Genomic DNA, 72,089 nt, shown 5'->3' on the forward strand with positions numbered 1-72,089 from the left:
AAATTAATGAAATTTTAATTGTATAGGACGGTATATATTTATTTAATATCCTATGAAATTAATAATGGCTGAAAATAATTAAATAAGGCTTTAGGGATTTTTCTAGAATTTTCTAGATTTTTCCGGGGCTTTTCTGCAATTTCCGGCGACCTTCCGGCGAGTTTTCCGGTCGCCGGCAATGGGGGAGATGACCGGAGTGATCCGGTGTGATGCGGCGCACCATAGGAGGGTATGCGCGAGCATCTGGGCCATTAACAGGAGCCTCCGGTGCACCGCGGTCCATGTTACCGCGGTACACCCGAATCTGTGAGCGTTGGATGGAGGGAAGATAGGTGGATTGATCCGGTGTGGCGCGCATGTAGGAAAGATGATGCAGCCAACCAACCGGAGGTCGCCGCGTTAGCAAGAAGCCATCAACGCGCGCGTAGGAGCGCGTGCGCGCGCGTGGCTGATGCCAGACGCGCGTGGAGGCGCGTGTGCACGCGTGAGAGAGTGGAAAACATAGGGCTGCGCGTGGGGGAGCTTAGGGCGGCGCGTGAGGGGCCCTGTCAGCTGCTGGAAATTACCAGAATACCCCTAGGGCCTGTTTTGTAAATTCCAGAACCTTAAACTTGGATTTTTAGGTACTGTGTTGGTATTTACGGGTTTAACGGGCCACGAAATTATTATTTTAATACCCGTTACTTATTCTTATGGCCGATTAATCTTTTCTAAGCATGTATTAGCTCGTTTACAGTACGGATATTAATGTGATTTATTTAACGACATTGTTAAATATAAATAGTGTTATTATCTTATTAAATGGTATCAAACATTACTGTTAAATTAAATAATGCCATGGTTTTAGTCATATAAATTATCCATGATATCTTATGGGATGTTTATACTGTTAAAATGATATATAAACCATGATTATTATGCTGTGTGCATTTCAGGAAATAAATGGACTGTTTAATTATGTCGCATTTATATTATATGGATGTGTTGCCATATAGAACCATGTGAGCTGGCTAATAAGTTTAGACTCATTTATACCTTATGCATTCGTTGCTATAGACAGATGTGTGGCTGTCGGGGTATGTGGTTTAATATTATTGGCATGTGTTGCCTAATTGACATGCTCAGTATGTTTAGTAATATCATTAGCATGTGTTGCCTAATTTATATGCTCAGTATATTCATCAGTACTTTGAGAAGTGTTATCACTGTGTAGTTCGTTATAGTCTGTGTTGTCAGTACCGTGCACCATGTATAATAGCTGATTTCCCGGGTAGGGAAAGACGACACTTAACCACCTAGTGTGAGTCTAAGTGATCACCGTCTATTCTGGTTGAGGTCATGTTATACATTGGGTAGTTCCTTTAGGATGTATACAGAGATAGTGCTTATCCGATTCATAATGATTAATTTATTTGATTCTCTGATTTGGGTCATAGTAGAGAGGACTTGCTCGTGGGGTTGACCCACCATTGTTGCTATTTCAGGATACGGTCAGTACCCGTTCCAAGGTTGAGGTTAGCAGTGAGGGACCATCATCCGAACTCATCTACTCTTACGATCCAGTTCAGGGTAGAAGTTTTATGTATTACTTCAGTTTCAGTTTTATTTACTTTTGACGTTGAACTCTCCGGTTTATATTTAGGGATCCTTGACATAGGATTTCCAAGTTGTAATGGAGTACTGTATTAAATAAAGGATGGATGGATGGATGTTGTATTATTTAGTGTTCCTTTCCTGTCTAAATTCTTTTATTATCATCATTTTGTATTCCATGCTTGTATATTGCCAATTGTTTTTGATATCCCTCGTTTTTCGTGTATAAGCCTGATCAACTTATGCGTGAAAAATGTTGGGGGTGTCACAAGTTGCCTTAAGGGTAAGTTGGCTAACTAATATATATATACTAACTTATATAATATACATAATACAAATATCTAAATTTACATTTAATTCTCACCTATTCCTCACATTCCTACCTATAAGGCTTAATGGTCATGCCTCCTAACTAATATATATATACTAACTTATATAATATATATAATACAAATATCTAAATTTACATTTAATTCTCACCTATTCCTCACATTCCTACCTATAAGGCTTAATGGTCATGCCTCCTAAGTCCACCTAAAACTCAAATGTCTACTATAGGAATTAAATCCCAATCCAAATGTCATTGTTTTCATCATGACATTTAATTAATAATAATATAATTACATTATTATCTTATTATCATTATTCTTATTTTATTAATCTTATTATTATTATTATTATATTATAATTTAATACAACAATATCCATACAATATAACTACTAACATTAGAATATGTAGAGCACATACTAAACATATTATATTAGGCACATTAAAATATTATTTTATTATTTATTAATCTTACTTTCTATTATTATAAAACACAAATAACTAAAATATAAAAAAAAAATTAGCATTATTATACGTAGTGCACATAATCAACATTTCACGCACAAATAATTAATTTAATAATCTAATATTAAAAGATGAATAAACCTACACATTAGAACATTAATTTAAATAATCACTTCCAAAAATACGGGGTATTACATATATAGACATATGCCATGATATGAGCTTGAGTCTCAGGATTATGGTTAGAGTGCGTATATTGCAGGTATGTGTAGCTAGATATAGTGTAGTTGTTTCCTTGGTAGGTCTAGGTACTCATGCACATTATATATGCGTTTTGCATGTTGCCTACTATTCAGGTTAAGATAACCTTATAGTCTAGTGAGGTTCATTTAGTGTGTGTGTATATATATATATACGGATTACTTAGCTATTGCATGGGTTAGCTATAGATATATAGTTTATCTAGTCTCTGTTTGGGTTGTCGTAGAAAGAACTTGTTCGTGGGCCTGACCCACTACTATTATTTTTCAGGTGCTCGTTAGTTCCAGACATAGAGTTTGTTTGTGCGTAGCAAAGACAGTCCATATCATTCTTCCGGTTCTATGTAGGACTCTCTTTATGTTTTAGATTCAGATTATGTTGTTTTTTTCGGTTGTTTCGGTTGGATTATCATTAGAGGTCCACTAAATGGATTCCCAAGTTGTAATGATATTAAAGTTTTGGATTTTTCATCATGGATGATTAATTATTAAGTTAAGGATTTAATATTTAGGTTCTTTTCAGCGGTATTATTTATTTTTTATTATTCTTTCCGTATTCTGTGTTCATTTATATACTTAATTGTTTGGTATCCCTCGAATCTGTGCTCGGACTTGATCACCCGTGACTCTAGAATCGAGGGGTATCACACATACCACCTCCACAGGACTTGGAAGTCACATTGAAATGCATCAAAGTTTAATTTAAGACAACCAAGACTTGGAGCTAGCCACACTGCCGAACGAACCGGATGAAGAGTAGGAAGCAACGAAGACAACTCATTTTGTTTGCACATATCCTAAAATTCATGGAAATTGTTTGTAGCTCTTTGGATAGTGTCAACAGCCTCCCAATGTTTGTTTTTAAACATGAAATCGTTTATACTCTTCCAAATAGACCAAATAATGAATGCAGCAAGGCCAATGCAATCCTTTGAGGCATTACATGAATTCCAAAAAATAGTAAGATCATACCATCTTTGTATTACCAAAATCCAATTTGAAAGGGCTTAACTTCCATACCTTGTTGGCAAAGGGGCAAGTTCAAAGAATATGATCAATGGATTCTTCAGCCAATCCACAAATTTTGCACGTAGCATCATCAAACATTTTTCTGAGCCTAATTTGTTGAAGCACTAGGAGGCGCTCGTGAAGACATTGCCACATGACTAGTTGGATCTTTCTGGGAGCATGAATTTTCCAAATAGCCTTCCACATTCTTTTCCTTTCCGGTTCAAAGCTGTACTCTGTTACTCTAGGAACAAATTTTTTCTTAGTAAGAGATGAGAGAGCTACGTAGTAAGCAGTTTTTGACAGAGAACTTGCCATTTGAGGTTAAGCCCCAGATTTTATGATCATCCTCACCCAACTATCGAAGGGGAATTTGGAGAATGAGGTTCGTGTCTCTATGGTTAAAATGTTTGGAAATTATATCTTGGTTCTATGAGGCTGAGGAGACGTTGATCAGTTCTGCCACTGTGCTAAAAGAAGCATTATTTCTCTTTGAAGTAACTGTAAAATTAGACTTATTCGGGAGCCAGTTAGCCATCCAGCGATCAATGTTTGAACCATCCCCAATGCACCACTTTAAACCCCTTCTGAAGATATCCTTTGCAGCCTGCATGCTTCTCCACACCCAAGAGGATTTTTGCTTGACAGTTGAATCCAAGAAGCTGCAGACCATAAAGTATTTCTTCTTGAAGAGCTTAAACAAAAGGGAATCGTCCCCCTCTTCCATTCTCCATACCATTTTAGCTAAAAGAGCCAGATTGAATGCTTCAACATTTTTAAAACCAAGACCTCCCAAATCATTTGACAAAGAGGGATCGTCCCATTTAATCCACTTTACTTTATCATATTCTTTTTATATTAAAAAAAAAATCCTCCGACTTGCTTTAATAGCTAAGCACGAACACCAGCTGCCAAACCCACTTCCCCTCGAGACAACATCCACTTGAAAGGAAACTAACAAGTCTCATGTCCATAGATACACTTGGTGTTCGCTAGACCATCCACACACATGCTTCAAGATTAGCTAAAACATTTTTTTAATACATATATATACACTATTCAAATGACCAGGAGCACACGATCTTTGTGTGACATTACAGAACTCCTCAATGAAGCTAAATTTCAGCACACGATCCTCGTGGAAACCAACCTTGTCGACGATACGTCTAGTTTGGCTGACGACCCTTTGATTTCTGGTTACTAGCCTTGTTGACAATGACCCGTCAATTTTGAGATACCATCTTGTCGACAACGAGGCCTTTCACTTTTGGGATACGAGCCTTTTCAATGACGAAGCCTTTGATTTCGGCTTACCACCTTGTTGACGATGAAGTCCTCGATTTTGGCTACCACCTTATCGGACCTCGCGTTCCTGCAGCCTTGACCGCAAACTTGACGCGGTTGACTCACGAATTTCACAACTTCACCTTACGAAACGAGAAATTTGCATTCACACATTTGATTGTTACACAAAACTTCATCTTTTCTATTTTATTCACCTTGGCCCATGTTTCCGATGCATGCCTTCTTACAAACCCATTTTTCTTATCAACTGAACTGCTTAAATCTAAAGGCTTACATGTATTCTTCACCACTCATTTGTTTTAACATATATATATATATATATATAAATCCTCCACAGATTTATTTATTTATTTTCCTTTTCATAGATGTGTTTGGGTACTACAACTCAGCCTTTAAACAATCTCTAAAACTCTCGTACTCTTTTTGCCCTCTACTGTAATGTTTTTCATAATGAATGACGACTTTTTATCTATAATTTTAAGGTAAAGTGTAATAAATCCCCTGAACTTTATTTTGTCTCTCTTAAGAAACCCCCAAAACTAAGTAATGCGCCTGAATTTCAACAAGTATAATTTAAGGACAAAATCCAAACTCACCGGCACCTGGGCACCTGAGCTAACCGAAAATGTTAGATTATAAAATTGTCCTTTAGTAACAACTAATAATATTGTGACAACGCAAAGCCTTATCACCATTATTTTTGGACAAAAATATCGGCATTATTTACTGCCACATCGGAACATTTAAGTAATCTCATAAGCCTGATACCCTATCCTCTCTCTACCTACTACCATCGTCTTTGCCTACGTGGCACTCTCATCTGAACCAATCGCGAAGGCACCACCACCACCAGCACAGATGCGGAGGCGCACCCATCAAGACCAATTAAAAGGGAAGTTTCCCCAAACTATGGAATCAACCTTATAACCGCCATCACCATCCCCATTTAACAACAAACAACGGCACCACCACCACCATTTCGATCCTTATAACCACCACCATCTCCATCGAACGACACAACTATCAATAGCGCCAATTGGTTGAGAACCAGAACCAGAACCAGAATGCGGCAGCACCACCTCCCGGAGGCCAAAATGGAGTCTACCACTGCCATAGTACTCTTTAACTTTTTCGCCTTTATCCCTATGTCACCCAATGCCACCTCTCCATTTTCTCTCGCAACGTCCGGTGCCACCTCTCACCGAGTCGTCACCTTCCTCGCCTTGTCAAACATCTGTACAATGATGGGATGAGGGAGACAAAAAGTTGCTGATTATACAAAGTGGTGGTGGTGATTGTGGGGGTGGGCATAGAGGCAAGGTTGGTCTCGTTAAGTAGTAATGACGGCGACATTTAGGGTTGGAATGACGGCAAGGTTGGTTCTGCAATGGCGTGAAGGAGAGAAGTTGAAAAGAGAAGAGGGTAAGTTACATGAATGTCCTTCTTTTTTTAACAAGCTGGCAGATTTCATGGGTAGTTTTTATCCAATAAATAATGGGACAAATACGTATATATACACACTGCGTGGGAGTATAGATACTGGGTAGGATTGTCATTTTTAATTTACAGTACATGTTTTACAGCCAAAATCTTACGAGACAGTGTTGTCTGGTTGTTTTTGCAAAAATTAGGATAGTTTAAGGTTTTTTTTGTTAAAAAAAAAAAAAAAAAATTCAGAGAGTTTTTTTTGGGAGAGTAAAGTTTAAGGGTTTTTTTTTTTTTTTTATTTATTTTATTTTTACACTTTACCCATAATTTTATAAACCTAATCTCCCACACTATTCTATATATTTTAATATTCCCAATGTGGGCAGTCTACTTTGGCTTTTACACTGTTACAGACCACTGGGACCCATAGTTTAAAGTAGTTCCAAAGCTACTTGTCATTTCGATTTTTGAGGCTCAGATTTTTGCTTTTACACTGTGCCAGATTTTTTATTTTTTAAGTGGTAGCATCCCGTCAGACTACTTTCATTTAATGGTATTGTTTACAAAAAGCATACTTACTTATACATGCATGCTTATTGCACACAACCCTAAACTTTGACTTTTGCAGTACAATAATATATATTCTCTAATATATATATATATATATGTGTATGAAACACAATTTTACATGCTCCCACCTGTTATCCTTATTTTAATAATAATCAAATTAAGGGGCTGACATAATCACGTGCACGGAGGAGAAATTAACTCGAAGGTGTAAGAGCAGTCTCATCAATTAAAACATTTTACTATTATATATATATATATATATAACGCCAAACCAGAATATAATTAAACAGACACAGGAATACAATCAAGAGTAAAAGCATTTAACAACTACTGGGCATATACTCCACTTTAAATCATTACATTTGGCTTCCAAAGCTTCACTCTAAATCACTACATTTGGCTTCCAAAGCTTTTCTACTTAAGCACGTGAGCTACCAAATTTCCTTTTTCTAGGAGTCCAGGCGAGAGAAACGCCCACATAAGACTTAAGAAGGACTGAAATATCCTCAGAAGGGATCAAGCTCATCACACGTTTACAGTCACCCTCCACCATGACATGATGGTATCCTCATGCCTTTATCAACTTGAGAGATTCTTGAAGCACCAAACCTTCTGCCACAGAGGGGTTGCAAACGTTTATGAGAAAAATAGAGGTAACTCTAATAGGATGACCAAATTGGTTTCTAACAATCATACACCTCCACTAGACTTGGAAGTCACATTGAAATATGCATCAAACTTTAATTTAAGACATCCAAGACTTGGAGCTAGCTACACTGCCAAACGAACCGGATGAGGAGTAGGAGGCAACGAAGACAGCTCATTTTGTTTGCACACATCCTGAAATTCATGGAAATTGTTTATAGCTCTTTGGACAGTGTCAACAGCCTCCCAACGCTTGTTTTTAAACATGAAATCATTTATACTCTTCCAAATAGACTAAATAATGAATGCATCAAGCCAATGCAATCCTTTGAGGCATCACATTAATTCCATAAAGCAGTAAGATCATACCATCTTTGTGATCTTGAAGTACTGCATGACAAAAGTATGAAGTGTAAAGAGAACTGCCTTAACTATAACTTCTCTCCCCGCTTTAGAGAGGAGCTTTCCTTCAAACAGCTTAGTTTTGGAAAAAAAATTTTTAGACAAGAAATTAAAAGCGGCCACTTTAAATCTACCCAATATAGAGGGGAGACCCAAATACTTGTTTGACCAATCAACCTTTCTTATGCCCAGTGAATTCCTAAGAAGATTCATTTGAGTCACATGGGTATTTGGGCTGAAATATAAACAAGACCTCTCTAAGTTAACCAACTGGCCAATGAGGGACTTATACCTGTCTAAGATGAGTTTGAGTTTGCGGACTTCTAGATCCTTTGCTTGGCAAAACAAGGGTGCGTCATCCACAAATAATAGTTGAGAAATTGGCACACATCTCCTACCTATCTTTAGACCTCAGAGAAGCTTGCAATGAACAACATCTTAGATTAGAGTTGTAAGAGCTTCTGTAAAGAAAAGGAACAGATGGGGTCTCCTTGTATGAGAACCCTAAAAGGAGGGAAACACGCCCCTCTATCTTGGTTAGTAATCATAAAAAATGACACTGTTCTGATACAATTCATAATCAAATCCATCCACTTACTATCAAAATCCAACTAGGTCATGAATTTTTCAAGGAAATCCTAATTTACTCAATCGTAAGCCTTTGCCATATCAAGCTTTAGAGTCATCAGACCATGGATATTTATATTCTTTCTGGATTTAATAATATGCATAAGATCTTGAGCAATAACAATATTATCATGAATCAATCTGTTGGGAACGAAATCACTCTGGGATTCATTGATTAATTAGGGAATGAACTACTTTAGCCTATTTGCAAGGACTTTTGAGAAAATTTTGTACACCACATTGCAGAGGGAGATTGGTTTAAAATTTGACATCTAGATATAGTGTTTTACCTTTGGAATTAGAACAAGATTTGTGGTATTGAGACTCCCAAGCATATGATCACCGTTGAGGCGGAACGAATTAAACCCTTAAAAAGGCCATCTTTCAAAATATCCCTTGGAAGAAAAGAGGTGTAAATCCGTCAGGCCTGGAGCTTTATTGTGATCAAGTCTAGTGTAATACCTCTAATTTTAAAAAGGATAGTCCTGACATTTATTTAATTGTTTAATTCTTTATTTAATTGTTTAATCTTTTATTTAATTGTTTAAATTGGTTTTTATTTGATTTAATTAGTTTAAATTGGTTATTTTTAATTATGTGTTTATTTCATGGTTATATTAAATTTGGTTTTTGTTTTACTTAATTGATTCATTGTTTTGTTTAATTAGTTGTCTTAATTACGGATTTAATTGTTTTAATTTCATATTTTTTTATTGTGTTAATTTAGGGTTTTGTTTTAGAAGTTAAATCTGGGTAGCCGACGTAGATTTTAATTAGGATTCTCTATGGGCCGGTTAGGATTCATTGTAGGGTTTGGCTTGATTTTAGGTTCTGTATAAACCTATAAATATAAGTATTAAGTCGGTTTAGGGTTTTTAGAAGAAAAAAACTATTCACGACAGTGGAGGTAGAGAGAGAATAGAGGAGGATTTCAGTAGGACGTTGCCGGAGAACGTAGGAAGACGACTGTGCAAGGCTAAAGGCAAGTTCTATACCTAACTCTCTCCCATTTGCTTGTGTTCTTTACAGGTCTAATACAACTCCAAGAACATATAAGGATTAAAATTAAACTAAGTTGCATGTTTTAGATACTGTAACTAGGACATGTTTTCAAGTTCTGTATTATTGATTTAAATGCTTTCTTGCTTATTTCTTTTTCTAATTCATGTCCATTGATGTGTAAGGAGATTTATTATTCTGAAACACCCTAGGAGAACACTAGATTAAATCTGGGTGCATAGTTGAGTTGTTTGAAACAGTGGGATTACGGTAATGATAGATTTCTCGGATTAAATTCTTTTTACACAGTGCATGTTTATGTTGATGTTAGGAGTTGTATTAAGAATTAAGTTGTCCCATGGACATTCTAGAACCTAGTTTAGACATCTAGGAACCCTGACCATGGAGGACGGAGGTGGTGGAAGTCGCCGAAGATGAAAACGATGAAGGAAAACAAGCAATGAGGGAGAAAGGAGGAAGAGGCGGCTCCACACAAGGTGGAGCCGGCTCTAGGGTGTGTGGAGGCAGCTCCACATGGAGTGGAGCCGGCTCCACACAAGGGGGAGGCGGCTCTTTCCCCTTTTGATGCAATTTTCGACGAATTTTGCTTATGGGCTGAGTTTTTGGTCTGTTTGGGACATTTAGGGACTGTACATGAGAGATTAAATGAATTTTGTGATCATATAAAGACTCCAGAGGGTGTGGGAAGGAATAACAGTTTACTTAGGGTTTATAGGATTGAACCGTAAATAGTTTATAGCAAGATATGCGAACTGTTCTTGAATGCAGGTGGATTAAATTGCTTAAATTGTTGTAGAAACTTTCTGTGGATAATTATCAGTTATTAATCATGTTTTTGTGACATAAATTAAGCATGTTAAAATTAATATGTTTTTCCTATGCTTGCTATGGAATGATTGGTGTTTAAATTGTCTTATTTATCGCATCAATTGTTGGACTGAAATTATGAGCACAGTAACTGGTCAAGATTTAATACACTTGCTGTGGAGTTAATTGATATAGACTTTCAATCATGTTCTCTCAATTATAAGGATTCTGGGAATAAGTTGATATTTGCATATACTGTTGTACTATCAATTGCTGAATTATTTGGTTGAGTAGTGTAATGCCAGTATGTAAAAATACGTAACTTTATTGTGCTCACTTGTGGAACAATTGATGTTCAAATTTACTACTATGTTTTATTATCAATTGTGGATTTAATGGATTAGTTGGTAGTTATCATTCATATTTATTCTATCAACTGCTGGATGGATTGGATTGTATGCACCGGTATGGGACGGTGACATACCAGGGATGGTTTAGTTTCAAAAAATACTAAATCCAACCTGTATTGGAATAAGGGAATGGATTATAAATAAATCCTACTTATATTTATACCACGTCAAAGAAGCTGCACAAGCTGAATGACTAGCTGGATTACTTGTTAACTGGGTTGAGTCAAAGAAGCTGCACAAGCTGAATGGCCAACTGGATTTCTTATGGATGGATATGATAGGATTTTAAATATATTTTTGTGGCACCACGATATGAGTCTGAGTCTCAGAGTCGTTGGTTAGGGAGCGTATATGCATTGGGATGCATAGCTGGTTACGATGGTTGGAGGTGTACCCTGTTTAGGTTTAGGTACACATGCCCACTTCGTGTGCATTTTTGCATGTTGCCTCTATTCAGGTTGAGATCGGCCTGTAATCCAGTGAGAGTCTTTTAGTGTGATTATATATATACATACGGACTATTAGCTATTGTCGAGTTGGTTAAAATGTACATGCGTATCGAGTCTCTGCTTGGATTGTAGTAGGATAGAACTTGTTCGTGGGCCTGACCCACTTCTATATTTTTTTCAGGTACACGATAGTTCCAGACTTAGACGTGTTCGTGCTGAGCAGAGATTTTTATTCACTCTACTAACAATGTAGGACTTCTCTTCGTAGCTTACTTCTGGATGTCTTATCAGTTGTTTTTATTACGGTTTGGATTATTATTAGAGGTCCAATAGAGATAGATTCTCGAGTTGTACCTTTGGAGGTTTTGGAGTTAGATTATTTAATCTTTATTATTTGAGGATTTTATTTTAGTTTCTTTCAGCTTAAACTTTAGTTCTTAAATTCATTTTGTCATCTGTGTTCATTTTAAATACTTTAATTGTTTGATCGTAGACACGAGTCGATCAGGTCCAGGCCCAAACCCGAGGAAACATGGTTTTGTTCTTGGGCTTCACCCCAAAAGGCCTCATATCATACCATGTGGTAGAGTGGGTCGTTTTTCTGTGTAACATGTGTGATTATTCGTCTGATAGAATTAATGGGATTGTTGATCACCAAGACAGTGTTCACAAAAAGAAGCCCAAGTGCAAAAACTGTCAGCTACGATTCCCATCCAAACCAGATTTGCAGGTGCACCGTGATGAGTATCACTGACTGTGAGTGTTCTTTTTCTTTTTTGATTTTGATTTTCTGGTTCTTTATTCTATTGTTCTATTCTTTTGTTTTCACGTTTTTTAATTTCTTGTTATCTCGTTTAAATTTTTTTTGGTTTGTTTGAGATTTTTACTTGGTGTCAGCATTTGTCAAGGTTTGTTCCATGTTTGATGAAACAGGAAGAAATCTGCCCTTCAGTGAAAGGATGAAACAGCATGATAGGGCCTGCCTTGAAATCTGCACTTCACTGAAGACAATATATTGCTCTTGGATGAACGTTTATATGAAAGGATGATAGGAGTTATGCATTTACTTACTAGTAGTTTAGCACTAAGAAACTGTGTGTGTGTGTGTTTTTTTTTTTTTTTTAATTAAGGCTGGCAGTGGTGTGCATTTACTATCTATTGGTTTAACCCTAAGAAACGGTATTATTATGATGATTTATGTTTCAACATTCTAATGTTTGGTTTTGGTGAATGATTTGGGTAATAGAAAGAAATGTCAAGTCTCTCCTTGAATTCAACCCTTAACAGTCTCATTGCCCTTTTTCTACAATTATGACTGTTGCAGTCTCTCTCTCTCCGTCTCTCTATTTATTGAGATTGGGTTATTTTTTTTATTTTGACGATTTTCCCTTCGTTAGTATGAATTTACAATTGGCTCTCTCTCTCCCTCTCTCTCTCTCACACACACACACACAAAATGGGTATTTGCTTTGCTTTGTTAGTCTAAATTGTCTTTATTTTGATAAAACTGGGACTTTGATTTTGCAGTGAATTGAAGCCTAACTTGTGTTCTTATCCGAAAATCCTGAGCTGCTTTAATTGCTTACCTCATAACACCAAGTGCAATAGGCTAGAGTGCGCAGCCCCCTCCCACTGGTACACTACACCCCTTTTCTTTTGGGAAATCATCATCTTCTTGAATCTTAATGTTGTTATGTTCTCTCCCATATCATATCTCTAAAGATAACATCAGGATATCACCCCCAAGAGATCTCTCTCTCACACACAGTCACACACGCACATAAACACACACACACACACACACACACACACATATATATTATGATATACTGGTCTCATTTCTTTTTTGATTTACTTCTCATTTGTTCCTGCAAACCATAAAGAGCAAGCCCTAGCTACAACTTTAGTTCTTTGTACTCATGATCGCTTGTTTTGTGGATTTGAAACATAAAACTGATGAATTGAAGTTACTATATTACTATATTGGGTATTTAATTTTCGTGTAGGAAGCAAACTTTACCTAGAATAGATATAACCCAGTAATGTATGCTTATGCAATATAGACTGCAAGTTTAATTTTGTAGTACTGGGTTGCTTTCATGTACTGGGTTGATCTTCAGTGATAGGGTTATGTATAGTGTGAATCCCACAAAAATCTTTTAATTCACTTGGAATTTTTTTCTTTATACCAACACCTACTGGTGCTTGGGGAATGAGTGTAGCTTATAATGGTGCTGCTTACAGAAGATCTTGAGTAATGGTTTCGTGTTCACTATGATGTTGCTAGTACACAGAGATCTTCTAGTTTACTTCGTCAATTAAGGATACAGGTCCTTGTCTTCCGGTTTGTATGTCTGTCACAATTGTTTTGGACCTCATTGCTGTAGGTCTTTTGTTAAGATTGGTTTAGTCATGTGGTGCTTGCCTTGGAGCTTGTTCCTTGGCTATGCTCAAATAACTCCTACGTACATATTTTTATTTTATTAAAACTTACCCTTTTATCAAAAAAAAAAAAAAAAAAAAAAAAAAAAAAATACCTACTCTTTTAAATTTAAAGTTACTATCCCTCTCTGTCTTGTTTAAAACTTCAAGTTAACGGAATTTCTTATTGGACAACAACACATGTATCATATTTGTCACCCACGCACGCGCGCGTGCGTGCACACACACACACATATATATTTGTTGTAATTTAATAAATAGATGAGAAACTATGAATGTGTGCATCTAAATAGTACAAATCTCCGCACATTATTATCAATGAAGTCAGTTTATTTAATGAAAAAAAATAATATCAATTTATTTTGTTGTCTTATACCTCCTCTAGTCTATTTGTGGCCCTTCAGGGACATAGGTTTGGAAAGAAATAATATTATTGGAATAGTGTTCCATTGTAATTGTGTTTTTCCCAAGGTTTCTTAAACCTATTCTACAATAAAAATTTTAGTCTTTTATCTCATACAAGTTTAAACACCACTACTATGAATCAGTGAGATAAGAAAAAGAATTTTGACTCCCCACACCTCTCCAAAAAAATACTGGTATGACATTGATGGGTCTACATAATAAATATGAGTCCATAACAACTTGTCATTTGGTAAATCTCATTTTTAATTTTATACCATTATTTTGTAATTTACATATAAATTGATTATTTAATTTGTCCATAACATCCAATAATCAATGATGCAGAGATTTACTGAATAGTTATAACCATCCTATTATTATTTTGTTCAGAACATATCCTTCATGACATTGATGACACTGTAACCCAAATCAGAAGAACAGGACATTCTTTTCTTTTTACCTGCATTTGATGACAATGGCCAACAATTTGAAACAAGGGGCCAATTCATACACTTAAATTCCACCAGTGGCGTCTGGTTTTCCAAAAAAAGTAAGGGGTCATCACATGGTACAATGGGTACTTTTATCTAGTCAGGTCCTCACTCCTATTAAAGCTCTTTATGCAAATTTCTATTTCCAAAATTGTGAAATTTTTTCCTATGATGCTCTATCAACACTTTCCCAAGGCAAAGGAATGAAACCTCACCCACCAAATATTATGCTAATGTCTTCACCATGATGCTGCACACAGGCTACCCAAAGCAACAAAACATCAAACAACTAAAGTAGATGAGCAAAACTAGCATTCATTGTTATACCAGCCATACATTTGCCCAAACTTCACCATTTACATATTCTAGTTCATTGAGGTTATGCACTTCATGACCTTTGTACCTGATAGTTCTTTTTCCACCAAGTTCACTTGTTTATCCGTTGCAAAACTATGTGAAAATATCCTAATTCCAAATTCCACTCTTTCTTTTTTACTTTTTTTCTTTAACATGTCCCTATTGCGTGTCGTTGTCCACACCCATGCCACACAGCGTTTTTTTATCATACTAACTTTTCGTCTGGTGCCTGAGTTCAATTTTCTGTTTGCATAGTAGCGTTTTCCTCCTTTGAATGGGCCACATAAATAATGATTCCCATTCATTCAATAAAACAAAATTCTGTAATTTGAACTTCAAGCAACAGATCAAGATACTGTATGGTGCGATCCAAATCACTTTATACTATGATCAAGTATATTGGGTATTACATCAGTCAAACAGTTGTGTTTAGTGTTTACATCAGAAGGTGACATGTGTCAATGTTTACAAGTTGGGGAATATGACAAGATTGAACACTTATATCTTATAAGCATTTCACCTAGGTTTTTACAACCTCCAACTTTGGATTATATTTCAGCCACTGCCGAGGATTTAAATCAAGGAATTTGATGATGCATGAAATTTGAATTGCTAGTGTGAATAAAGTCCAACTCTAAGCATGCATATCAAATGCAAAAGTGAAACCTGTTCAGGTGAAATATATGGAAGCTCTAGACAGTCAAACAAAAAAGGTAAGAAAGTTCAGTAGTTTCTTCTTCAATATTCTACTCACAGTATCATGAAATGAAAAAATTAAACACCCTATAAGAATTCAACCAAAAGCACACAAAAAACAAGAAACCATAGAACACACCACAAACAACAAAAACAAAAACCATGAATTGTACAAAGGAAAAGGTTAAAGCACAAACTTTGCTTAAATTATATCGATCATATATGAAACCAGTTTTCTCCAACCAAGTTACTTGATACAACCTACAAAAGTACATAAGAATACTAGATCAGAACAGAGGATTCTTCTGAATATTAACTCTGTTAATGAAGATAACCAAACCAAAAATATAGTGAAATGGAGGAAAGAGAAATCTTAATTGTCTCAGTTACACATGTTGAACAATTCCATAATAGAAGTTACACAAACAAAAATACTGTTGTAGAAGTTCATCAACTTCAGAACTTATGGCCACTTAATGGATAGAAATAGATGAGTTTTTCTACAAGAATAGAACAGACACACGCACTGTGTTTCCAAGAGGGACTTGAACCTTGCCAGGGTAACTGGGTCTAGTAATGGAGATGCTAATATGACAAACAAGATAATGGAGGTCCCAGGAGAACAAATCAACGACTACATGAAAGCAGAAGTAGGAGAAAATCCAGGGGAAACTCAATGTCATTGTTCATCTCCTTTCCTTCTAGTAATGTTCCAAAAAGGTTCTTTCATGAGATAGGAGAACCTCTTCATATATAATTCAAGAGAGCGGAAGATGGGTGACGAATCTGACGATAGCTACAGCACGTGCCTGAACAATGTGGCTAATGGAAATAAGAATAACCCATTGGAGAATAATTTTAGGAGAGCCTATATATTTATAACCATGCATTCCACGAAGTGTGCCTCCATGATAGCAGTAATATGTCTGGCAGCTTTGAGCCTTTCCGAAGTAGAAATGGCAAGCTGATCGAAGAACTAAAATTGGAGGTTAGAGAGTGGATTAATGAAATGAAAAAAGAAGTTCGAATTTTTCCTATGCAATCAAACTAACTTGATGAAAAAAGCCAAGTGCTTATGAGAAATGGGCTTCTTGCCATTGAACCTTAGAATTTTAGAGCAAGGTACCCCTCGGGCGAGGGTTTTATCGTGATCCGAATCAAATAACAAATACTGAGATCTAACAAAGAGGATAGTGAGTTTGATCTTTTTTGTGAGTGGGAATCCTATTTAGAGTCTAACGTACCCAGTTGGAGGCTTGGCTGGAGATGGTAGCAAAAGCTATGGTGTAGCAATTAGCGAGAAGGGTTATCAGCGGGTGGGTTCAGTATGAAGATGACTAATGGTACTGACATATTGTCTATTGCAGACTAGTAATTCGCCACGATTGGTTGCGTTTTTGCCAGCAGTGGGCATTGTGACGTGAGTATGGAATAGTAAGACGCAATTATCCAGAGCTAATAGCATTTGCGAAATGAGAGCCTAATTTTACTATATTTTGTCAAGTTAATTGGTTTATTGGGAGCTAATACCGGTTGCTAAATCATAAGATATTGGTCAATGAATGGAAACAATAATACTTGCTTACAACTCAGGCTGCAGGATGGTCACCAATGGCGATTGACCTGAGTGTACATGATACTTCCCTGGCAGTATTGTTAAAACATGGATGTCTGGGTCTGGTGACGGAAATGAATTTATCATATGTAGGATAATGTAGATCCCAAAGAACACAATAGGGTGAAAGCTGAGACTGCTTTGGGGGAGAGAATAAAAGTAATGGATAAAATTACAATATTAACACTTTACTTTTATACTTTTGCACTCTCTTGATTTTTAAATAACTCAAAAGGAGTACAAAAGTTTTCTAAGAGATAAATATGGAGCGTGAGAGTATCTTTGAAGAATAATTGTGTTATTTCCTTTTTTTGAACAAAGAAAGTGAAGTGCAAGAGTACAAAGTAAAGGGAGGGTATTATTATCCATCCCAAAGTTATAATTCTCTTTCCTCCTAAAGGGAGGGTATTATTATCCATCCCAAGGTTATAAATCTCTTTCCTCCTCCTAGCACTGTTCCAAAAAGGAGAGCTATTAATAACTAGTGACCATGACAGGCAGTGACGGACCCAGAAAATTTGGTGAGGGGGGCGAATTTTTAATTTTTGGGTACAAAATTATATGATGGGTTCATTTTTGTAATTTTAATAGGGTTTTTTTTCATAAATTTTTAAAAAATTTAAGTATAAAATGAAAAAAAAAAAATCAGTGGGGCAAATTATAATTATAGTGGGGCATCTTCATAAATTATCAAAATTTGAAGTATAAAATGCTAAAAAAAAAAAGAATCCAGTAGGGGCGAATTGTAATTTAAGGGGGGCATTTTCATAAATTTTAAAAACATTAAGATATAAAATGAAAATATTAAAAATTCAGGGGGGGCAGATGCCCCCCTTAGTCCCCTGTTGGGTCCGTCCCTGATGACAAGATGACGTGGCTAAATGAATACACCAACTAATTGTATGAAGTATTTCCACATGAGAAGACGCATACAGAGCATGATATATGATATATGATATATGATGAACTCGTGTCCAAAGGATCCATGTTATTTCTCTTCTAAGAGAAGACAATATGAAGACTGCAGTGGGGAAAACCCCACGCAAAACCCTTGACTTTTGCACTGTAGAGAATGGGGTTTGGCATCCACACGTTTCACTTGGCACTTCCACAATGACAAGAGATATCAATCAAGCTAAATGCTAGTGATAAAAAAGATTAAAAAAAACCCAAATATCTAGCGAGAATGAAAAGGCTATGCTCAGTTATTAGTATTGTCCTCTTTCTCTTTTCTTTTTTCTCCATAAATCCATTCTATATTACTTTATTTACGTATCTTTATTGCCTTGTTTAAATAGTGTAACCAACAAATGAATTTTTTGTTGAAAACGGGGTATACAAAACAAAAATTTTGGATGAAATTTGAAATAGAATCCGCTAAGAATTTTTTGCGGATTTATAAACCAGTGCGTTACTCTCCGCAAGAAGATGAACGTGGTATATTTACTTTCTCAAATCCGTTTCTGGGTGAATGAGAAATTAGATCCAAAGTGAAGTGTTTGAAAAGCCTAAATGGAAAAAAATGTTAAACCAATTGAAATTTAAATAAGTCAAGCTTGGGCTTGGATTTGGGCTTGGGCTTGGGCTTGGGCTTAATTGTAAAGTCCAGATTATTCTTTTTATTAAATAGAATTTTAGATTGGGCCTATTTTTGGGTTGGGCTTATTTAAATGGGTTTCACAAATGGGTGGGTTTTTTGGGTGGTTGGTTTTTTTTTGAATTAAAAAAAAAAAAAAAACTATTTTTTAGTTTTTCTAAAGGGTTACACCTTTTAAATTAAAAAAATCATTTTTTAGTTTTTTTAAAAGGTTACACCTTTTAAATTAAAAAGATCACTTTTTAGTTTTTTCAAAGGGTTACACCTTTTTCCGAACCATCATAACCCATGGTTGCACCCACCCGAAAAGGCACCTTACTACCTATAAATACCCCCCTTGGATCATTTGCAAATCACACCAAATTCAGAGAATTCTTCTCTTTTTCTGAATTTTCTTCTTCTTCCTTCTCTCTTTAGTTTGTGGGTTCGAGCCTTATTCAGTCACTCCGAATCCGAGTCCAAGTTCGAGTCAGAGAGCACTACACCGAGCCGGTTCGCCTATTCCTTTGGTTTGCAGTGCTACTACCGAAGGAAGACAAGTCGTTGTATCCTGTGAGATAGACGCCACTAAGTCCGTAAGCACCATAGCGGGGCGAACCTGTCTTAAGGACATAGAATCAAATTCTAGCCTCGACTTTTAATTAGGTTCCTTTATTTATAATTTTTATTTTATTTTATTAAATTATACATTATAAGTAATTATATATATATATTATTATTTTATAATATTCATATATATAAGCATTATATTATTTTATATTTACAAACAATATTTAAATAAATAATACTATAGCATATGATATACTTAGACCATATTTTGGACAATAATTTTAAAATTGTGGAATCACATAGCCTTTTTAAACAGTTAATTTGTTGAAATATCATAATGATATTCTACATATCAGTCTACTATATATTAGTGTCTTGCCCATTAACCACCAGCAATGAAGGGTTCTCGTGGCTTGGGATCACCACCATGAAAATTATCTAAATTCTAAACACTGATCAAAATTAACTAGGATAAGAGGATGCAATGCAAATGCTACGGTAAAACGGAAACTATATATCCAATAACTAACAGGAAGCTGCATAAATTCATTGTACATATAAAACTACAATTGAATGCCATGGTAGGTAAATTTATATTAACAGATGCAAATTCTAGAGAGAGAGACTATGTTGCCACGCCAGTAATCAATTAATATAACTTGAAAAATGATTCAGATAACATTATGCAATTTGTTTCCTCTAGACATGAGATAATTTGAAAAATGCCATGGTAGGTAAATTTATATTAACAGATGCAAATTCTAGAGAGAGAGACTATGTTGCCACGTCAGTAATCAATTAATATAACTTGAAAAATGATTCAGATAACATTATACAATTTGTTTCCTCTAGACATGAGATATTGCAAAGTTACAAAGAAAGAAAAAAAAAATTTCTATATATTTTGTTCTAAACTTTTGAGTGCCAGGGGCTTGTTAACGCCATTCCGACACTTTCCAAGCTGACAGGAACAACTCATCAACACTTTGGTCGAAGTTCGACTTGATATCACCTACCATAATCTGCCTTTTCTTTTGTCGCTGTATCTTCAAATTCTTATTTGCTAAATCCGAAAGAATAAATGAACTGTCACAAATACATTTTCCTTACAAACCTTTCACCAAGAAGAGTTAAACCCTCTCCAAATTGAGAATCATCCATTTGTTGAAGTGCCTCAACCTGTGAAAATAAGAGGAAATAAATAGATATATTTAAATGTATGACATATTGCCCTAGGTCGTTTTCTAACTTTGGTTATACAAACCAAAAGATTAGTACATTTCTGAAAAAATTACAATTATTAACTGCAGTCAAGTAAGCTAATGGCAGATACAAGGTGAAAGATGAGAATTTTTTGTAACAAAGAATGGAATGAAAGAAGATTTTGAATAAGTTAAGGTGTCCTTATAAGAGTATGAATACTAAAGACATGTACCTTACCGGTTTGAATAGCTACTTTACTAACTGTTGACTGGGATGACAAAAATAGAAGTGTCAAGTCATGAATTGCATGGACAGATGTAAAGGAAAATTAGTGGAGCGGACATCAACAAAATACTAAATTTTGTAACAATTCATAGAAAATGAAAGAATTTTTTTTTTTTTGTTATGGCACTGGAAATGGGGGCAATAACATCAAAACGTGGACAGAATTTATATTTAGAATTCTATAATGTTTAACTGAAATTATATCATAACTTGCAGCTAAAATGTGTTAATATCATCATTATTCTGAATAATCAATGATGCAGAGATTTACTGAATAGTTATAACTATCCTATTATTATTTTGTTCATAACATATCCTTCATGACATTGATGACACTGTAACCCAAATCATCAGAACAGAACATTCTTTTCTTTTTACCTGCATTTGATGACAATGGCCAACAATTTGAAACAAGGGGCCAATTCATACACTTAAATTCCACCAGTGGCGTCTGGTTTTCCAAAATAAGTAAGGGGCCATCACATGGTACAATGGGCACTTTTATCTAGTCAGGTCCTCACTACTATTAATGCCCTTCATGCAAATTTCTATTTCCAAAATTGTGAATTTTTTGTATTATGATGCTCTATCAACACTTTCCCAAGGCAATGGAATGAAACCTCGCCCACCAAATATTATGCTAATGTCTTCACCAATATGCTGTACACAGGCTACCCAAAGACATCAAACAACTAAAATAGATGAGCAAAACTAGCATTCATTGTTATACCAGCCATACATTTGCCCAAACTTCACCATCTACATATTCTAGTGCATTAAGGTTATGCACTTCATGACCTTTGTACCTGATAGAGACTCTGGAATTCGTATAGAAACAGAGCGAGGGGCTAAAAACTTGTAATCACCGACTTGACACATAGTGAAAACTTTTGCCGGATCCCAACCGTGGACGTAGGTTGTTGCCGAACCACATATAAATCGTTGTGTTCTTTGTGTGGCGTGTTTACTTTTCTATCGTGATTCTTGATTCAACTTGGGTTCGCTGCGTTTGTCATTACATTTTCTAATCTCCTTCAGTCTTAATAAATAATTAATTATAGATTGTGTTTCGAGTCCTCTGACAGGGTTCTTCACAATTAAATGAAGAAACTGCCTAACTACTACTTCATGAAGAGTCTACTGGTAGACTCAATTCGATAATTGACTAAAACTTCACAGTTGTAGAGTAAAATGCTCTCTAAACACTTCAATACCCAAACAAAAAACAAAAACCTATTTATTCTCAATTTTCAAAAGACAAAGAATAAAATAAAACACCATTCTCGAAGTTAAGACTTAATTTAACCAAAAATAATAATTATAAAAATGAAAAGGAAAATAGTGTTTCTTGATTGATCCAATCACGAAAGTTTTATATTGAAGTCATTAAACATAAACAAAATTCATATCAAATTCGAGATTTGAAACGAAGATTGGACCTGAGTAAAGGCTTTGGGGTCGTGAGGGAACTCGTTGACTACTTCGATGGAGTAAAGATTGTTGGAATGGGCATTGATTCCAACTATGCTCCGCATGTTTGACGATTTGCTCAATAGAATGACAACATTCATAATCAAAACGATCAAAATGAGCATAAAGATCATTTTATAGTTAAAACGAGACAACGACGACGAAGAGGCCATGGAAGGAAAGGGCTTAGTGTTCAATTGCTTGTTTGGTCTCTTTCGAACCGATCAGCCAGCCATGGACGACTGTGTGAGTTTGAGGAGAGAGATGAAGGGAAGGGTGGGGGTGCATATTCAACCCCCTTCATTGCTGTGAATTATGATGCTACTAAAGTGCGCCGACCTTCTTAGGTGGTCAACTTGGTTGTGTTTGGTAATTGGTACTTTTGCTGCGGGCGGATCTACGAATTGTCTGGGCAAATATTAAACATAAATTTAATAACAGAATTTTTTAACCAAAAAAAAAGTTTTATAACATAATATAGATAAGTATTTGAATTCAAAGATTACAAAATATCTATTTAAGTTGTGTTCGACGAGTCTTTAAAGACTCAAATTCGTTGATAATAGACTCCAAGTCAATTTTCCAAATTCAAGGTTGATGGTCATGCAGTCAGCAAGAAATTCATCTCCCATCGTGCTACGCATCGCTGTTTCTCATGCCTGAAAATGCTCTCTTCGTAGTTGCTGTAGAAACAAGAAGAGTCAACAGAAGACGGATCAATCTGTCAACCAATAGTAATCGAGCTTTCTTCTTACAACTACTTCCCCACATAAATCAATAAGAGAAGAAATATTCTGAAACTCGGGATCACTAGTTACATCAAGTTAATAATGCATCAACTGAAACTTCAATTGTTTAATGTTGAAAGATATAAAAATTGAAAAGAGAAATTAAACATAAAGAACACAAGAAAAGGCACACAAAGCCCAAAGAGCTACATCACCCTTATTATATTCTCTCTTAAGATTGTTTACAATGAGTACCTCTATTTATAGGTGAAAGAACAATGCGATAAATATGTAAAATATATTAATGGAGGATTCATAAAATCAATCCCATAAATGATAAATCACTGTAATCATATTTTATCATATACTAAAATCACTCCCACAATATTCTCAGAGCAATAGTCTGTGGAGTAATATAAGGTTCCTATAATAATATTCTCCAACACCCTCCCTCAAGTTGGTACATGGAGATTTTAACTCAAGTGTCTAACTTGAAACTAAGTACGAAGTTGTTAAGAGTCTGAAACGAGTTGCAAAGATTTGAGACGAGTTGATCCGTAGATCCGAGACGAGTAGTGTATAGAATATGGTATGATAAATTTGCTCTAATACCCTATTGAAAGATATAAAAATTGAAAAGATAAATTAAACATGAAGAACACAAGGAAAGGCACACAAAGCACAAAGGGCTACATCACCCTTATTTTATTCTCTTAAGATTGTTTACAATGAGCACCTTTATTTATAGGTGAAAGAACAAAGCGATAAATATGGAAAATACATTAATGGAGGATTCATAAAATCAATCCCATAAATCACTCCAATCATATTTTATCATATACTAAAATCACTCCCACAATATTCTCAGAGCAATATTCTGTAGAGTAATTTAAGGTTTCTATAATAATATTCTCCAACGTTTAACATCTTGACTAGTGAAGTCCCAAGGATAGAATTTCTCAGCAAGATTGCATATATTTTCCACGTTAAAAGATTTAAAAGAATCACTAGGATCCAAAGCCAAGCTAAGAGTAAGAAGTTCCATTACTTCATTGTTGAATCTATGTTCCAACTCCATCAGCTGTAAATCTATTGCAAAGTTGAAAATGTCAAAGTGATAATGGTGCTTAACTGTAATATGATCTTGTTGCTGACAATGACGACCCATACACTCTGCATAATGAGAACTCAAATCAGGTATATCAATGTTATGTCGATTGTAAAATGACACCATATTTGCAAGAAAAATATCCCAATCATCTTGTCTGAATTTTTTAAGGAGATTTTTGGTTGTTGAGACTAATTTCAAAGCATTTAGAACGTCTTGAGATTTACGTTGCAAGGCCTGACAAAGTGCATCAGTGAATCCCATAATGTTATCCATGAAGTGCAAAATAAATAGGAATTCAAAGTTTCTCATTGCTTTGTAAACACCTAAAGCTTCCCCACATATCTGTTGACTTTGCCCACCCTTTCTAATATTTTCAACAACTTTGCAGGATGCAATATACGTATCAATCAAGTCTCTCACAGAATCATAATGTGAGCTCCAATGAGTAGCTCCTGCTCAATGCAAGGTGCCAATTTGATTAGCCCCTTTACCAGATTGACATTGACCTGTGCTCAACATACGTGTAATCTCATCCCTTTGAAAAGATTTTAATTCACCAAGACGCTTGGGAGAGGAAGCAACAAGATTGACAATACAAGTCAGGTGAGAGAAGAATTGTCAAATATTCGGCTCATTTTTTGCTGCAACAACTAATGCTAATTGTGATCGATGAGTAAAACAATGGATATAATAAGTAAACGGGTAATCTTTAGAAATAATGTTTGTAATCCATTCTATTCCCCGCGCATATTACTAGCACCATCGTACCCTTGACTTCTCAAATTTTGAATTGAAAGATCGAATCGAACAAGAATATCAGATATTGCATCCTCAAGTGTTAATACTGATATGTGTTTTCAACTCCCACTATGTCAAAAAAATGTTCCATTAGCAAACCATCATGTTTGACATATCGTAAAACAAGAGCCATTTGCTCCGTTTTAGACTCATCTTATGCTTCATAAACAAGAATACAATATTTGCCTCCCGCAATTTCATCACAAATAAGTTTTCTCACTTTGTTTGCAAGAATATTAAGAATCTCTTTTTAAATCAATGGAGCAATGTATTAGGCATTTTGTGGAGCATTGTCTAAGATAACACTTGAGATTTCATCATTTTCTCCTTTGTACTTTAACACTTCAATAAAATTCCCTCGATTTAATGAACTTGAACTTTCATCATGGCCTCCAAACCCAATTCCTTGCAATGCTAGCAAGCGAATGGTTTCAATACTTGCTTTAAGCCGCATTCGATTTTTCAAAACCTCTTCTTTTGCTTGGGCATTCAACACTTTATCAATATGTTGTGCCGATTTCTTTAAATTTTCTTAAAGCATGGTGTATTTTCTTTGCGGTGAAGATTGAAGTCCCATGTGTTTTAAGAATACACAATTATCTCCATCATTAACTCTCTTCTAATTGTAAAATCCGCCATCAATAAGTAAAGAATGACTCGTCGTTGTATTTCTCTCTTAAAAGAGAAAGCATGGTGTATTTTCTTTGCGGTGAAGATTGAAGTCCCATGTGTTTCAAGAATACACAATTATCTCCATCATTAACTCTCTTCTAATTGTAAAATCCGCCATCAATAAGTAAAGAATGACTCGTCGTTGTATTTCTCTCTTAAAAGAGAAAGCATGGAAAACAATATGCTTTATCTTTTGAAGGAGAATACTCTAGCCAAGGAAAATGTTTGAACTATTCATACTTAAATCGCCGATTCTGCTTTCCATTCCAAGATTTAGGATAATTGGAAAGTTTATGTTGATAAGGCCCTAAATTGATATAAGCTTGTCTAATCTCATCCATTTGATTCACCGGGTATTCATGTATTTGAATACGTTACTCGGGAACTCTTTAAATAGAAGTGGAGTGAAGTTGCTTGGGTTCAACAAGTTGAGGTAGGGCGGGAGGTTGAATCAAAGATCATTGTCAATGTTAAATGCACTAGGTATATCCTTTTTCAATTGATCACCCTCACTCATTTGGCCTCTCTTTTGATAGAATGAGAATAGACTTACTTTTCACTTTCTTGTTTGAAGGTTGATGTTGACCTTCTTTTTTTTTTTTTTTTTTACCTAAATGAAGATGTTGAGCCATTGTTATTTTTAACCAAATTTGAGGAATTTTAATCAGTAAACTAAATTAGTTGAGAAAATGGTACCTATATGTGCTTGAGAATACAAAACCAGACAAATCAGCAACCTCAAGTTCTCAGTCAAAGCATTTCTCCAGCCTCTCCATGATCTCCATCCAGACCATCTTTATTGTCTCTGGATTCTGAAATCAACTAACCCATTTTATAATTTAGCCCCTCCCATCCACCACAAATTACAATAAATCCTGAGATACACATTTAAAAAATGCACAATGAAACATCCCATTTATCTGTTATAAACTAATGTTGCAAATGACATTCTTAACTAATCAAGTATGTGATGAGCAAATTATGAAACTTAATCAGTACATAGCTAGAAGCAAGCAATAACTATCAAGTATGTGATGAGCAAAATATAGTCAACAAGAAGGCCAAGGAACACAATAGGAAATAAATTTTTCGATAAAAAAATGACGTGTTAAAAGCTATATGTCCAAATAAAGAAGAAATTCAAATTTAGATTATTTTCCTCATGCATTCATCTCAAACTCAGCCCCATTCAAACCATCTACCATCTGACAAAAATCTACAATAATTGATAGATATATATATATATATACACACAGAGCAAAATTTAGGATAAACCTATTTAAGAGATTTATAGTGTCTGTGAAACTATATCAGCAGATAGCTAAAAGCAATATCAATGTGCTGAATAAAATGTAGCCCACTCAAGCCCCCCCTAGATCCGCCAATGGGCACAAGTAGCAAAACCCTTTAGCCTTTTCTCTGCGCTCTGCGGGCCGCAGCTCTTCTTCTGGTAATTAGTTTTAGGTTTGCAAATTGTGATTTCTGTATCACACTACTAGACTAGGGCTTGTTTGGCTTTGGGGTGTTACTTGACTTGGGTTGGGCTTGTTTAGGTGGGCTAATAGCAGTAATAAATTTTTTTTTTTTTTTTGGGGGGGGGGCCCTGGGCTAAATTAGGCTAAAGTAGTAAAAAAAATATAAATTTTTTTTTTGGGGTGGGCTTGAGTAGATCGGCCTGTGTTTTACTGGGATTGCCTTTGAATATGTTTGTTTACGGGGTTGAAATATCTACACCAGTATGGGACAAACGGTTGACCAATAGGAGGAAAATAATTAAGATAAAATAATAATAATTTGAAGAAAAACTGATATATTTAACCACTATGTAAGTAATATTTTTAATTATTTTTTTCATCAATTGCATATTAAATGATAAATAATATATAATATAACATATTAGATATAGTATTGTGGACTTTCTCTCGACTGAGGCTGTAAGTCCTTTCCATAAAAAAAATATCTACTTTTTATTTTTTTTTTAATGCCAAAAGGACAATACTTAAGTCATCATCAATGAGGATGTATACCACGGATCAAAAACAAATGAACAAATTCTTTTTAATTACTGGATTGTACTACATAATCTCTTATTTGGTAAGTGAGAGTATGTACTCTACCATCTCTGTTTTGATAATTAAACCATCTCTGTTTTGATAATTAAAAAGGACGTATCCATTTGTTATTGGACGCATCTCCGGTCAAGAGATGTACATCCTCGCCTATAAGACCTAAACATTTAGTCATGCCAAAATAACGTCCCAAAAAAATTCCAATGTAGTACTTTTTTAATATTCCTAATTTCCCTACAGCATAATGTGGTGCTTGATTCAGTAAATTTAGCTTACACTAATCTGCGCAACGATAATTATTTAAAAAGCATAAAGAACAAGAAACAGAATATAAATATTTAACTATGCAAAAACAAAACAAGTCCAATTCAAATATACTTCATTGCCGCCTCCTGCATGGGAATGTAGCTCATACTTCCCTTCTAGAAAAAAATAAAACCATAGTTCCTGTGGTTGGATGGTTGGACAAATTATATACAGTGTACCGAGTGTGGGTTCGAATCCCCTCCGCTGCGCAAGTCTGTGATTTAATGCTACATGTATTGCCTTTGAAGCATACAATCTACTTGCACCATTCCACCCAAAATGAAGAATTATGTATATAAAATGTATCTATGTGTGTCACGTGTGTGTGCGCGTGTGTGTGTGAGAGAGAGAGAGAGATAACCTTTCTTCAAAGCCTAAGAAGCCATGAAAACTATGGTTTCTCTACAACAACCACCTCTTTACATAACCAAGCCTTCTCCATGGAATCTAAGAAGCCCCAACCCTCTATCCAAAAACCATTAAAAATCCGTACTTCCACTCAAAAACATGGAAGTTGCTTACTGAAGCCAAAGGCTTCGCCAGAGCACTGGTACCGACGAAAAAAGCTAAAGCATTCCAAACAACAGGATAGTCACGGGAAACCGGAAGTAGTGATAAAGAGGATGGTTGTTAGGATCTCATTTTTGTATGGGGTTCCGTTGGTGAATGGTGTAGTAATCTAGCAAGTACTGTTGGATATAAGCTGACGATAGACACACCTACATAGCTGACTGTTATCAGCTTGATAGTAGTGGGATTACATGGGATGTACGCTTTAAGAGTTCTTTTTAGGATTGGGAGATGGATGAGGTATGTGCCTTACTGGATATATTGTATCAGCTGGAGGAAGTTGGCAGAGGTAGTGATGTCTTTCCAACTTCGTTGGTCCTGTTTTCCTATGGAAGACTATATGGCGCTCCAAGGCTCCACTTAGAGCAGCAATCTTTGTTTGGATTGCCGTCTTGGGTTAGATCTTGACGCTGGACAATTTGATGAAGAGAGGTAATACTATCGTTAATTGGTGTTGTCTATGCAAACAAGATGGTGAGTCTGTGGATCACATTCGTATGCACTGTCATGTGGCGTACGATTGTTAGAACCTCATCTTCGGCTTATTTGGCATGCATTAGGTAATGCCTCAGTCTTCCAAAGACTGATTAACGCGTGGAGAGGATGCCTAGTGAGAAGTCACGCTCACGATTATTGAAAGATAGTTCCACACTGTGTTTGGTGGTGCATATGGAAAGAAAGGAATTGCAGAATTTTCGAAGAAAATGAATCGCCTTTGGCGACCTTGAAACTTCATATTCTTCGCTCTATTTTTTGTTATGTGAAAGGAAGCACTTGCTCCTCTACAGATGACTTAGTTGATCTTTTGGACTCTATATGTCCTTAGGTTTAGCTTCCGTTTTGTATTAAGGATGCGTTCTCCTTTTGAACGCTTTTCTAATCGATTATTACTTATAAAAAAATAAATAAATAAATAAATAGGAATTCAAAGCTTCTCATTGCCTCGTAAACACCTAAAGCTTGCCTATGTATCTGTTGACTTTGTCCACCCTTTCTAAGATTTTCAACAACTTTGCAGGACGCAGTATACATATCAATCAAGTCTCTCACAGAATCTTAATGTGAGCTCCAACGAGTAGCTCCTGCTAGATGCAAGTTGCCAATTTGATTAGCCCCTTTACCAGATTGACATTCACCTATGCTCAACATACGTGTAATCTCATCCCTTTGAAAAGATTTTAATTCACCAAGACGCTTGGGAGAGGAAGCAACAAGATTGACAATACAAGTCAGGTGAGAGAAGAATTGTCAAATATTCGGCTCATCTTTTGCTGTAGCAACTAATGCTAGTTGTAATCGATAAGCAAAACAATGGATATAATAAGCAAATGGGCAATCTTTAAGAAATAATGCTTGTAATCCATTTCATTCCCCGCGCATATTACTAGCACCATCGTACCCTTAACCTCTCAAATTTTGAATTAAAAGATCAAACCAAACAAGAATATCAGAGATTGCATCCTTAAGTGTTACTGCTGATGTGTTTTCAACTCCCACTATGTCAAAACAATGTTCCATTAGCAAACCATCATGTTTGACATACAAAAAACAAAAGCCATTTGCTCCGTGTTTTAGACTCATCTTGTGCTTCATCAACAAGAATACAATTTTTTGCCTCCCGCAATTTCATCACAAATAAGTTTTCTTATTCTATTTGCAAGAATATGAAGAATCTCTTTCTGAATTGATGGAGTAATATATTGGGCATTTTGCGGAGCATTGTCTAAGATAACACTTGAGATTTCATCATTTCCTTCTCCTTTGTACTTTAACACTTCAATCAAATTCCTTCGATTTAATGAACTTGAACTTTCATCATGGCCTCTAAACCCAATTCCTTGGGATACTAGCAAGCAAACGGTTTCAATACTTGTTTCAAGCTGCATTCGATTCTTCAAAACCTCTTCTCTTGCTTGAGCATTCAACAATTTATCAATATGTTGTGCCGATTTCTTTAAATTTTCATAAAGCATGGCGCATTTTCTATGTGGTGAAGATGAAGTCCCATGTGTTTCAAGAATACACAATTATCTCCATCATTAACTCTTTTCCAATTGTAAAATCCACCATCAATAAGTAAAGAACGACCCATCGTTGTATTCTCTCTTCAAAGAGAAAGCATGGAAAACAATATGCTTTATCTTTTGAAGGAGAATAATCTAGCCAAGGAAAATGTTTGAACCATTCATAGTTCAGGTTGATAAGGCCCTAAATTGATATAAGCTTGTCTAATCTCATCCCTTTGATTCACTGGGTATTCATGTATTTGAATACATAACCCGAGATCTTTTTCAATAGAAGTGGAATGAAGTTGCTTGGGTTCAACAACTTGAGGTAGGGCGGGAGGTTGTGAATCAAGATCATTGTCAATGTTAGATGCACTAGGTATATCCTTTTTGGATTGATCATCCTCACTCATTTGGCCTCTCTTTTGATAGAATGAGAGAATAGACATGCTTTTCACTTTTTTGTTTGAAGGTTGATGTTGAGCCATTGTTATTTTTAACCTTATAAAATTAAAAAATGAGTTAAATTAAAAATACATAAATCAAACTAAATTGCTATTATTCCTACTAGCAGCTTACACTAGATATAAGCATTTATCAATAAAAATAAAATGAGAAAATCAAATATTCAAATACTCCAAATTTGAGGAATTTTAATCAATACACTAAATTAGTTGAGGAAATGGTACCTGTATGTGCTTGAGAATACAAAACCGGACAAATCAGCAACCTCAAGTTCTCTGTCAAAGCATCTCTCCAGCCTCTCCATCCGGACCATCTTTATTGTCTCTGGATTCTGAAATCAACCAACCTATTTTATAATTTAGCCCCTCCCATGCACCACAAATTACAACAAATCCGGAGATACACATTTAAAAAATGCACAATGAAACATCCCATTTATCTGTTATAAACTAATGTTGCAAATGACATTATTAACTAATCAAGTATGTGAAGCAAGCAATAATTATCAAGTATGTGATGAGCAAAATATAGTCAACAAGAGGGCCAGGGAACACAATAAGAAATAAATTTTCCAGTAAAAAAATGACATGTTAAAAGCTATATGTCCAAATAAAAAAGAAATTCAAATTTAGATTATTTTCCTCATCCATTCATCTCAAACTTAGCCCCCTTCAAACCTTCTACCATCTAACAAAAATCTATAATTATTGATATATATATATATATATATATATATATACACGGAGCAAAATTTAGGACAAACCTATTTAAGAGATTTATGATGTCTCTGAAACTATGTCAGCACATAGCTAGAAGCAATATCAATGTGCTGAACAAAGTGTAGCCCACTCAAGCCCCCCCAGATCCGCCAATGGGCACAAACTGCAAAACCCTTTTGCCTTTTCTCTGCACTCTACGGGCCACGGCTCTGCCTCTGGTAATTAGTTTTAGGTTTGCAAATTGTGATTTCTGTATCACACTACCAGACTAGGGCTTGTTTGGCTTTGGGGTGTTGGCTGACTTGGGTTGGGCTTGTTTAGTTGGGCTAATAGTAGTAATAATTTTTTTTTTTACCCGCTAGTGCATATCACTTGTTATGGATCAAATTGGGAGAGAACAATACTTCAGTAGCGTAGAATACAACTAAGTTCCTACCAGTCATCTTCTCAAGAGCAAAATTCAAAGTTCAAGAATCTCTAACTGATACTTTATTATATAAGATAATTTGATTATCAAGCATTGTTCAAGTGTTTCCATCCACTGATTTTAAGAAATTTATTCATGATGCTGACAGACAAAAAAAATAATAATAAGACAAAGCACTTCTATGTTAACAATATAAATAAATAATTTGATCTCTAGTCATATTTTATTATAACCATAAATAAATTACGAGAGCCAACTACAAATGATATTTATTATAAGTCTCACAGACACGTTCTTACATTTTAATATAGCTTTAAAATAGACTGGAGTAAAAAACAGATTTGTTTCAGCACAAAACAATGAAAAAAAAAAAAAAGGAACTATAGATTGGACCAAAAGGACACTCAAGAAATTACTTTCGTGGTCACTTTCCTAACACAGTTGCAACAATTCAAATTGAAGGTGGCATATGTTGAAGATACCAATGTCGCGGCGCCCCAATGGGGGATAGGATAGAATGTCAATATTATCATTGGTGTAGTATATGGAATTCAGTTGGCATCTGGGTCATTTGGGAGTTAGAAACACAAATTGAATGGTTATCTCCCAAAAACAGAGTGCCTCTATCCAAAGTTCTCCCTTTAAGCTGCATGAGCAAACCCTGCTCAAATTGCTCTAAGAACAACTTGAAAGCCTCAAACTGCATGTTGTGAATCGTCTCCAAATTCGTAAAACCTTTGTACAAAAAGTAAATCCCTGCTAGATGATTCAACAAGATATGCCAGTTCATAATACACATTAGTCCGGAGTTCAATTACCTCCACTTGCGGAGCCTTACTCTCCCAAGCCCTTTTATTAACATCAATCATTATGACTCTACTTCTATTATCAACTGCTATCAACTGCAAAAATCTGGCTTTTATAATAGATGACATCATAGAGGGGCTTAAATCTCTGTTATCTATGTAAGTCCAAGCTTTATCTCCTGCCCGAATAAATGCGAGGTTATAACAACCACCATAGATGGAGGTAACAATATAGTCATTAGGCGATGAAACAGGGTCGGCTGACAATATAGCCTTTGTAACTTCAAACTCAACCTCAAGAGGCCAAACATCATTGTTATCCGGATGAGGTCCCAATTCTGAGAGGTCTAAAATTGGAGGAAGCTCAATGGTAGCAATGACCTATATATATATATATATATATATCTAGTGCATCACTGTTTCTCACTCCTTTCGCAGATATAAATTTATTTAATCATCCGAATACATATAGGATAGAATGATCGTAAATTCAGCCTATATATATACTTATATATGAATATGAATATGAATAATAAAAAGAACTCACGTGAAGTTGATGCAAACAAAAAGCAATGACCTATATATATATATATATAGTGCTTCACTGTTTCTCACGAATCTCACTACTTTCGCAACGAGGAAAGTTAGTAAAACTGCAGGATACGAGTATCTAAACTGTTCATAAATTAGGCAAGCACGTTTTGCAAGCACATTAGTTTAGAAGTCAATTATTAATTTAAAATTTTAAAATGTCAATACAACCCTTTCTTATCTATTATTCCCCAAAATACAATTTTAATCTTTATATATTGGACTTCATACTTTCATATAATTTAATATTAAGTATGCATAATTTATCAAATGATATAAAAAATTACTTAACATAAATTATTTTATGTAAAACATAATTTGAAATTAAACCTGTATAAAAATTCATATATCTAGAATTTATTAACATATTACTCCATAGTATAAATTTAAATTAACAAATTTTAAATATTACTAGAAATAATAAAAATATTTTTATTTGTAATAATAAAATATAATATGATTTGCCCTCCAAAACCAAAAGGCACTGAGCACAAACAAATATGAGACATTTATCTAATATGTTTAACTAAATAGTTTAATTTAATTATAATAAATAAGTTAGTAAATCAAATACAAAGATGCTATACATTTCTTTTTTGATAAGTAATAATTGATTAAAAGGCGTCCAAAAGGGGAAAGCCTCCCTTGTACAAAAACGGAATCGGGGATCTAAGGACCCAAAGAGTCCAAAAGATTAACTAAATCACCGAAAGAGGAACAAGAACTCTTCTTCACGTAACTAAATATAGAGCAAATAATATGAAGTTTCAACGTCGCCACGGACGACTCCTTCCCTTCGAACATTCTGTTATTCTCTCTTTCCAAATGCACCACCAAATGCAATGTGGAACTATCCTCCAATAGTCGCATACGCTACTTTTCACGTGGCATCCCCTCCACGTGTTAATCAGACCCTTAAAAAATCGGGGCATTACCTAAAGCACACCAAATAAGCCAAATATAAGGTTCCAACAGTCATACGCCACGGGACAATGCAAGAGAATATGATCCACAGACTCACCATCACGTTTGCAAAGGTAGCACCAATTAACAATATTGTTGCCTCTCTTCCTCAAATTGTCAATCGTCAAAATCCTGCCTCATACAGCAGTCAATACAAAGAATGCCACTCTAGGTGGAGCCTTAGAGCGCCATATGGTCTTCCATGGAAAATCAAGGCCAACGAAGTTGGAAAGGCATAGAAACATGGTCCATACATCAAATCTACCATGGGTAGAGGGGACCCACAAAAGATCATCACTACCTTTGCCAACTGCCGACTGCTTATACAACCTCCAGAAAAGATCACCTAAAACGCACGTCCCACGTAATCCCACTGCTATCAAGCCGATAACAATCAGCTACGCAGGTATGTCTATCGACGGCAATACTATACAAACTGGTAAAGGTGCAAGATAACGGCTGGTTACCACACCATAAATCCTCCCAAAATCAAACATATCTACCATCACAAACTTTGAATCTGATATGGTAAGAGAAGACATTCCAGCCCATCTAAATGAATTTCCACACACAACCCGCAATAGAGACTAAGAGAGTTAGACCATCCGCCACTCTCCTCCCCAAAACGACATGAAACAATCTTTCTCCAAGGGCAATGCCTTTCCCTTCCAAATCTCCATAACCATTTGCCCAAAAGAGCTTGATTAAAGGGGACCAACCTCCGGATACCTAAACCACCCGACTGTATGGGCTTGCAAACTTGCTCCCACATGATGAGATGATACTTAAACTCCTCGCCAAGAGGAAATCCCTTTGGATCTTTTCAATCTTTTCGGCAACAGAGCATGGAATTTGGAACACAGATAAGAAATAAGTAGGAAGGCTCGAGAGAGTGCCCTTTATGAGAGTAATTTTCCCTCCCTTTGACAGATATTGCTTCTTCCACCCTGCCAATCTCTTCACGTATCTGTTAATCACAGGATCCCATCTTCCCACCCTTTAGAGGAGACCCCCAAAGGCAAACCCAAATAAGGGATAGGGAAAGAACTCACCCTGCACCCAAGAACTGCGGCTTAGGAGAAAATATCTTGAACATCCCCAACCGGGACAAGCACGCTCTTGGCTACGTTGACCTTCAGCCCAGAAACCACCTGAAAACATACCAGAATGCACTTTAAATATCTAAGTTGAGACACGTCAGCATCACAAAAGACCAAGGTATCATCCGCAAACAAGAAATGAGAGATCTCCATCTGATGAACTAGATCTCTGCCCACCGCAAAGCCCTTTATAAGACTGAGATACTCTGCCCTCCTCATAAGTCTGCTCAAGCCCTCCATGACAATGAGAAAAAGAAAAGACAATAAGGGATCTCCTTGTCTCAATCTCCGAGAACACCCGAAGAAACAAGTACATTCACGAGAACAGAAAACTTTACGGACGAAAGACATGTCTCTATCCATTTTCGCCATCTACTTCCAAACCCCATTCTCTAGTGTAAGTACAGCTAGAAATTCCGATTAACATGATCATAAGCTTTTTCAATGTCAAGTTTGCAAAAAACTCCACAGACACCACTTCTCAACCTGGAATCCACACATTCGCATGCAATAAGAACTTAATCTAGGATCTGCCGTCTTCCAACAAAAGCATCATGGGAATCCGAAATAATCCCATCCATAACATCCCTCATCCTAAGAGTAAGAACCTTGGCAATAAGCTTGTAAATGCAACCCACTAAGCTAACTGGTCTAAAGTCTTTAATATCAAAAGCGCCACCCTTATTAGGGATGAGGGCAATGAAAGAGGCATTAAACGATTTCTCGAAAACGCCATGAGAATGAAATTCCTGAAAGGTGCCCATCACCTCGTTTTTCACCACCTCCCAACTTTCCATCAGAAACCGCATAGTAAACCGATCTGGCCCCGGAGCTTTGTCACCATTGCAACTCGATAAAGCTTTTAGCACTTCCTATTCGGAAAAAGGGACCTCAAGACCATCTCTATCTAACTCAGAAATAATAAAAAATAAAAAAATTATTTTTATTTAGAAACATCTATATAAACATTAAATATGTTGTCATTATAATCTAGACTCTTTAAATCATGCGTAGGGCCTTATTTTTAAAGATCTAATTACAATGAACATTTAATATTTGTATTTTCATAAGACAACCATTCTTGTAATATTAAGACTCTTCAAATCATGCGTGGGACCTTATTTTGAAGATCTAATTACAATGGTATTAATAACGAAGGCCATGGGGCAATGTATAAAAATCCCCGCTCCCACTCAATTTTTAATCATTCATAATTAGGGTTTTCATTTTATTCATTTACATGATATAATGCATGCAAAACGTCTTGATTTTAATCCAATTAAATTTAGAAAATATTTGGACTTTAAACGATTCACTAATATTTAATTTGAAGCACACTTTTAAAAAAAATAATTTACAAAAAATAATTTTGCGTTTCCCAATAAGTGTCCTCAAATTAACTAGTAATCAAATCCAATTAATTTTCATAACTTAATTAATATAAATCAAGCCATTTAAATAAATATCATGGATCCAATGCATGAATAATAATTAATTAACAATTATATATTCCATGCATTTTATACATTGCATAAATAAATAAATAACAGATAAAACAAATAAAACGGCCAATGGAATCAGCTTTTAACATTTAACTACTCTAACTATCGCGGGAAGATCATCCATCGGCTTGCAAACACCCACATAAGGCTGGTACGCACCAGGAGAAGCAAAACACCGCTTGGAACGCGCCTGGAGGGCCTCACACGCGCTCACACGCGCCTGAGGCATGCTGCAGGTGAAGGCACGCGCCCCCACGCGCTAGCACGCACCGGGGGTGCGTGGGACGCACCCCCACGCGCTGGCACGCGCGTGGGGCGCGTGGGACGCGCCTCCACGCGCCTGCACGCGCGTGGAGGCCATTGCAACCTTGGCTGGCGAGTGCAATGCACGCGCCAGCATATGTCACCTCCTGGCGCATGTTCCTCACGCGCCAGGCTCACCTCCTATGCACCACATCTGATTCCAGCCTCCTCCGACGCCTCTTCTCGCCGCCGGCGATGCTCCGGCCACCGGAAAAACGCCGAAAAATTCCAGAGAAATCAGAAAAATTCCCAGAAAATTAAATTAAGCCTCAAAAAATTCCAGAAAAATTCCAAAAAAATCCAGAAAATTACTGAAGCATAATTTAACCCTTTTGGACCTTCTTGAAGCTTCATAGCATCCTTTGATGAATATTACATGGCTTTAAAAATATTTACAACTTGAAATACAATGAGAAAAATAAATTACATCATTGAACTTTCAAACGGCTAAATCAAAGCCTTAATTATATTCATCCAAAGATAAAATTACATTCAATATTCCTATAAGCTTCATCCATGGCCCAACCATACATCATCATTCATTCACAATTATTCATACATCATCATGTATCAATATATATCAACATATTAAATCATACATCAACATACATCAATAAAAATATATATGAATATAATTTTGGATCCATGAATGATGATTTTCATTAAATCATGATCTCTAGTAATGAATCAAACCATGCTCTGATACCACTGTTGGGAAACGTGCTAGTTTTAAAAACTTTTCGAGGGATTTAAATTCATAGATCTTAATTCATTACATAGAGACAAGTTTTATGCAAAAATAAAACATGATGTATCATTCAATTAAAAGATTGAATACTTACATCAAGGTTTGAGTAAACCTTAGATCTCTCCTCTAAAGTGAATGTTCTCACTTATTGTAGATCCCTTAGCAAGATACATCCTCCTTGGATCTCCATCTTCTTGGTAATTGTTCTGTCTTTAGGAATCACTCATATGCCTCCATGAATGACCTTGGAAAACTAGGCTTGTGGGAGCCTCCATTAGATGAGAACATAAACCCTAATTTTCTAGAGAGAGAAAATATATTCCTTTTTCCTTCTCCTAAATATCACACCTAAAATATACATAGACCATGTATATTTATAGGCAACATAAAGGTAAAGAAAAGGAAACAACGAATCCTTCTCAATCTCTAATTTACATGTCTCAAATCTAATATGATTCCAATATCAAGTTGGGCTATGAGTGAGAATCCATTGGGCCTATTATTTTATTGGCTACAACGAATTAATGATTGGCCCGGTCCATGGACCCAATTAAATTAATTCATAAATTAATTTCTACTCCATTAAAAGAAATTAATTGAACTCCAATTAAATAATAAATAACCTCTAAGTCAATGTTGCACTTTGACCCCTCTATGCATAATTAGTTATCGGATAAATAATGCCATCAATCCGACTACTTAATTAATATATTTATTTTGGTACCTTTGATTATTTCTGGCTTGATCACAATAAAACATTTGTTTAACAAAAAATAATAATTTAATAAATAAATATATAATAAATCATTTTGTCTAAAAACACACGAAGGCCTTCGAATTTACTTTGTGATCAACCATAATCAATACAAAATAAATACAAGTAGCAATGATGCAAATATTGAAAATATAACCCTCTAACTATTAATTACATAACCACCCAAAGTGCCGGTCTAAGGATTCCGAAGAATCCGCCGAACAAATCAAAGTAATTATTAATTAATAAAAGAGTCTATAATTGCTCATGCTTAAGAGTCAAATGCTATGACGGTGATAGGGAGCAATTATATATGACGACTCTCGCAATATATCTCAACCTAACGCGGATCCAGTTCAAGTCTTAATTAATTATGAGTCCATCCATAATTACCGACTATGAACAATTTATAATTACTATGTATATATCATGCATTGATTGCCATCACATACATATATATAAATATTTCTCGTAATCACAGGGACACTATCAATTTCATAGTGAATCGAAACATAATACATTGAATTCACCAATTATATAAATCATAAATATTTCAGATATGTCAGGAACATATATCACTATAATCCAGATAGGAATTTGCTATGCCAGGGCATATAAATCCCAACAGCTCCCACTTGCCCTCATAGCCAATTCAAATTGCACCTAACTTCAATGTTATCCAGATGATGATCAAAATTATTGATCAATGACACCTTTGATAATGGATCAACAAAGTTGTGTTCCAATGCAATGTTCTAACTACAAGTGCATTTTCTTGACGACATCGACACGACACGACACGACACAACACAACACAAATTCGACTCCTTCCTAGATGTGTCTGTATTTCATAGCTTAAAAGTAATACGGAGGAGTATTGAAAATGTTTATACTGTGCAACTATTTGGTCACGTGAAATTGGTGAAATTGTTGACCGAACATCATTTATTGTTTTGCAAGTATAACCAATCAACTTATCTTAAAATTAAATTCATTATTTTATATTTTCAGCCAAGCTGAGGATTAAGAAATCGAGGGACTTTCATATTAGATAATATTTTTGTTAATTTAATTTTCATTTTGTTTAGCCTCCAAAGCTCAAGGAAAAAGATGACTTTGAATCTAACAACATTTGAATTGGAATCACTGCTAAGAATTGTTTGTTTTTTTTTTGTTGCAACTCTTCCTCTGTTTGTTTTTTGGCAGCCAAGCAAAGCACTATCATATAGAAAATTTTCACTTTTTTTTATATCTGTATTATATATCTCGTTCCATGAAAAGTCAACAGGCAACTCGAATCCACAAGAATGATTTGGTACATAAATTGCGCTGAAGATGTGTGTAGAAAGGGAGCTAACTCTAGCAGCAAGTGAGCACAAGTTCATACAGTTCTCAAGCCAGAAAAAGGTCGATCTCCCATTGCACACATGGTGTTTGATGAAAGGCCAAGCAAGGGGTCTCAACTGCAAGAGCTTGCTCCAGGTCCATGAAGCCTACTGAGGTGTGTTTACGTTCCTTCCATAAACATTTAACCTTCAATAGGTAGCAGTGCACCCATTCAACCCAGAGATTGTGCTCTCTGTTGGGATGGACGGGTTGATTAAGAACTACACTTATAAAATGCCAAAAAAAAAAAAAAAAAAAAAACAATATGCCAATTTGGCACTCGAATACAATGCATTGACAGGTTCATTTCCTCAGACTATCTTTAACATCTCTTCTTTACGTACCATTTCTCTCATGAATAATAGCATCTCTGGTAGTCTTTGCCTACTTTGTCCTCAACTCGAAGGACTTTATCTTTCTTTCAACCATTGGAAATAATCACCTTCAAGGAGAGATTCCTGGGGAGATCTCACAACTTTCGAATTTAAGGGTACTGAACTTACATACAAATAATCTCACTGGTAGTATTCCGGAGTAAATGTTTAACATGCCTGCTCTGCAATTCCTTGACCCGACTTCCAATACTCTTGATAGAAATCTGCCATCAACTATTGGTTTTTGGCTTCCTAATCTTGAAGAATTAAATCTAGAAGACAAATCAGTTGGGTGGAAACATCCCCTTGTATCTATCTAACACTTCTATGATCACAAGACTATCAGCTGGCTTACAACTTATTTACTGGACCAATACCTCCTAGCTTAGGCAACTTTCATCTCCTTAGAACACTCAATATGCAAAAAATAAAAAAAACCCTAACCCCGCATGAAATCTGCCAAATCCTTGAAGCCCACTCCTCAATTCCTTCCAAGCTACCCACATCTCTGTCGAATCTCCCAACGAGGCAAGATTGAAGCGTCGTTTCACGGTGGCTTGTACTCTGCTCATCCACCCGAAGGACAAACCCTGTCTGTAAATGTTCACACCACATCTCCCTTCAACCCCAATCGTGGAAGACTCGTAACATCCAAAAAAGTCCTCTTCATTACATCACACATGTATATATAAAATATAACCTTGAAAACTTTTTTATTGTTTTTTGGATGGTCAATAATTGAAAATTGTTTGTGAACGCGTTGCTTTTATTAGATTTGGTGAACAATTTGGGGACAATTGCGAGATCGAGGACCAAATTCATGGAGGCGTTGCAGGCTGCTGCAGATGTGAGCATGATTGGTCAATTCGGTGTTGGCTTCTACTCTGCTTACCTTGTTGCAGAGAAGGTCATTGTGACCGCAAAGCACAACGATGATGAACAGTACATCTGGGAATCTCAAGCTGGTGGGTCCTTCACTATCACTAGGAACGTCAATGGCGAGCAACTAGGCAGAGGGACCAAAATCACTCTCTTCCTCAAGGAAGACCAGGTAAAAATTTCAATTCAATGTTATGTTGCTTTGTTGCTGTTGAATTGAACCTGAGTAATGTCATGAATGTAATGTTGGTTTTTGAAACTCCAAATTGTTATATTTGTCTCTCAACCATGGGAAGTTTGAATCCCTCTGTTTTTCTTTGAAACCAAACAGATAAGTTGTCTGGGATTGTTTGAATCCTCAAATTCGGTTGCTTGGTACTTTATGTTGTTGATTTCTTGTAGTTGGAGTATATGGAGGAGAGGAGGATTAAGGACCTTGTGAAAAAGCATTCTGAATTCATTGGCTATCCTATTTATCTTTGGACTGAGAAACCACTGAGAAAGAGATCAGCAACGACGAAGACGATGAACCAAAGAAGGAAGAGGAGGGTGATGTTGAGGAGGTTGATGAGGAGAAAGACAAGGACACCAAGAAGAAGAAGAAGATCAAGGAGGTCAGTCATGAGTGGCAGCTCATTAACAAGCAGAAACCCATTTGGTAGCGAAAGCTGGAGGAGATCACCAAGGAAGAATACGCCTCCTTCTACAAGAGCTTGACCAATGATTGGGAGGATCACCTTGCTGTCAAGAACTTCTCTGTTGAAGGACAGCTCGAATTCAAGGCTATCCCTTTTGTACCCAAGAGAGCCCCATTTGATCTTTTCGATACCTGAAAGAAGATGAACAACATCAAGCTCTACGTCTGAAGGGTGTTCATCATGGACAACTGCGAGGAGCTCATCCCGGAGTACCTTGGATTTGTCAAGGGTGTTGTGGATTCTGATGACTTGCCACTCAACACTTCTCGTGAGATGCTGCAACAGAATAAGATTCTCAAGGTGATCAGGAAGAACCTTGTGAAGAAATGCATAAAGATGTTCAATGAGATTGTGGAGTATAAGGAGGATTACACTAAGTTCTATGAAGCTTTCTCAAAGAATTTGAAGTTGGGTGAAATTGGCTGACCTGCTCCGATACCACTCTACAAAGAGTGGTGAGGAGTTGACTAGCTTGAAGGACAATGTCACCAGGATGAAGGAGGGTCGGAAGGACATCTACTACATCACCGGTGAGAGCAAGAAGGACGCTGAGAACTCTCCGTTCTTGGAACGGCTCAAGAAGAAAGGCTATGTGGTTCTTTTCATGATTGATGCCATTGATGAGTACGCTGTTGGGCGGCTGAAGGAATACGATGGGAAGATATTGGTTTCCGCCACAAAGGAGGGTTTGAAGCTTGATGATGAGAGTGAGGAAGAGAAGAAGAAGAAAGAAGAAAAGAAGAAGTCAGTTGATAACCTTTGCAAGACCATGAAGGAAATTTTGGGAGACAGAGTTGAGAAATTGGTTGTATCTGATACGATTGTGGACTCTCCGTGCTGTTTGGTTATAGGAGAGTATGGGTGGACTGCAAACATGGAAAGGATCATGAAGGCGTAGGCTCTGAGAGACAGCAGCATGAGCTCATACATGTCGAGCAAGAAGACCATGGAAATCAACCCAGACAATGGAATCATGGAGGAGCTGAGGAAGAGAGCCGAGGCTGACAAAAATGACAAGTCCGTGAAGGACCTTGTGCTGCTACTATTTCAGACTGCTCTCCTGACTTTTGGCTTCAGTCTTGATGATCCAAACACATTTGCTGCGAGGATTCACAGGATGTTGAAATTGGGTCTGGGCATCGATGAGGAAGAGGCTGATGGCGAGGAAGCTGACATGCCGGCATTGGAGGAAGACGGTAATGAGGAGAGCAAAATGGAGGAAGTGGACTGAGGGCAGAAGCATAAGCAGATAGCATCTAGGTAGTCTCTGTTGTGGATAAGCAATATTTTGGTTGGTGTGTCTATGTGGTTGGTATAGAACATATGCATCTCTTAGTGCCAGTTCTGCAGGCTATGAATATTTTTTTTAGGGTAAAGTGTACTAAAACCCCCTAAGCTTTCTTCTCTCTCCCAATAAACCACCCCTGAACTATCTGAAAGACACCTAACCCCTAATCTATTCCTTTTGTTACATATGGTTAAGTCACCTTCAGAAATTTAAAAGAAATTAAGGCATGACCCTTATGACAGATAAGAACTAAAATATGATGTGTGTGTGTGTGTGTGTGTGTGTGTGTGTGTCTGTGTGTGTGGGTTATTGGTCGATCCTAAACCAGATCAGACTTCGGTTGTGTATGATTAAGGAAATATGAGTTTGTTTAGGATCTCCATATTTTCTTGGAACTCAATATTTGAAAGCTTGGTTTTTTCTTCCATTTTTGTTAAATTCGGGGAGAATCAGACCCAAAATGAGCACAAAAAAAATAGGGGATTCGTCGGAGCTAAGCCAGAGACTATACAACATGTCAGCGATTGAGTTCACCGAAAAAATCGTGGAAATGGTTCTGGTACCACAACAAGATTCGACAATGGCGATGGAGGCGTGCAGCTTCCCAAAGGAAGGCTTTTGATGCAAGAGACAAAAAATTGGGTTTATGGTTCTAGTTTGATCTGGGAAGGGATGGAAGACCATATTGGTCCAATAAAAGAGGAAATATATCATCAATGATCCATATACATGCATAAACATGAAAAGCACAAGCAATACATATATACAATATGCATACATATACTGATGAAACACATAAAATGCAAAAGAATTACAAGACGATGCAGATGGTTTGTTGGTAGCAATGGATATATATATGGTATATGTGCAGAAAAATGAACAGAAAATTGATGGTATTGAGTCTCGGCATGGAACAATGATTTTGGGTTTATTGATTTGGTGTGTGGTGGAGGCAACTTAGTCCTAAAAAAGATCAGTATGCGTGATGGAAGCAATCTAGGCAACTTGGTGCTTCTTGGAACGTCTAAATGTCAGAAAACAATTCACTTTGAATGCATACTAGAACAAATCCTAAAACACTCGAAGAATACACATTAACAGTCACTGGTGTTTGTGAAACTTCTTAACATCATTACAATCACAAAAAATACGAGTATGAAGAATGAGGAACAAGCCGCCTTAAAGAAAAAACCTTCTTCCATGAAAATTGTGTGAAATGACAAGTATATTGTATGAAATGATAAGTTGCAAGAAGGGCATTGAACATATTCTTAGCAGTCAGATCCATATAACATAAACTGCAACATTATGTGGTTGCAGTGGAACACATAATTTACAACATAGATACGACCGAAAGCACATCAAAAGACAATCAAAGCATGCAATTTGGACACAAATTAACATGTATAAGCTGATGTGGAAATTTCTAAAATATAATAAAATTTTCTATTTATATCTAATCGTTTTGCTAACTTTTCCATATTAAAAATTGCATAATTTGGAAGATAACACTGAACAAATACGCTGATACAAATTTTCTTTGCGATCTCCAGTCAACATATCTCATTGTGAAACTTACATGTTCCTTTTCCTGTTTTAAAAGGGGCATCAGTTGCATGCTTTACTTGCTTTGATGACGTGAACTTCTAAAATTTTTTTCAGAAAACTTATGCGTACATGCATGCCATGTAAACAACATTTCTAAGAGTATCTGAGATGTCATACCAGATACTGTTGAGACAGCACCTAAAACAAAGTATCCACACTTATGGACTGAAACACACTAGTCTCCTCTGAGGCAACTCTACAACATGGTCCCCTTCAAAAGATTTAAAAATGTCCGGTTCAATGTCTACAGAATGGAAAAGGCAAAATCCAAAAAATCTAACTAGGATTTGTGATGGTGAGCAATGTTGTTGAAAATGACCAGCAAAGGCACAAGAAAGCTGCTTTGGAAGAGAGAGATCGGAATGTGCAGAACTAAGTCTAGATATGTTTTGAAAACCTAGCTTAATGAAGCAAATGTATTTATGCAAACTCTCAATTCATTATAGACAAACCAAAAAAGTGACTGAACATTGATCTAACCTTCGCTCTTGATTCAACAAGATCAAGAATGTTAAGAGTCACATTCACTCAGATTTCAGGGCTACAAAAAATATGAAACATAGTGGTAGACATATCTGCTGATTGCCGTCCAAAGGCGTTGGAAAATCCCCCGCTAATTCTGGGGTTTTCCAGCAGATATAACCGCTGCCATGTACTGTGAGAATTCTCAGCAATTGTGACTACTTAAGCTGCTACAAAATGTCTATAAAATGGGGAAATTTTTTTTTGCTGAATCATCAATACAAATATAAAAAAATAATTACTGAGATGAAAAAATATATATATAAAACAGTAGCTGGTTGACATGTACTGGCATAAACTAAAAAGATAATTAGTGAGATGAATCTAGAAACTTCTTAGTTTGATGTCCACTTCAATGATTAAATTTCAAAATGATATAAACTCAGTTCCAACAAGTTCAAAGAAAATTCGGATTAGGGTGCAATTATCCCAAAATATGTAATATAAAGTATTTTAACTGCCTCACATCCTTAAATATAAACATTAAACCATAAGGAAATAGAGAAAGATAGTAAACTTCCAGACAACCATTCTGCACATGTTATCCTATTCTTCAAGCAACCTTAAAATAGAATATTAAAAAAATGATAAAATTAAAATTAAAAGCTAACAATAGTTCTGCACATAATTTTTAATTTTTTGGAATTTAAAAAAGCAAAATCACAGACCCATTATCCGCAATATGTCCCTAGTGGGACTCAAACACTCAACCTCCCCTTCGATTGTTAAGTTCATAAGTTGCTACAATAGACGCCTCAAAAATATATATATATATATATATATATATATATATTTGCAAAGTACACGTGAAGCATTAGTAATCCAAGTGACTAGATCAATCGCAAATAGAAAAAAGGTTTTAACACTAAACTAGTAAAAATTCACAAGCTCAATAATGTTCTTTGAGCTAGTTATAGATTACCGTGAAAGTCAAAATATTACAGAAAGAATTCATCTAAATATTACAATACTTTCATATTTTCATATGCATTGCTAGTTATAGCAACTAACATTGAGTCTTAACTTGGCACCACATCAACACATTTATAATGAGTCTGAACATCATAAGTTAAAGAGATGATAGTAGGCTTACAAACTGATATCTGATTTGAAGCAACCTTTATTATTCGTAAACTATGTCCATTTGGTTATATTGCAGAGAGGTTTGTCTCCTTCAAGTAGCCTTCTTATTATCAACCCTAAAAAAATGGAGTATGTAACACTAGTTGGAGCTTAAAAATGCTAACCATAAGAATATGGAGATATTAAGCTTAAGCACAAAGGTTAGAGCTTAAACTAAGGGAAAAGATCAAATCTTCTTTTCCATTTTCAGCTCAAAAGACTAGAACACCTTCTGAATAGTGAGGAAAGGAGTCAATTGTTTTTTAATCATTTAAACAGATCAATGGACTCGCTGAATTTCAAAGAAATGGCGTATGCTTCTAACTTTTATCAAATTCTATTTACCAGGAGAAAAGGAGGTGAACAAAATGTCTATTATCCTCACCATCAGAATAACTTCTGAAAGTCCTTGGCATTATTCCAAAGCATCAAAACACACATGTCGCAAAGTCGTGTATGATCAGAAAAATGTTGCATTTGTTTATACTACATACATTAAATGAAATATGTATGTGTGATAGTGTAAATTACAATAAATATAAAGGAAAACCAGATCAATAAATTTTTTCCCCTCAATCTCTCTCTTTCAACTCTTCAAATGCAAAGAGTTCATACAAAAACCATAAACATCATCTCACACAATTTCCATTTCATTTCAAAACCACTAGACAGAGAAATAGAAAATCATGTTCAGGAAATCAAAATTTCTTACCTTATTGCCCGCAGGAAATCAGTCGGCCCAAATCGAACACATACATTGATGCGAACTTCAACAGTTGAGCCCAATCAAGCACAGGTGAGCTTCAATAGCTGCTTTTGACTCCAATTTGAGCCCCAATAGCTGCTTATGCTTCATAATCGACTACATGCAATGATTACTTTTAGCCCTAACAGCACAAGTATGTCAAATATATTTTTAAGATAGATAGAAACAGAGTTCGGTACATGCTGGTAAATCAGCTCTAATACACACATATATTATAATATGTTTATATGTAGAGAGAGAGAGAGAGAAAGAGTTGACATTAATTTTCTAGTTACAGGACTATGTATCTCAACCAAATTTTTAAAGAACTACTGCAACAGATATACAAATAAAAACCTATCCAGGAGAATCAATCAAATTATCAACTGCTGATCAGTTTTGCATCACAAGTGAAGAAATCTACTCATTAATCGAGTAGCTCAATAATAAGCTAAACAATGATCAGCAATAGATTTACATTCAACCAAACTCAGATCCTTTATTACGATTGAGCCCTCAAGAGTAAATTAAGACATGTCAAGGAATTTAAAAAATAAAAAGTCAAAAAACTACATGGGCTTCCTTCATGAATGATATGCAATTCTTTAGTACATGAAAAGGAATCCACATTTTACTATACTTAATTATATACTCTGGCACCCTCAAGAAATTGTCATACCATGTAACTAGCAAGCAAGGCTACTTGGCTGCAACCCAGCAGTTCAAATATAAGAAAAATGTGGTCTTCTAAAGAAAAAAAACATGAATTTTAGCTCGGGAAATATTTATAATACAAATAAAGAAATGAGAAACAACCACAATACTATTTAAATTAAAGGTTTCACAAGCTTGATTTCACATTTTGATACAGCAAGAGATAAAAATAGATTATTTTACCACATAATGATAAGCAAAAAAAACTAAATTAAATTAAATTTGATCAAAAGACAGTACAAAAACAAATAAAGTGTATACTCAATTTCCTAAAACAGTTGGCACAATCCAAATTGAGGGTGGCATATGGTTATGTGAAGGATCAAGGATGTAATGGGTTCCAAAGCTTCCATTCTCTACGTTGAAGATACCAACGTCGCGGCGCCCAGATGCGGGATAGGATAAATTGCGATTATAATCATCTGTGTAGTATATTGAATTGGCTTGACATCCGGGCCATTTGGAAGCTGAAACACAAATGGAATGGTTCTCTCCCAAAAACAGGGTGTCTCCACCCAAGTTGTTCACTTGAACCCGCATAGGCCAACCCTGCTCAAATTGCTCTAAAAGCAACTTGAAAACCTTAATCCTATCAGTTGCATGCTGTAAATCGTCTTCAAAATGTAAAGACCTTTGTACAAGAAGTAAATCCCCACCAGATGATTCAACAAGATATGTCCGTTCGGAAATCCTATACTCTGGTGCAATTACCTCCACATGCGGTGCCTTACTCTCCCCAGCACTTCTATTAACATCAATCATTAGGACTGCACTTGAAGAATCAACTGCAAAAATCTTGCCTTTATAATACATGACATCAGTGATGCCCTGAAATCTCTTTTTATCCATGCGAGTCCAAGCTTCATCTCCTGCCCGAATAAATGCCAGGTTTAAACAACCACCATAGATGGCGGTAACAATATAGTCATTAGGAGATGAAGCAGGGTCAACTGACAGTGCAGCCTTTCCAACTTCAAACTCAACCTCAGAAAGAATATTGTCAAACTCATCATCTTCAACCCTTATTGGAGGAAGCTCAATGGTTGCGCCAGAAAACGGATTCATTAGAATTACACCCAAGGATTCTTTCACAGTAAACAGCCAACCATATGAGGAACCAGAAAGCCTCTTTCTGTAAGGCACCCGTAACTGAAAATCATATAGCTTATTATGAGTGATGCTATATAGACTACGTCTTTCGTCGCTATTATCTCTAGAAGGCACCAACAAGAATGAAACTTGTCTGGAAAACTTATTTTGAACGAATTTATGTTTGTTGCCCATTGCCACAGACTGCCATGGTTTGCAAACCGCACCAAATCGAACATATTCAGAAAGCGAAACCAACTTGTCCAGAATCATATCCAATAAGTTCTTTGGAAGATATGCCCAATCTGGCTCCTCCATTGTCATATCCAATAGGTTCTTTGAAAGAAATGCCCAATCAGACTCCTCCATTGAACTCATCATGTTTATTTCGCTAATAGCACCGCAATGTCAATCAAAGAATCGATATCATCACAATACATCGTATCTGCAATACTCAATACTCAATTCGAATGGGTCTATAATTTTAAACTAATCGATTCACACACAAAAAAAAAAAAAAAAAAAAAAAAAAAAAAAAAAAAAAAAAACTTGGCTATTGCTGCAATACCTCCTTCATCATACACTGAAAGATAACAGATTTGCTACTAACAAATTTGAAAAACTATTCTAATAAAATTAATTTTCAATATTAAGAACAAACCCAAGTCACATCCCTGTCCCAACCCATAAAAACAATATATATATATATATACACACACATATATATAGTGAATATGAACAATCGAAACAACTTACCTCAAGTCTGCAATAATCTTAAAACTTCACAATTGGCGGCGACAGCAAACCTTATGAGTAGAAGTGATCTATATATAAAGATATAATCTTTTCCTAATAGAGCAAACCTTATGAGTAGACATGATCTATATATAAAGATATAATATTTTCCTAATAGAGCAAAGATTCGAGAGTTTATTTCCTCGTCAACTCTCTGAATATCGTACGACGGCTTAGATTTGTAGGGATAGAGATGTTAAAGTCGGCGATGCAAACCTTAAACTGTTGTATAAAAGTTGGTAAATTGCCGCTTATACCCCTTTAACAATGCTGAAATTGCACACAGTGTCCTTATATTCCAATCCTTATTAGGGGTGTACACGGTCCGGTTTAGACTGGATTGAAGATTTTTGGGACCAAATCATTTCTAACGGTTTCACTATTTTTGAAACCAGACCAAACCATAATGCCTATGGAATCAAACCAAACCAAGCCGTGAAAAACCGGTTTGGTTTTGGTTCGGTTTGTCGGTTTAAGTTAATTTTCTTTTTATTTTATTTTTTAAAAACAAAATTTCTTATTTCTTATTTAGGTTTCGGTTTAAGTTAATTTTCTTTTTATTTTATTTTTTAAAAACAAAATTTCTTATTTCTTATTTAGGTTTCAGTAAATCTAATAGACTAAGTTAACCAACAGTCAAAGAGATTAAAAAAAAAAAAAAAACAGATTTAGTAAGGTGCTGTTTGATAAAACTAAAAATTAAGTACTGAAAATTTCAATTACTGAATTTTAAGCGCTGAAACTTTAAGCACTGAATGTATTAATTTGAAAACTTGTTTGATAATGTTTTAATTTAAAACGCTGAATTTATTAAGATTGTTTGTTATATACAAAAGTTGAAGTCTGAAAGTTGTTCATATTACATTTTTGTCCTTAATATCCGTGACGATAGTTTTTCGAAGGTAATTATGAATAGCTGCACAAGCAATAATAATATTTCTTTGCACTTCAAATGTAAAAGGTGCCATCCTCTTTAAAATTGGAAAATGGGTCTTTAATACTCCAAATGTTCATTCAATCACATTCCTTAGCTTGGCATGTGCATGGTTAAATAGCTCTACCAGTGCATAGTTAAATAATATTTATGTAGGGTATAAAAATGGTGTTAATAATATTAAACAAGATACGTGGAATTGAATAGAATTTTGTTATATAACTAATGATTTTCTATATATCGTGAATCAATATGAATATGAATGGTAACAGTTTAAAATATAAAAAATTACATAATATTTATGTAGGGTATAAAAATGGTGTTAACAATATTAAAGAAAGTACGTGAAATTGAATAAAATTCTTATATAAATAATTATTTTTTATATATAGTGAATCAATATGAATGGTAATAGTTTAAAATATATTAGGTAGAATTAAGTTTTTTTATTTTTTTGAAATTTGTTCCATATAATTCATTTTCATTAGCAACAACAAGCAATTAAATACATATGAATCAATTTAAATACAACCAAAAGGCTATTTGTTGTGTTTAAAATATTATAGGTAAAATATTTTTCACGAATTTGTTCTATCATGCAAAAGTAACAAAACCTAATAAAAAAATACAACCAACGAAATATATATAGAAGAGTTTTTCAAATGAGAGAACTCACCTTATTTTCAGACGCAGAGAGAAATCACGAGAGGAGTCTAAAGAAATTGTAGAAAGACCTTAGAGAAATCGCAGATAGAAACCCTAAAAGAGAGAATACGATTAGATGAGAGTAGAGTAGTCATTAGAAATTTATTTTTAAACCCAACCACTTACCGTGTTCTACGATAAGCTATAAGCAACCTTTCCAATGCTTAAAATTTTGGTCTCTTTTAAGCAGTAATTACCATATTAAGCGGTGTCCTAAAATTTTATCAAACACGTTTATTTTTAAAAATTACTTACTGTCTTCTGCATTCAACGCTAAATTGGGAAATCAAACATGCCCTAAATCTAGTAAGTTAACCAGGGGCGGAGATAGGATTTTAATTCAGAGGAGGCAAAATTTATAAATTAAAAAAAAAAAAAAAATTCAACTAACATTAATATAACACGCAAAAAGAAGAATTTTAAAAAGAAAAAGTAAAGAAAGGAAAGAAAATTGAGATATGATTCAAAAAGGAAAATTTGACTTTTTTTAAAAGAAATTTAAGGAATTTAAAGAACAAAGAAAGAAAACGTTAAGATAATTTTAGAAATTAAAAATTTAGGGAAGCACATGAGACGTGATAATTTTACTTGAATTAGGTTTAGGTTATGATATATATAGGAGAGGCTCTCAGGCGGACCAAAAAAGCAGACTATTGAACGGTCTTCAAGTGAAGTCTATTTTTAAGACTTAAAATCCGTATTGGTGGGACCACTGAAGCGGCTAAGTAGACCAGACCCAATTCTCGGCGTAAACGTAGTCTGTTGTTTGCTTTGTCACTCTTCTTGCATAGCCGGTTAGAACAGAAACGTCGGTGCAATTCATCCTTGGCTACCGGCAATCCGGGGTGTTCGGCTCTTACAGTCGCTATCTTTGCCGGACTCCATACTTGCCGGTAAGAATACTTCATGCCGCTGTTACCATCCATCCACTGCTTGCGAGCTCGTTGCAAAAATTTCACTGTCGTCGCCGCAGTTCAGAAATCTAATCTGCCCAAACCTTTCTCTCTCTTCATGCGCACATCCCTTCTCCCTAGTCCCTTACTCTGCAAAACCCTTTCCCCTCTCGTTATCACTTTTTTTTCCCTTCTTTTGATCAATCATCAGAGTATTCAATTCATGTCGAATCCTAGCAAAACCCAAATCTAATTCACCAACTCCCATCTCGCCGGAGGAAAGGGAAAGCCGGTTGCAACAGAGCCTGTGGGATTGCTTCTTCACCGGCAGGAAAAAAAAATTGATAAACGAAAAGAAGAGAGAGAAAACGTGTTGCTGGACACGTGGGTCTGTATTTTTCGGCCGTGGGTTACTGCGCCGTCGGTTCTCCCCTCTTTGTACTTGAAGTTAGGTGGAGAGACAAATAGATAAGAGAGACATAATAGAGAGCCACCCTTTTACAAGGGGTCCCACCAATATGGATTTTAAGCCTTAAAAATAAAGTTCACTTAAAAGACCGTTCAATAGTCCCTTTTTTTGGTCCGCCTGAGAGCCTCTCCTTGATATATATATATATATATATATATATAACATAATAACGGTTCGGTCCGGACCAATCTGGTTCAGCAGGACCCTAAACCAAGACTGGATCGAAAAATTACGGTTCCATAATTTTGGGCCCAGGACCAAACCAAAACGCTATATAACTAGTCCAAACCGCCCAATTCAGTCTGGTCCGGTCCAATTTTTCGGTTTACCGGATTTTTTGAACACCCCTAATCCTTATGAGTAAAACTGATGTATAAAAGTTGGTAAATTGCCTCTTAAACCCCTTTACCAATGCTGAAATTGCATATAGTGTCCTTGTTGTTCCAATCCTTATGAGTAAGCCGATCTATATATGTAAAGATATAATCTTTTCATAATCAAGATTCAGGAAGGAATTAGAGGGCAATTTCGTACAATCCTAATACTAATATAACAATGAGTACGACGGCTAAGGTATTTAGGGATATTTTAGGATGTTAAAGTCGAGGTAAATTGCACATAAACCCCCTCGACAATGATTAAATTGCATACAGCACCCTTATAGTTTCAAAAACTGCACCGCATATTTTTTTTATTTTTAAATATTTTCTAGAAAAAGATACATTCTAATAAAAACCATACGAAATATATATATAAATAAATGGGTTAAATGTTTAAAAAAAAAAAAAAAAAAAAAAAAAAAAAAAAAAAAAAAAAAAAAAACTGAACTATTGGCATATCTGCAACTAACCTCATGAATTACAAAAGTTGCAACTAACCCCCTGGACTATTCAATTTTGTTGCAGATGACTCCATCCGGTAGGAATCCGTCCCAAACTTGCCGTGAAACGACCATGTGCCCATCACGTAACCCTCAATATTTAAATTAATGACTATAATACCCTTATAAGCATGAAAAGCTTTTTTATTTTTATTTTTTTTTACCACAAAGCCAAACACACCCTTATACACATGTTATACACAAAATCAATCTCGCCGTTTCTCCACCTCGACCTACCATCACCACAGCCGACCACTAACCACTAACAACCATGTACATATACGCAGACACATATATACACACAGATACACATATACACACAGATACATATACACACAGACATACAGATCCACAGACACATATACACATACATTACACGCAGGTCGACTCCGGCGAGCTTCAGTCCAATCCAGCAGAGTCTGGGGTGAGCCACACCGTGATCTTCTTCACACCCTCTACCTCAACATCGACTCTCTGCTGCGGTGTTGTGACGTACACCACAAACCACCATCACTGCCGGACTGAACACCACAAACCACCATCACGGTCGGACTAAACTTCGAGTCGCACCGTGATCTTCTTCACGCCCTCTGCCTCAACATCAACTCTCTGCTGTGGTCAAGCACCAGGAAGGAGCGGAGGCTGATTTGGGCGAATTCGTGGTCATTATGAAGAGAAGAGGAACGAACACCAAACACCACCCAAAAATCCGACCACCAATCACCACCGGTGCTTGTTCTACCAGTTTTCAGCCATTAAATCTGACCACTAAACACACCCAAAAAAAAATTTACATATATTTGTGATGGATTTGCTTGGTGATTGTGAAAAAATATTCTTGGGGTTTTGCAATTGGGTACATTTTAATTGGATTTTGCAAATCAATTCTTGTGATTGGGTTTGGTGAGGGGTTGAGAATTTTGCGATGTGATTGGGGTTGAGAATTATGCCGCCTGTATCACCAATTCTAAAATTGGAGCTGTTGTAGTGGAGCCACAGCAGCCGGTGGTGCTTATGGATTCGCAGAAGAGCAGATTCTTACTTGTCCATAGCTTGATGGCCTGCGCCTTGATGAGCGCTGAATATATGCATATTCGAGCCCCTAAATATGTATATGTTAAGGCCTAAAGTGATACTTCTATCCATAGTTAAACTAATTTATGGTTAATGTGTGTTTGTAGGAACTTTCCCAGAAAAATGGTTAAAACCGGGACGTTATGATGATATCGAAGCTTATAGAGTCATTGCCGGTCATTCAGAGCAAGTCGAGAGCTTAAATGGTGGAGTTTGAAGCAATTCAAGCCTCAGAGATCAAGCCCAAGTGTTGAGGCTCGAGCATCGCAACAAAGAAGAGAAGAAAAGTCAACAAGGCCCAAAAGCTTGAGCCTTGTACCTTGGTGCTCAAGCCCTAACTTAGGGTGCTTGAGCCTTCACCTTCAAGCTCGAGCATGAGGCGTCAGAAAAGAGTTGATTTTAATTGAAAGGCAATGCTCCCAGGTCTCGTGCCTCACCTCTAGGATCGAGCACCATCCACTGATGCTCGAGCCTAATACCTAGTGCTTGAGCCTATGAAGTTTGGATTGAGCAATGTTAAAAGAGATGAATCCCAAAAATATTCTAAGTGTTAAAGAAAAAAATGCTTCGGAAAATAGTTGAAGAAATTTGGCTAAGTGTCAAAGTGAAGATCGAGCACCAATTCTTGAAGCTCAAGCATTAATCCAGATAAGCTCGAGCCTTGTTCCTAAAGCTCGAGGCTGAACCCTAAAGCTTGAGCCTCTATTCCTAAACCTTAAGCCTTTCATGATGTATTTAGATTTAAAGTACGGGATTTCTCTCTTTATCAGCCGTATCTCATCCTAGAAGGGTCAGAAGACCTAAAAACCCACCAGATCCTTATTTTCTTCTATAAAATAAGGCGTAAGCTTTGACAGAAGGGTCCAAAATTTTAATTCATTTTTACGGTGTTATTCAAAAGGCTGGTAGCATGGTGGCTTTTAGGGTTCCTACAACCTTGAAAGTGAAGATCCTGAAAAGAGAAGTGCCATCCGTGACGATGGAGACAACTCTGACACAGATGATATCCAACCTCGCCATGAGTAGCTAATTCCTCTCTTAGGGCACTGATGTAACCCAATTTGATATTATGGTTTGATTGTTTTAACTCTGGAATTTTATTTTAATATATGATGTTTTCTTGATTATATGACTATGAACACTTGAGACAACTCAAGTGGTTTTCATGCTTTAGTAGAATATAAACTGTCATTCCCCTGTCTTAGATGTAATAGTTTATGTTCTATTCCCAACCTATCTTGTTGTGTGGTATCTGGCGGAGCCCTGCCAGACACAAGAATAGAGGTCATATAATGGTATTTTAACGTTTTTTTGCAAAAGAATGTTTTCATAGTCTATGCTTAGAAAAGGTGAATTGTTTACAAAGTAGTTAGAGTAGGTAGGTGGATAATCCTCGCTAACCACAGATAGGTTATAGTTAACTAATTTTGTAAAATATCTTTCTTTAAACTCTGAATTGAACGAATGTTATTGAGTTCAATTCATTTGAAAACATAATTGGTTAAATTCCCAAAGTTGATTCAATTGACCATAATACGATGGTTGTGGTGAAGTCAAAGCCTTAAGACTCTCTCTCTCTGATCATTTAATTTAGTTTAATTTGCTCTAGTTAAATATTTTGTTTTAATTTTACTTTGTTAAATCGTGACAACCAACAAACTTTCCAACCAAGTTACCTGTAAACCATTAGGACTAAAATAAAGACTAATGCAAATCTCATCTCCATATGGGTTCGACATCCTCTTTACATAGAGTTATCCTACACGGAATCGTTATATTGTGAGACACAACAATTTTTAGCGCCGTTGCCGGGGAGATTAGTTTTTGTTTAGTTTTTAATTAGTTTATTTTGGTTTATCAGTCTTCGGAATTTCTGATATCTCACCTTAATTCATTTTTTTTTCAGGTACAAATTAGCAGTGGGGACAAAGACGCTTAAGGGATAAAAAACTTCGGTTTATTAAACCCTTTTGTGAGTTTTTACTGTTTTTTCTGTTACATGGAATACTTTCTTTTTGTTACTGTTAGGATTAGTGAAACCAATGCATGTTAACTCGCCAAAATAGGTCAAAACCTTTAGTGCATGATCCTGAAATAGAGAGAATTTTGAGTCAGTTAAGAAAACTTTAAAAACATTTGAGTAATATAGATAGTTCATCTGATAACATGGTTGAACAACGTAATGCACCGGGTAATAATGGTAATAGTAATGGAGAACGGGATCCACATGTTCCTCCACCACAACCATAATTAAGGGACCATTTCATTCCTACCATATATACTTCCCCTTTATGCTTAATTTTTCCGGATGCTGATACAACCCATTTTAAGATCAAGCCTGCTATGATTCAAATGCTTCCTACCTTCCATGGGTATTCAACAGAGGATCCTTATAAGCACTTGGATGTGTTTTTGGAATTGTGTTCAACTACCAAGCTAACCACTCTTACCAATGATTCATTCAGAATGCGTCTTTTCCAATTCTCTCTTAAGGATAAAGTAAGAACTTGGTTGTAGTCCCTTCCAACAAATTCCATATCTATATGGGACATGTTGTAACAGGAGTTCTTAAAGAAATATTACACTGTGGGTAAAACCACACAAATGAGAAGAGAAATCATGGCATTTTCCAAAATCCCGGGAAAACAGCTCCATGATGCATGGGAGAGATATAATGATCTTCTAAGAAAATGTTCACACCATGATATTGCTCAATGGCACTTAATACAGATCTTCTATGATAGTCCTACAGATTCTTATAGATATAGGGTTGATGTTTCCAGTAATAGAGCTTTTATACGTAAGAGTCTGGCTGACGCTTGGGAACTGTTTGAGGGCCTAAGTGAAAACTCAGTGCAACACGCTTCTTCCTCTAGGTCTAGGTCTTCACCTGGAATGCATAAGGTTGAAAAACTTTATGAGGTAGATAAATCTAGCGAGTTAGCCGCTCAAATAGAAACCTTGAACTGTAGGTTCGATCAAATCTTATCATCTGGCTTCACTCATGTTGCTAATCCACAAACTGCCTTACCAAAGGAGGTTTGTTCAATCTATGTTAATTCTAACCATTTTGCTGACACTTGCCCTATGTTGGGACAATCATCTGAGATCCCATAGAAGCAAGTGAATGCTGCATTCTCTAGACCAGCTTATAATCCATATTCTTCTACATATAATCTTGGCTAGAGAGATCATCCTAATTTGTCATGGTGTAACCAAAGTCAAAGAAATATTGCTCTTCAATCTCAGGGTAGTACCAAAATTCATCAAATCCTATGCACAAAATAATTCTTTCAACCAATCTGGTATTTACCGTCCACCTCAATTTAGGAATTAACCCACTCAAGCTCTAAATCTTCCACCTCCTCCTAGAAATTCTGCTTTTGAGGAACGAGTACTCAATGCTCTTGTTGAGATTAAAGCCAATACCCAACTTCTTAATACTTATTCTCAATCTATAGCAAAGCTAGAGGCACAAGCTGGGCAAATAGCGAGTATTCTATCTCGAAGAGAGGATGGAAAGCTCACTAGTCAGCTAATAGCTAACCCGAAAGGGCACACTTACATGATTGATGAAACCAATTCCTCAGGTATTCATCATGAGCAAGTTCAGGCTATCACTACATTGAGGAGTGGTAGAGTGGTTGATAACCAAGTTGAAAAAGGACTGGAGGAAAGAGAATGGCATATGATTCCCATTGTTCCTATCATTCATAATCTACATCTCAAAGATGTTTCCTCAAATTCTATTCCATAATCCACAAGAGAAGTTAAAGGTGGAGTTACTTTTTCATCTACTCCTAACCTTGAGACAACTTATAAGCCAAAAGCGCCTTATCCTGAACGTCTCAAGAACCCTCCCACTTTGGTAAGCAAGGGGAGAAAATTCAAGATATGATGGAGGTCTTTAAATAGGTCAAAATCAATCTTCCTCTGCTTGATGCTATAAAGCAAATCCCAGCCTACTCTAAATTTCTAAAAGACTTGTGCACCCTTAAGAGAAAATCCAGAAACCAAGTTCCTAAGAAAGTTTGTCTCACCGAGCAGGTCAGCGCTATTCTTAAGTATAACACTCCTCTCAAGGTTAAAGATCCTGGTGCTCCTACAATTTCTTGCATCATTGGAAACAATGTAATAGAGCGAGCACTTCTTGACCTTGGAGCAAGAGTGAATCTTATTCCTTACTCGGTGTATGAGAAGTTAGGTTTGGGAGAGTTAAAACCTACGTCGATTGTTCTACAGCTTGCCGACCATTCTGTCAGACAACCATGAGGTATTATTAAAGATGTACTCATAAAAGTGGATAAGTTTTATTTTCCGATCGACTTTCTAGTTCTTGATACAGAACTGGTCCACGATTCCAAAAAGTATATTCCAGTCATTCTTGGGCGACCTTTTCTAGCCACAGCGAATGCTTGCATTAACTGTAGGACTAGAGTGTGATACCCTCGGATTTCCGAATGCGGGTTGGCCAGGCCCACGCCCGAATACCCAAGGATATCAAAACAAATTGATGATAAACGAACACAGAGTACAAAAGAATAAAGAAGAATAAATAAAATGCTGACAAGAAACTAAAATGATAATCTAATAATAAACCTCAGAATATATTTCCATTAGTTAATAAACTCTTCTGATACAACTGATCCTCCAAAATACAACTCGGGAATCCATACTGTGTGGACCCCTAGAAAATCCAAACTAAACAAATGACAGCAATAACTGTCTAAATCAGGAAACTAAATCATAAAGGAACTCTTATGTAGCATCGGAAGAATGAAGTAGATTGATCCTCGCTCAGCACGAATAACCTCTACTCCTGACGAACACCTGAAAAATAATGGTGGGTCAGGCCCACAAATAAGTTTTACTCTACTACAGTCCAAGCAGAGATCCGATACACGTATACATCCTAGTCAATCCAACAGTAACTAGTAGTCCGTATATATATATATATATATACACACACACACTAAAGGAACCTCACTAGACTATAGGGTTGTCTCAACCTGAATAGTAGGCAACACGCAAAACGCACATATAGTGGGCATGAGTACCTAGACCTACCAGGGTACACAACTACACTATATCTAGCTACACATCCCTGGCAATATACGCACCCCTAACCACTGATCCTGAGACTCAAGCTCATATCATGGCACCATACTTATATATATATATAATTTAGTAACCATCCTATCCAGTATAAATTAATTCTCCATAAGTCATTCAACTTGTTCAGCTGACCCGACTTGAATATAAGTAGGACTTAACATTTTAGTTAATCCATTCCCTTATATAATAAATTAATCCTCCATAAGTCATTAAACTTGTTCAGCTGACCAGACTTGAATATAAGTAGGACTTAACATTTTAGTTAATCCATTCCCTTATATAAAATAAGTAGGACTTAACTGATAAGTTAATCCGTCCCTAAAATGCCACCATCCTATACCGGTGCATTAAACCACATAATATAACAATTGATGTAACGATTAAGGAAATACATCAAATAATCCAGAAATAACTATGATAATATGATATCAAGTTATCACAAAATAGGAATGACTTATTATTTATTTAAGCTTCCTATATCATATGTCCTACACAAACTGAATCTTATACATGATGATATTTTATTATACCGTCAAATAAGCATTCTCCGTATCCAATTCATCCTACACATTTAATCTCACTTGCTTAAACATATTAAAAGATTAAATTCATTCGTTTGTTTAAAACATTCAAATAGCAAGCATCATTATGATTGAGTCTATTTAAATTTATTTAAACCCAAACCTAGTTCATATTTAATGTTTAGGAATCCTAGGCATGTTTCTACGTTCCATCATTCCACATATATGAAAAAATACATAATGTAAACATATAAAAATTCACACCGGAAATCAAATTAAAATCATGCATTTATCAATTCAAAACACAAGAGCAGATATGAACCAATTTCATAAAACATATGTTCTAATCCAATTAAACATGCATAATTATTTAATTTTATGTGTTTAATAAATCCTGAAATTTCCTAGGCATGCATAGAAACACGAATCAAAGGGAAAGAGATAGAAGAAGAACTTGCCTTAAACTTTCGAATCGAAAGTTAAACTTCTTCTTCCTTGATCTTCTCTCTACAGAGTTTTTCTCCTCCTTCCTTCCTTCTCAAACTCTCTCTCTCTAGAATATATCACGTGAATATTTCTAACCCCCCTTTAAAACCTGTAGCTATATATTTATAGGCTAAATAAAATAACCCTAACCCTTTTCCCAATCCAAGTCAACTTAAATAAAAAATAAAAAAAATAAAATATTAAAAAGGTAAGTAAAATATGTTACGTGTATAATTTATGTATATCTTTATTAAATAAATAAATTATACACATCCCATTATTTATTAATGGATTATCCAATAATACTTAAATTACCATAATACTATAAAGTAACTTAAAATATAACACGTATCAAATCTATGTATATTTTTATTATTTAAATATAAAACATATACATCAGATTAAATATTACTACCCAAGTTACCATAAAAGTAATTAATAAATTACTTTCCTTTTTATATATATTAAAAAGGTAAGTAAAATATGTTACGTATATAATTTATGTATATGTTTATTAAATAAATAAATTATAAACATTCCACTATTTATTAATAGATTATCCAATAATACTTAAGTTACCATAATATTATAAAGTAACTTGAAACATAACACGTATCAAATCTATGTATATTTTTGTTATTTAAATATAAAACATATACATCAGATTAAATATTACTACCCAAGTTACCATAAAAGTAATTAATAAATTACTTTCCTTTTTATATATGTATATAATATATATCTATATATATACATACGCAACTATTCACGGGTAACAATCCATACACATCCAACCTCCTATCTAAGTAGTCCATGGGACCCAATTGGTTGGCCAATTACCACTAACCATAACCATAAAAGAAAAATAAAATAAAATAATAAAAGAAACGAAAACATTTAATTCACAATTAATCAAAATACCATTTAAGTACGTAATCTAATTAAACAATTAACACATAGACAAATACAAATAATACATAGACACATAATCAAATAATCAAGTAATACCTAATTCAATTAAACACATAAACAATTAGTCAAATAATCAATTAAATAATTAAAAATATAATTAAAACAAATAAATAAATACCGAGACTATCCTTTTAAAATTAGAGGTATTGTATAGAGTCATGGATTTATCTTTTGGGAATATGAAAGTTAGTTAAACATCTTCAATGCTATTCATTATCCCCACGATGATAGTGAATGTTTCTTCCTTGATGTTATTGATGAGTTGGTTGAGAAATCACTCCTAACTATTTTATCCAATGATCCTTTAGAAGCTTGTCTGAATCACTTCAATTATGAAGATTTTGATATTGATTCTTCAATAGCTGAAGTGAATTTTTTGCTTAATTCCACTCCTATCATAGATTTTCCTCCATGAAAATCTAGGTTAAAGCATCTTCTACCACTTTCTAGTACTCCGCCTATTCCTTCTTTAAAGTTTCCACTTAAGCTTGAGCTTAAGCCACTACCGAAAAAGCTTAAGTATGCTTTCTTGGGTTTAAATGACACCCTCCCGGTGATCATTGCTTCCAATCTTACAAGTTCCCAAGATAGTAGCCTCTTAAAAGTTCTTGAGCAAAATAAAGAAGCTATTGGGTGGAGTATGGTTGATTTGAAAAGAATTAGTCTCACAATTTGCATGCATCAGATTCATTTGGAGGAGGATTCTCGAACATCTCAAGAACTCCAACGAAGATTGAATCCTAATATGAAGGAGGTAGTTTTGAAGGAAGTTGTGAAGTTGCTAGATGCGGGAATAATCTACCCCATCTCAGATAGCAAGTGGGTGAGTCTTACTCAGATAGTACCCAAAAAGACAGGTATTACAGTAGTTGAGAATTCCGAGGGTGAATTAATTTCACAACACACCACCACTGGATGGCGTATGTGTATTGATTACCAGAAACTCAACTCAACTCCGCTACTAGAAAAGATCATTTTTCACTTCTATTCATTAATTAGATTCTAGAGCGATTGGCTGGCCAGAGCTATTATTGCTTTTTAGATGGATGTTCCGGCTATAATCAGGTGGCCATTGATCCTAAGGATCAAGAGAAAACTACTTTCACTTGTCCATTCGGTACGTTTGCATATAGACAGATGCCTTTCTGATTATGTAATGCGCGAGCAACATTCCAGAGGTGTATGATGTCTATCTTTTCGAACATGGTTGAAAAGTTTCTCGAAGTCGTTACAGATGACTTCTCTATTTTCAGGTCCACATTAATGAGCGCTGAATATTGCATATTCGAGCCCCTAAATATGCATATGTTAAGACCTAAAGTGATATATCTATCCTGTTTTATACTGATTTATGTTTATTTCATGTTTTTAGGTGTTTTCCCAAAGAAGCAGTTAAAATCGGGCTTTTATGATAAAAAGAATGATAATTAAGTTTACCACGTTGTTGCCGGTCATTCAGAGCAAGCCGAGAGTCAAAATAGTGAATTTTGGAAGAGTTTAAGTTCTGAAGCTCGAGCCTTGCACCTTCAGCTCGAGCCTGAATAAATGATGCTCGAGCCTGACCATAGGGTGCTCGAGCCTTGACCTTTAAGCTCGAGCACAAGGCATCGGAATTTAAAGGAATTAATTTTAAAGCTCCCAGACCTCGTGCCAGACCTCAAGGATCGAGCACTAACACCGAAAGCTCGAGCCCACAGCTCCAAAGCTCGAGCCTGAGATACCCCTCGGATCCGAGACACGGGTTGATCAGGCCCAGACCCAAACCCGAGGGAATATCAAACAATTAATATTTTATAAAGAATACGGAATACAAAATAAATTAAGAAATAAAATTAAAGCTGGAAGGAACTAAAATAGAATCCGCAAAATATTATAATTATTAAAATCCCTCAAACCCAAACTCCATCCAAACGGAAGATAGAACAACTGTAATAAACGTCCAGAAATAAAACTATAGAGAGCGCCCTACATCGTCGGAAGAGTGAATAGAGACCTCTGCTCAGCACAAACACGTCTAAGCCTGGAACTGTCGTGTACCTGAAAAATAGAAGTGGGTCAGGCCCACGGGCAAGTTCTATACTACTACAATCCAAACAAAGGCCCGATACCCATGTACATCCTAAACAATTCAACAATAGCTAATAGTCTGTAAATATATATATAGTCACACTAAAGGACTCTCACTGGACTACAGGCCGGTCTCAACCTGAATAGAGGTAACATGCTAAAACGCACACGAAGTGGGCATATGAACCTATACCTAAACAGGGTACACCTCCAACCATCATAGCCAGCTACACATCCCGATGCATATACGCTCCCTAGCCATCGGTCCTGAGGCTCAAGCTCATACCGAGGCACCATAACAGTACATATATAAAATCCATCCAAAATCCCTGGTATTGCTGCTCAACAAGTAGTTGCCATGACAATACAAATCCACGGGACTTAACTTTTAGTTAATCCCATCCTTATTCCAAGTAGGTGGGTAATGGTATTGTTTTAAAAACCAAACCCATCCTAAGTATGCCACCGTCCCATACCGGTGCCTACTTTCCAATCCTCCAGTAGTCAATAATACCAATAAATCAAGTATATATCAACTAAATTCCAACATCCAACATTCAATGTTAGCAGTGATAAAATAAGCATTGATAAACAGGGTCACAACAACAACATATACATGCCCAACTTAAGTTGTTCCCTTTAGTCTGATATAAAGACAGAATTAATTAAAACTTCCATTTAACACCTTACAAATGACATACAGATATGTAGGGTATGTATCACAAAATCCTAACCTCCACAGTTGATACTAACTGTGATAATGTAAGCATCAAAACAATATTCACAGTATGTATGTAGACATGCTCAAATTATAGTGTTCCACAAAACCGATCTAGTGTTAAACCCAAATCCTCCTAGTATTTAAGTTCCAACAGTTGCTATTACAGAAGTTAAGATAGCTATCATCTAGACCCATCCTTCCAATAATTTATACTAGCAGTGGTAAGGAAAAACGTGAACCACAGAACCACAATGCATCCACAAACATGCTTAGTCTAGGTTGAACAAGCATACAACACTACTGTAACTACCAGTTTCATAGCAAACAAATATCATTTTAGTTTGGTTTAATCTTCATTAATCCTGAAATCATTTAAGAGTGCAAAGAGTATGAAGCCTAAGGGAAAGAGTAAGGATAGAATCTTGCCTCAGAAACTTTTGTTCAAAGTTTCAACGTCGTCTTCTTAAAAAAAATCCCGGCGAGTTCCAAAACCCGGTTACTGTTCACGGATACGAAACACTATTCCCGAACTCAAAATCTAATCTCCACCGTTCAGATTGTGCGACACTGAGTCATGAACCTATCCTCCAAATTTCAGCTCAATCAGACCACGGACGAAGCCGGATCGGATGTTTGATAAAATCTGGGCAGAATGGAAAAAAACCTGTGCGACCCAGTTACTGTTCATGAGTATGAATCACTGTTCCCAAGGTCAAACTCTGATCTCAACCGTTCAGATTGTGTGTCACTGAGTTATGACCCTCTCCTCCAAAATTCAGCTCGATCGGACCACGGACGAAGCGGGATCGGATGTTTGATGAAATCTAGGCAGAATGGAAAAAACCTGTGCGACCCAGTTATTGTTCACGAGTACGAATCACTGTTCCCGAGGTCAAACTCTGATCTTCACCGTTCAGATTGTGCGTCACTAAGTCGTGACCCTCTCCTCCAAAATTCAGCTCGATCGGACCACGAACGAAGCGGGATCGGAGCTTTGATCAAACCTTGGCAGAATGTGAAAAACTGCGTTTTTCCTTCTCCACTTCCACAAAACGTGTGCTTTGTTTCAAAAAACCCTACACAGACGTCTACCTTATACTTATAGAGTTTTCCTTCATTTAAGTCCAACTCACAATCCTAACCGGCCCATCCAATTAACGTAGAAACTTACGACGGTTATAATATAAAACCCTAATTTATATTGTAATTAAAACCCTAGTTAGATGTATTTACCTAATTACCCTATTCACCATTGAATACTTAACAAATAATCTAATTGAACAAAATAATAATTAGTAAACCCAATTAAACCAAATAAGACACACATAAAATAAGACACACATAGAATAATTAAACCAATTACACTTAAACCATTAATGCCAATTAAATAATTAAAATACTAACAAGTAATTCCAATCAAATAACTAAAAATAAATATCATTTAAATAAATTAAATCACCACAAAAGAAATAAATTAAATCACCACAAAAGAAAACAATTAAGCACCTAATAAAAAAAATAATGACACATAATCAAATAAAATGCACTTAAATAATAAATTAAATACCATTAAATACCAGGAATATCCTTTTTAAAATTAGGGGTATTACAGAGCCGAACACCTTGGGGTCGAACACCATAAAGAGAGGATTGAGCACCATCAATAAAAAGACGTTTCGGATAAATTTTGCTCCCAGAGCTCGAGTCTGAACTTTAAAGCTCGAGCACGAATCAAAAAGCTCGAGCACCAACACTTCAGCTCGAGCATGGCTGAAAACTCTGAACCTGCTTTAATATTTTAGCCATAACCTTTGACTCAGAACTCCAAATGGAGCAAACTCAGCGGCTCTGGAAAGAAAACTCGAAACCTGATTTTTTTTTATCTCTAATAGCCATCTCCAAATTCGCACTCTAAATAGGTCAAAATTACATTATAAAGTCAGAACAATTTGCTGGTAAGTGATGCTCGAGCCTGAACCCAAATATTGGAGCCTGAACCTCAAAGCTCGAGCCTGGGACTCTAGAGCTCGAGCTTGGACGTCCTGGAAGTCGTAAATACATGCGGGAATGACCAAAAATCATATTTCTTTATTTCCTTATGGGCCCAATTGTTACCAAAAGCCGTAAAACCAATCCAAAGGGGATTGGGATTGGTTCTCCACTATAAAAAAAGAGGAGAAGGCCACAGAAAATCCATCAATTGCTCTCTCTCATATCTCTCTCTTACGACAGCTTTTAGGGTTTTGAAGAAGAATATCCCAAAGGAGTTTTGACAGTCTATGGCGATGAAGACCACAACTATACAGATGATATCTTGCGTCATTATGAGTAGCTAATTCCTCTCTTAGGGCATTGATGTAGCCCGAATCGGAATATTATGGTTTGATTGTTCTATACTTTGGGAATTTAATATATTATGTATTTTGATTGCATGATTTTGGGTAATTGCTTAATTCAATTAGTGTGTTAAATATTAAATAGTCTTTGAATGATTAATACCTTGTCTTAAATTTAATTTTTCTTAAATTATATTCAACCCATTCTTATGGATGATATCTGGCGGAGCCCTACCGGACATAAGAATAGAGATCATGCAATGGTGTTCAAACGTTTTTCTTGAATGAACTCTTTCATAATCTATACTTAGGGAAAATGAGTTATACTGCAACATTAGTTAGAAGTAGGTAGACGGATAATTCGTACCAACTTTTGATAGGTTATCATTAGCTAAGTTCAATGAAACATCTTTCTTTAAAACCGAATTAAATTAATGATATTGAGTTTAATTCCATATGATACATAATTATTGAAATCCCAAGGTTGAATAGTTGACCATAGTATGAGGTTCATGGTGAAGTCAATTCCTAAGTATTTCTTCTCTTGATCTCAATTCCTTTATTTTGTTTATTTTCTGTTTATGTTTTTTTTTAATCATAACACACAATAAATCTTCCTTTTAAATTAAAATAGTATTAATTGAAGACTCGATAAACCACCACAGTCCTTGAGGTTCGACACCCTCAACATAGCCCTATCCTACAAGGATTCGTTCTATTGCGAGTGGTATTTTATTATTGATAAATAAAAACACATATCAAAATTTTGGCGCCGTTGCCGGGGACTGTGTCACAATTTTGTTGAGTTTGAGATTAGTTTTATTTTAATTTATAGTTTTAGGACTTCCTGATATCTCACCTTATTTATTTTTCTTTTCAAGTGCAGGAATCTAGCAGCGAGGACGAAGATGCCTAAGGAATAGAAGCTTCGGTTTCAAGACCTTTTGTGAGTTTTTGTTGTTTTTCTTCACTTGAAATTTTTCTTTTTGTTACTACTTGTTACCATTGAAATTAGCTTAAATTGTTAGGAAAATTCTTTAAATCAGACATGGCTAATAATGGTGACAATCCAAATGGGGCACAATTGAGGGATCACTTCATTCCCACCTCATATACATCCCCTTATTGCTTTCAATTTCCACAAGCTGATACAACCCACTTTGAGATCAAGCCAGCTATGATCCAAATGCTTCCAACTTTCCATGGGTTTGTTACTGAAGATCCCTAGACGCACATAGATGAATTTCTAGAATTGTGTTCAACTATCAAGTTGTCAACTCTTTCTGATGATATTTTTAGGATGAGATTCTTCTAATTTTCTCTCAAGGACAAAGTTAGAACTTGGTTGTACTCACTACCTCATAATTCCATAAGCACATGGGATAAGTTGCAACAAGAGTTCTTAAAAAATATTACACTGTGGGTAAAATCACACAAATGAGAAGAGAGATCATGGCGTTTTCCCAAATCCCGAGTGAACAACTTCATGATACTTGGGAGAGATATAATGATCTTTTGAGAAAGTGTCTTTAAAGTTTTTAATAAAAAAAATCCAATTAGATAAGGATATATATAAATAAAATAAAATAATTTCTATAAAATAATTAAAAAATATATGAAAAGAAAAATTTCATAAATTACAAACCATTCATCACGTGCATCGCACGTGCCTTTTACTAGTAAAATATAAAAGTGTAAAGAGTTTTAGCATTTCAGTATTTATTTTTTAATATATAAAAATATTTATTAATTAATTTTAAAATAGAACATTATCACATATAACCTCGGTATTTACCTATTTATTATGAGTTATTCAATAAAAGAAAATCTAATTAGATAATAATATATATAAATAAAATAAAATAATTTCTATAAAATAATTAAAAAATATATGAAAAAAAAAATTCAATAAGTTACTAAACATTTATCACATGCATTGCACGTGCCTTTTACTAGTGTATATATATATTACAACAATATTTAATAGGTTAATTACGAAAATATGATCTTAAACTATATTTATCTTCTACATATCGTCAAATCTTAGCAATTAGATGGGATTTGGAATGTGTTAAAAAAGCATTTGAAATCCCATTTATAATCCGACTATACCAAACAACTTAAATGTTGTTTTCAAATTTAAAACCCGTCAAATTCCATATTCCAAACACAGTGAATATTTGGGCCGAAATGGCTGGTAGACTTGAATTGCTCAAAATGGGTAGAACCGACATGGCAAATAGCGGAAACATCTACTGTTTTCACCTCTCTTAAGTTTTACTGGACCATCAGCTGATATCATTGTTCCATGTCACCAATAAAAAAAGTGAAGATGTAACATTACATGTCCAATTTTTTTAATTTTTTTCGATTTTAATAAATTATTGTCAGATAAAAATATATTCTCTCTTATTCGAAATGTTAATTTTAACTTTCAAAAAAAAAAAGAAATGTTTATTTCAATAATTATGAAAGTGCATTAGTAACCATAATCAATAATCACATTTATCTTTTTCATATATGGCGAAAAAAAAAAAAAAAAAAAAAAAACAACAGAAGGAGAGGACAGGAAAGAGAATGCACTGTACAATGAAGAAGCAAAGACAGAGTTTGAATTAGTGACGTGTCACTTAAGCCTAAGCGAGCACACCATGTGCCTTTTCCTGCGTACCACGTGGCACGACACAACAGTCAAAGGAAACAAAAACAGTTGGATCCGTAAATTCGAACCATTTTTACCCTGAAATGAAGGTGGTCCATATGATTTGCCCATTATTCCACCGGCATGACATCGTTAATTCATTCGTTAGCCCCATCGATATAGATATAGGAATCATATACTCTCTCGATATGCATAATTAATTAATTAATATTACCACTCTTCTAGTTAACTTGTGGTTATATAGACAGTCTCACTGTCTCTCTCTCTTTCAATTCTGGGCATCTTCTCGTGTTTGTTAGGTTTGATCAGATCTGTGTGAGAAAATGGGGAGAAAGGAGTATTTGGCTATGAAAACTGATCCGGCCACAGCCGAATTGATCAATTCCGACATCAATGACCTGAAGATGGCTGCCAAGAATCTCATTAATCATGCCACCAAGCTTGGAGGCCTTGGGGTCGGCACTTCTGTCTTCAAATGGATTGCCTCCTTTGCTGCTATGTGAGAATACTCTATTCTATTTCCCCAAATTCAATATATATATATATATATATATATGCGCACAAAAATGTAAATAGAAACATGCATTGGTTGCATTTATGAATTTTAATTGAATTCCTTTGATCTTTGATGTGTGGAGTATATGCAGTACCAAAATTACTGACGTATATAGTCTACTAAATTTATTTTTTTATTTTATTTTGGTCTTTCATCGAGGCCGATTTTGATAGTTTTGAGTAAAGTGATATTTTGATCTGCTGTTGAATTCTAAAGTGAATAATGTCAAAGAGAAAAAGGGAAGGAAAGTCCTCTGGTTTCAGTGTACATTCTAAAATTTACCCAACTTTTGTTACATACTGTGGATGATCACTCTATCTTCCTTGACTTTGAACTTTGATTGGGTGGATCTCTATTCCATTGGGTAATTTTTTAGTTGATTATATATATATATATATATATATTTATCAATGGGGCATTTTCCCCGGTATATAAATATAGAATGCCAAAGTCATTAAAACCAATAGGGAGACCTTAGCACTTAATGTTCACCTTCATTGCCAGGAATAAGAGATGGAAGTTTAATGAATTAGTCATATTGATTTCTTTAATCGTGTTACTGTTACACTATATAATGTTCAATCTTTGAGAAAAGATTTTTGTGTGTGTGTGTGTGTATATACTTGTAATCTCTGCGCAATGAGTTATTGTTGATGCTAGGTAATATGTAAAAAATCCTACAAAAAAGATTACTGAACGCTATTTTTTCCATCGTCACGTGTGTGACTGTGAATGGAGTTAATGAATTATTGTTAATCGTATTACCTAAAAAATCCTACAAATAAGCCTACTGAATGCTATTTTTTCCATCATCTAATGTGTGAATGGAGTTATCTTTTCCCGAAGTATGCTGCTCTATTAAATGGTTTTATATCTTGACTAAATATGCTCACAAAGGGACCAAGTACTATGAACTAATTATTGATTTATCTTTTCATTTCATTTTAATTTTTGCAATTTCATAACCTGCATTCTGAGAAACTTGTGCACATTGACACAACTTTTGTTTGAACAGCTCTCTTCAAACTCTATGTTCCATAAAATCTAATCTTACTACAGACCAAAAGGTTGTAGATTCGTCTCTGTTGCCACTATGTTACAAATTGTCAATACATCCTTTAAAATCTACGAGCACTCGCTAAATCATTATAGTTTTGAGTATCTTCTTTTCTCTGATGCAAAAATAATTAAGAAGTGAAAATTTCTTTCTTTTTCATTATTGCAGCTATTTCTTGCACGTTTAAATATTATTATGCTTAATAAGTTTTCTTTTTGATGTAGACTCTGTTTTGTGTAGAAAGTTATGTCTCTTTGCTAGGATACAGAATGTGATAAAATTGTCAAGCGTGTGTTAGGCAGCTACACTTATATACCATCAGATGATACAAGCACAAAATATGTTTAATTATATAT

The 72,089-nt window shown here is 35.5% G+C and overlaps 3 protein-coding genes, 1 long non-coding RNA gene and 1 pseudogene across 5 annotated transcripts in view; 2 read left to right on the plus strand and 3 right to left on the minus strand.

Annotated features, from left to right (window-relative positions):
* Positions 1–15,770: 15,770 nt before the first annotated feature.
* On the minus strand, positions 15,771–21,836 carry LOC132282079 (uncharacterized). Its single transcript, XM_059783709.1, has 5 exons — positions 21,764–21,836; positions 21,578–21,628; positions 20,905–20,999; positions 20,584–20,648; positions 15,771–15,969 (listed from the first exon to the last, which is right to left on the minus strand). The coding sequence occupies exons 1-5, from the start codon at positions 21,834–21,836 to the stop codon at positions 15,771–15,773; spliced, it is 483 nt and encodes a 160-aa protein (XP_059639692.1).
* Positions 21,837–22,948: 1,112 nt separating this feature from the next.
* LOC132286784 (uncharacterized) lies at positions 22,949–32,362 on the minus strand. Of its 2 annotated transcripts, XR_009472859.1 has the most exons (4): positions 31,916–32,362; positions 31,377–31,498; positions 26,433–26,548; positions 22,949–23,110 (listed from the first exon to the last, which is right to left on the minus strand). It is a non-coding gene; the product is annotated as an uncharacterized LOC132286784 (long non-coding RNA). The 2 variants fall into 2 exon arrangements; XR_009472858.1 differs by lacking the exon at positions 26,433–26,548 and having other exon boundaries at positions 31,916–32,352.
* An 8,912-nt stretch (positions 32,363–41,274) lies between these two features.
* On the plus strand, positions 41,275–43,934 carry LOC132282080 (heat shock protein 82-like; annotated as a pseudogene).
* Positions 43,935–48,591: 4,657 nt separating this feature from the next.
* On the minus strand, positions 48,592–50,500 carry LOC132285260 (probable F-box protein At1g44080). The gene is made up of 2 exons (XM_059787429.1): positions 50,247–50,500; positions 48,592–49,935 (listed from the first exon to the last, which is right to left on the minus strand). The coding sequence occupies exon 2, from the start codon at positions 49,869–49,871 to the stop codon at positions 48,663–48,665; it is 1,209 nt and encodes a 402-aa protein (XP_059643412.1). The 5' UTR covers positions 49,872–49,935; positions 50,247–50,500; the 3' UTR covers positions 48,592–48,662.
* Positions 50,501–70,202: 19,702 nt separating this feature from the next.
* Positions 70,203–72,089, plus strand: part of LOC132285128 (cold-regulated 413 plasma membrane protein 2-like) — a 4,836-nt gene continuing 2,949 nt past the window's right edge. Inside the window, exon 1 of the mRNA XM_059787294.1 lies at positions 70,203–70,619. Within this exon, the coding sequence (XP_059643277.1) occupies positions 70,444–70,619 (176 nt within the window). The 5' untranslated portion in view covers positions 70,203–70,443. The remainder of the gene's footprint in view (positions 70,620–72,089) is intronic.

The sequence above is a fragment of the Cornus florida genome, unplaced genomic scaffold, assembly GCF_030987335.1.
Source record: "Cornus florida cultivar Cherokee Brave unplaced genomic scaffold, ASM3098733v1 CherokeeBrave_3.0.0_Hap2_Chr11, whole genome shotgun sequence".
In the NCBI taxonomy this organism is placed as follows: Eukaryota; Viridiplantae; Streptophyta; class Magnoliopsida; order Cornales; family Cornaceae; genus Cornus; species Cornus florida.

Bases quoted from the DNA above. Each gene is read 5' to 3' on its own strand.
- LOC132282079 (XM_059783709.1), bottom strand. From the start codon at position 21,836: ATGTGTCAAGTCGGTGATTACAAGTTTTTAGCCCCTCGCTCTGTTTCT. The intron at 20,649-20,904 runs GTACATGTCTTT...TTATTTTCACAG, and splicing joins TAGCTATTCAAACCGGTAAG to GTTGAGGCACTTCAACAAAT. The intron at 15,970-20,583 runs GTTTGTAAGGAA...GTACTTTTGTAG, and splicing joins TTAACTCTTCTTGGTGAAAG to GTTGTATCAAGTAACTTGGT.
- LOC132285260 (XM_059787429.1), bottom strand. From the start codon at position 49,871: ATGATGAGTTCAATGGAGGAGTCTGATTGGGCATTTCTTTCAAAGAAC.